General features: G+C 31.9%; 5 protein-coding genes and 1 non-coding gene across 8 annotated transcripts; 2 read left to right on the plus strand and 4 right to left on the minus strand.

The window, feature by feature from the left end:
- The first annotated feature begins 8,473 nt into the window (after nucleotides 1-8,473).
- LOC114758459 (putative pectinesterase/pectinesterase inhibitor 24) lies at nucleotides 8,474-11,262 on the plus strand. Its single transcript, XM_028947502.1, has 4 exons — nucleotides 8,474-9,026; nucleotides 9,663-10,172; nucleotides 10,266-10,522; nucleotides 10,843-11,262. The coding sequence occupies exons 1-4, from the start codon at nucleotides 8,474-8,476 to the stop codon at nucleotides 11,260-11,262; spliced, it is 1,740 nt and encodes a 579-aa protein (XP_028803335.1).
- An 896-nt stretch (nucleotides 11,263-12,158) lies between these two features.
- Nucleotides 12,159-18,208, minus strand: LOC114758456 (probable pectinesterase/pectinesterase inhibitor 25). The gene is made up of 3 exons (XM_028947490.1): nucleotides 17,557-18,208; nucleotides 13,744-14,104; nucleotides 12,159-12,877 (listed from the first exon to the last, which is right to left on the minus strand). Exons 1-3 carry the CDS (start codon nucleotides 18,205-18,207, stop codon nucleotides 12,159-12,161), a joined length of 1,731 nt encoding a protein of 576 aa, XP_028803323.1. The 5' UTR covers nucleotide 18,208.
- Nucleotides 18,209-22,310: 4,102 nt separating this feature from the next.
- On the minus strand, nucleotides 22,311-22,730 carry LOC114758439 (uncharacterized). The gene has a single exon (XM_028947471.1). The coding sequence runs from the start codon at nucleotides 22,728-22,730 to the stop codon at nucleotides 22,311-22,313; it is 420 nt and encodes a 139-aa protein (XP_028803304.1).
- Nucleotides 22,731-28,597: 5,867 nt separating this feature from the next.
- LOC114758464 (uncharacterized) lies at nucleotides 28,598-30,404 on the minus strand. Of its 2 annotated transcripts, none has more exons than XM_028947511.1 (2): nucleotides 29,275-30,404; nucleotides 28,598-28,978 (listed from the first exon to the last, which is right to left on the minus strand). In XM_028947511.1, the coding sequence occupies exons 1-2, from the start codon at nucleotides 29,580-29,582 to the stop codon at nucleotides 28,954-28,956; spliced, it is 333 nt and encodes a 110-aa protein (XP_028803344.1). In that variant the 5' UTR covers nucleotides 29,583-30,404; the 3' UTR covers nucleotides 28,598-28,953. The 2 variants fall into 2 exon arrangements, with proteins under 2 accessions (XP_028803344.1, XP_028803345.1); XM_028947512.1 differs by having other exon boundaries at nucleotides 28,598-29,004.
- Nucleotides 30,405-31,925: 1,521 nt separating this feature from the next.
- Nucleotides 31,926-32,086, minus strand: LOC114758475 (U1 spliceosomal RNA). Its single transcript, XR_003741807.1, has one exon. It is a non-coding gene; the product is annotated as a U1 spliceosomal RNA (small nuclear RNA).
- A 6,454-nt stretch (nucleotides 32,087-38,540) lies between these two features.
- On the plus strand, nucleotides 38,541-46,074 carry LOC114758455 (protein FAR-RED ELONGATED HYPOCOTYL 3). Of its 2 annotated transcripts, none has more exons than XM_028947489.1 (9): nucleotides 38,541-38,800; nucleotides 39,100-39,429; nucleotides 42,551-44,761; nucleotides 44,853-44,909; nucleotides 45,126-45,194; nucleotides 45,279-45,341; nucleotides 45,424-45,492; nucleotides 45,576-45,626; nucleotides 45,709-46,074. In XM_028947489.1, exons 3-9 carry the CDS (start codon nucleotides 42,596-42,598, stop codon nucleotides 45,763-45,765), a joined length of 2,532 nt encoding a protein of 843 aa, XP_028803322.1. In that variant the 5' UTR covers nucleotides 38,541-38,800; nucleotides 39,100-39,429; nucleotides 42,551-42,595; the 3' UTR covers nucleotides 45,766-46,074. The 2 variants fall into 2 exon arrangements, with proteins under 2 accessions (XP_028803322.1, XP_028803321.1); XM_028947488.1 differs by having other exon boundaries at nucleotides 38,542-38,800; nucleotides 39,100-39,431; nucleotides 42,557-44,761.
- The last annotated feature ends 11,497 nt before the right edge of the window (nucleotides 46,075-57,571 follow it).

Raw genomic sequence — 57,571 nt, forward strand, 5'->3', positions numbered from 1 at the left:
GTAGCAAGTCAAGCCGAAGAAACTGTGCAGTGAGATTTATTAGAGTGAGACAAGGGCGGTGGGTAGGTGTGTAAATATAATTTTCTTCTCATTTTCTTTAATTTCCATAAGTTGCGGGACAAGTTAGGATGAAAAACTGACAGGACCACACCCCATTTTCTTCACAACTTTTTTTCCCCTTTCACTGTTCCTCCCTCATCCAAAATCCAAATGGTGGAAAATACACTTCTACTCCCATTTTTTTCTCTAGTTTTTTTTTCTCCTTGATTTTATCTCCATCAAAATAAGGGGTAAGAGTTCTTACTTCTTAGTGGCTAAGTTTGGACTCCTCCTTTTATGCATAGCTAAAAAAAAAAAAAACTAAGTTATCTGAATATATCTGATTCAAGCTGGGCTCCATTATTTTTATGCAATTTTTTGTGGAACAGTTTGGTTGATAATGATAACAGAAAAAATAATTGTCATAAGTTGATGATGTAAAATTAACATGGCCTTAATTTTATCTCAATTAACCTTATCAATAAAAAACAATAATGATCAAAACATAGAATTTGGAGAGTTCTATGTGTCTTTGACACTTGGATGGTTTGCATTTGTTGTTGGGTTTTTCTTTGGTTAACTGGCTTCACAATTTATTCTTATATGTGTCTTAGCTGGTGGTGGGGACTGTCGTTCTGTACTTGTCGAATGTGCTTCTTGTTGGTTGCGGTGTCTTCAAGCTAAATAAGGATAGTGGATTAAAGGGGACATCCATTCAAAGGCATATTATTGTCTTCCAATTTGAAGGGTTTGCAATGTTGTTTAGGATAACTTTTATTGGTCCTTCGTTATCAAACCAGTTGCTGGTAGGTGCCATTAGCTGTCTTGTGAAGGTTTGGCGTCAAGGCACATCTGTTCACACGGAATTGATGTCATTTTGGGCATCAAGGAGACGTGAAGAGAAGGCAGCGATGTCTATATCTTGACCTTCGAGGCTTCGACCACGTGGTTTTAAGCCGCACGCTCTTACTGTTTTATCATCGCCTTAGGACTTTCATCAAAAGTTTGCTAGTATCTATTAGGATGATTGTGTTAGTTTAACAAAAACAAGTAATCTTGTGTATGAAATCTGTAAATATCCTAAATTTTTATACCCAGAATTTAATTAAATTTATAAATAAATATCTTTTAGTAAAAAGTTAATGAAGTTCAAAATATAGGCAAATTTAATTAACCATGATCATATGTGTGTAAATGTGTGGTAATATTATAGAAAGAAATAACATAACATGATATAGAGGTCCTACATCAACTAAATACTAAAATGAGGGAGCTCTGAGTCAATATATAGGAGGTGATAGGTAGACTAAGAATAAGCCAAATAATTTTTATATACATTTAAGGCAGTCTCAGAAAAATGTTAGTTTTGAGTTTGTAAACTATTAAATCAGGCTGGAATTTTGTCATCCTATTTTTGATATCCAACTCGTCAGTTTCAACAGTTGGATTCTTAATCTAATCTCCGAGGTACGAGTTATTAGGTACGTTTTGAACTCTTTTTTAAAAATTTTGCAGAAAAAACCCTGTATAGTAAATTATTGTTTTAAAATTCCTTCACCATTAGATCAAGCCACAATATGGAGAATAGACTTGTGACAGGAAAAAAATTAAATTTAACAGTCAAATCAATGATTTAGCTCCTGTAGTGAAAATAACCCAATTCATATTAAATTTACTTGTCTAAGTTATATGAAGATAGAATATAAGCCATAAATTAGGAATTCTCTCTATAGGTTATGAATTTGATGATTCTACTTATATAACCTAATAATTAAAAAGATAATTTAAGTTAAAGGAACTTAGAAATTGAATGGTTTGGTATGAAATTAGTGAGTGGTTTTATTAAAAGATAATTTAAGCTAGGAGACCAGTTAACCAAATTTTTATCTGTTGCATGTTCTGGTATGAAGTTGGTGAGTGGTTTTATAACTAATATATATATATATTATGCTTTGTATGAATTGTCTTAGGTACGCTTTGAACTCTTTTTTTAAAACTTTGCAGAAAAAACCCTGTATAGTAAATTATTGTTTTAAAATTCCTTCACCATTAGATTGAGCCACAATATGGAGAATAGACTTGTGACAGGTAAAAAATTAAATTCAACAGTCAGATTAATAATTTAGCCACCATGAGCCACCACATCATCGATGACTGGCACCTCACCAACCCTTCTCTCTCACATCCATATTATTGCCATGTGTCCATCATTGTGATCCACTACGTCATCATCAACTACACCTCAACTCCTCCTCTCTCCCATGCAGCCACGTATTCTATCGTCTGAAAAGACCTCTTTTTAATACATAATTATAAAACCATTTTTTTAAAACAAAATGATAACCATGGTAGAAAAAGAATTGAGTTAGAGCGTTAAAATACTACCATGGTTATAAAGAATTTGGCTTATTCTGAAAACATCCGAAGTGGTTCAGGATACATAAAACACCCATGGATTTAACAACACGTAGAACAAAGCCTCAGGGCATAGTAATTGCCCACAAGCCCAACATAACATTCATCCCACAAAGACTTAGGGCACAAGAAACATAGAGTACTTAACCCAGCCCACAAGTCATACACATAAGAGTATCACATATAGTAGAGTCTTATGGCCTTTAGCCATTTTAATAGCATTCCATCAAATACAGTCATCCAAACAAAAGAAAGTATATGTCAACACAGTCATGAGCCCTAAGATGGCAATATACATAACATTACATGCCTAAACCAAAAGAGGACTACTAGGCTATGCTCGCCTATGCCTCTGGTTGCATCCCTTCATGCTGAGCCAAACTAGATGGCTCTCCTAAAAAGCACTAAGGAATAGCGGGGTGAGACGTAAAGTCCCAGTAACCAAGTATTAATTTATGATTTATACAAGTAGGATGGTAAGTTGGTGAAGTAGTGTTTAAATATAGTTTAAGAAATAAATGATATTTTAATAGATACAATCACATAAAAAGAGTCTATTTCTCCATCCACAACACAACGCATATAAAAATACATATATGCAACAAGAAATGAAATATGCCCTCCCATCACCTTGCTCCTCCTTATGACTCCTTGACAAGGACCTGGACTTTCTGTGTTGAGTAACCCGGCCAAAGGTCACCCTACTCACATCAAGCAACGGGCCCCCTCCTATACCTACACCACCCAAGAATGGACTATGGTGCAAGAGGTGTCTACCCAAGAGTTTGTTCTCAATTCTGGGCCAAGGAAAATGAAGAACTACAGGGGTCTAACAAAAGAGCCAAATACTGGGATCAATAGTGTAGGCATGCCGCACGGGCTTCAAGAACAATTATCCTCCACATAACAAAATCCTAACCTCCACATATGAACCTCATGCATAGTCACAATATATATATATTAAAAATCTCATAATATTTCAAAGCAAGATGATATAATTTCAAACAATGTACGACACATTTTTTTCCAATAACATAATATTAGTATATTAATATTAAATTCAGTACCACAAAAAAACAAAATTTACAATAAAGCACAACTCAAGCATAATTAAATCAACATACTTCCCACTTCACCAAAATTTGTCATATAAGAAAATATACACTTTATTCACAGGCATAATTTCACAAATTAACTTGAGAAAATAAAAATATAAGAAACACCTTACAATCCAAAGCATGTATATAAAATAAATTAATCCCGGTTACCTCTACTCCAAGCTTAACCTCACAACTTGAGAAATAAGAGCACAAATTATAGACTCTGAAGTACAGGATAATCTACAAATAATGTAGATACAATTTAATATACATACCAATAAATAACTTAAATTACATAAGATTTATTATTATTAATATATATATTTACTACCCAAAAATTCTTACTTCAAATAACAATTTTTCTCTATCCAAATAACTCATTTAAATTATAATTACTTATAAAATATTGTCTTTATCTAATATTGTAAGAATCTCAATTTATAACTTAGGTTTCCAGTTTCAAAATTTTTCTAATAATATAGTCTTAACCTATTTTATATTTTTTAACTGATTAAAATATCAATAATATATTAAGTAACCCAAATAAGTTATTTAACTTAAATTTAATCGGTAAAAATATTCTATATATCTTGAATAATACATTTTCCAACTAAAATCTTAGTTTAAAATTCTCAAAACAATCAATAAACAAATATAAACTGATTAAAATTTCAATAATATATCAAACAACCTAAATAAATTATTTAACTTAGTTTTAATCGGTATTAATATGATATATATATCATAAATGACAGATTTTTCAACAAATAAATTTAATTTTAAATACCAAAAGTAATAAATGGACAAATCTGAACCGATTAAAATTTCTTAATAATATATCTTTAAATTTCTACGGTCAAATATTTTCAAAACTTAATACTTACTCTATACCCAAATCACAAAATTTTCTCTAAACATTATAGTAATACTACTAATATAAAACTCTAAATATATTGAAAATATTCATAAAAAAAATTTAATAGAAAAAAGTGTTTTTATGTACCTAAATAATTTTCAAATACTAGCGCGTACTTGCAGAACTCTTCACTCATTTTCTTGTACCTTTTCTTCCTACATCTCTCACCCTCTCTTTCTCTTCCAGCTAAGGCACAGGCAAAGGGGACATAGATAAAGAGCTAATAATAATTTAACGTACAATATTCAATAATGAGCAGACCCCAGGAAATGACAAAGTAGGCTCAGGGCAAGAGAACTAAGTGTTTTTTTTTAATAATCAAATACAGGCTATTTAAATCTAATTCAAACCATTAAGATTTATAATATGTTGTACTAAAATACTTTTTAAAAAGATTTAAATGAAGGGTGAAATAAGAATCGGATATAAGAACGAAATAACACTTAGAATAAATCTGAATAATATGATGTTAATTTGAAAAAATTGGGAATAAATCGCACGGAATAGATATTTAATTAAATATTCTTAAAAAAAACCCTTTAAAAAAAGCCAGCTAATCAGATCTGACGTGCCAGGCATTTAGCACCACCACATCGGCACGCAGTCTGATGGCCCAATCCACGATAACACATGGCACAAATTCTTACGCTCCATTTAATCGTGGCCGTCCATTCCTAATCCTGTTAATTAATCCCAGTCGCCCTTGACCTGTTAGGGAATCCAATAAACAAACAATGGCATTTATGTAAAACTAAAAACTAAAACTCACATATAAACTGAAACAATAATAATAATACTACCTCCGATTCTAAATATAAAAGCTAGTTGACTAATTTTAGTATATTAGGAAAATACTATCTCTGATCCTTAATATAAGACCTCGTTTGATTTTTATCTTGGTCCTAATTATAAGACCCCAATACTCATATTTATGTTTTTTTTAAGATAGTCCTTTTAATAATGATAGTTCTAAGCTCTAGCCAATACATTAAATTAATAAGGATATTTTAGGAAATATAACACTTATTTATTACAAATAACTAACTTAAGTTATTTTTTTAATCTCCTCAAATTAATCAACTAGCTCTTATAATTAGGACACAAGGTAGTAAGTTAGGTTAGTTATTTGTAATAAATAGGTGTTGTCTTTTCTAAAATATCCTTGATAATCAAGTGTATTGGATAAAACTACTATTATTAGAAGGACAATCTTAGAAAAAAAATACATAAATATGAGAGATAAAGTGAATTGAATATTTAGAACCAAAATAAAAGTCAAATAAGATCTTATATTAAGAACCGGATGTAGTAGTATAAACCAAAACTAGTGAAGCTATTATATATAGTCCTTTTTCTAATTGATGAAATTTAATTCCTGAAGTGGGGAAAAAACAAAAAACCGAAAACTGAAACCAAAAGTTTGTATAAATAAAGAGCAGCAAAGTTGTTTACACACCCCCCCCCCCCCAAAAAAAAAAGAAGCAAAGTTTTTCACATCCCCTTTGAAGATGCTGATCAAGCGGGTAAGTGGTTAATTTTATGACTCTACAAAACTATGGAGAGCTCTTGTGTGAAAGAGCCAGAAGATTCAAAATCCAGTCAGCATCATACTAAGCATCATCATCTGCCACGTGAGAATATGTTGGCCACGTGTGCAATTTTTTTTTTCCCCCTCTCATTCTTTTCATAATATACAACAACTAAATTACGCAAATAAAAAATTTCTTATTATAAGGACCTTCAAAATATTTCAGAATATAACATGTTTTGTTGACCGTATTAGTTTTTTTTACATCTATTATCTCTAACTAATTATAAAACTTCCTAATTAATTAACCAAATCCCTGTAACTAATAATTTTTATTGAGGATAATTGTGATATTTTACAAAAACTAATTAATTTGAACTAACTTCATTAATCTATACAGAATTGCTATTATGTGCTTGTATTAAAGACCGAAATTTTTTAAAAAAACTGGAAAGAGAGTGAAAGGTAGAGGGTGTGGATATAATTAATGTAGTAAGACGAACCAATAATTAATGGGGAATAATACTAGAAATTGGGTTCTCATTCAACGTTCATCATAAGAATGAGCACCGTGTGCTCAATACTAAATGCAATTTAGACTATCCTAAATTTGATATGCATTATTTATATTTAAAATTTTTTTAATATGCGGTGTTTTTAATAATAAATTTATTTTTTAAAAAAGTTTTAGTTATAAGGTTATCTTTGTTGGAAAAAAAAATTATTACCTTCGGTTCTTAATATAAGAGCTAGTTTAACTTTTAATTTGGTTCTAAATATTTGACTCCAATTCACTTTGTCTCATATTTATTTATTTTTTTCAAAATAGTCATTGTAGTAGTTACATATGTTAAAGGTGGAACCAGATCCTCTCAGTATCATTTTTCTCAGAATCCCTCAGCGTCCTGAAATCCGTCTGTCCAAATGATCTGAAAGCTCACAATTCACCACATCATCAAGTTATAAAAAATGAATTTGGCTGTGGACTCGCCACTCTCCTCCGCCACTACCAGCGTCTCTTGAAGGTGGAGTTCCGCACTGTGCTCTCCATGAACCATACGAGCTATTATTCACAGATTAGGTCCTCATTCATGTCGTCAATCTATATAATGCTCAGCAGATCATGATGCTGTACACGTCGCCGAAGTACGCGCAACGTGGCGGGATCATGAAGAAGACCGAGGCATGGAGCTTCAGCGTCGTGATTCTGGAGATTTTAACGTGAAAATTCTCGATGAACTATTTGACTCAAAGGCACGACCTTGGTTCAAAACATAGTGAGTTGGATGAGTAGAATGATCACAGAGAGGCGTACAAGTTGAAGAGTTTCATGTTGAAATGGAGGGGTTGAGACTAGTAAGAGCAAATCGTTGAAGCTTATTGAAAATTGGGCTGAGCTGTTGTGAGAAAAATGTGGAGAGAAAATTTAACACGAAGGAAGCTCTTGGCAAGATTGAACAGGGAAGGATGAGAGTGATGAAGATTTTCTTTGATCATTAGTGGCGAACGGATGCTTTTCGAGTTATATGATTAATGTTTTCTGATTTCTTGAGATTAAGAAGTTGGATCAAGTTTGTGAAATTCAACTCTGCTGCTGACTTAGGAATCGAGAGATGAGAGAGAGGGCAGAAGGTTGAAGACTCTTTTTGTGGGATACTGGGACGTGGGAAGAATATTTGTATTTTGTAATAGCTTGTTGATGACGTGGCGATTTGTGAGCTTTCAGATTATTTGGATGGACAAGATTTCAAGACGCTGAGGGATTCTGAGAAAAATGATACTGAGAGGATCTGGTTCCGTTAAAGGTTTAATCAAATAGTAGTTTGTTTTGCTAATACATGATTAGCAAGGGTATTTTAGAAAAGACAACGTATAATTATTACAAATAACTAACTTAACAATTAATTCTTATATTAAAAACCGGAGGTAGTATAAGATTATTTTTATTTTGAATTCTGTGTCTATTAAAATAAAAAATTATTTAAAATATATAGAAAATTTAAATTCAATCTTAACCATCCAATATCAATGAAGATGGTCCAAATTAAAATGAGCACCTTATACTCATTATTATGATGAGCATGAAATGTTCTTCGTAAAAATTTCAGACAATACTTGAGCGAGTACTTAAGAAAGCATTGTTAAGCTTTATCAACAATTTTTCAAAGTGAAATTTAGTAAAATAATTCTGAACCTCTTAACACGTTTATTTTGTCAAAGTCAGACATTCTTGTCACACATATACATACATACATACACACGAATAAATATAAACATATATTAAAGGTCAACTTTTACATAAATATGTAACATGGGAGGCACACCCTTTAATGTTGCATGCAAATATGCAATACAAAGACTTAGTGCCAAGCACGTAAAACCGCGTCACCAATCCTGCTCATGCATATAAATAAAGAACGTCGTCGCCATGTAACTAAAACTCACAACACCACCAACACAGCGACAAACTTCACCATGTCTACCTACGGCAAGCTCGACGAATCCGAGCAAGAAAGGCTCGTAGCTCGCCGAAAGACCCGGAGGCGAATCGCCGTCATGAGCTTGTCAGCCGTTGTCCTGGTCGGCGTTGTTGTGGCGGCTGTCTTAGGAACAAGTCTTGCTCACAACAACGACAAGGACGACAAAAACAACAGTAGTAGCAATAATGTTGATATTTCTGCTTCAGTGAAAGCCGTGTGTGATGTGACATTGTACAAGGATGCTTGTTATGCCAGCCTTGGACGTGTGGTTCAACCAGGACAAGTGATGAAGCCTGAGGATTTGTTCAGGCTGTCTCTTCAAGTTGCATTGGATGAAGTTTCTAATGCTGCTGATAAGTATTTTTCTGGTAAAAAGGGAGCTTTTAAGGATTTGATTGGTGATGATAACAGGACCATGGAATCTTTCAGAAATTGCAAGGAGCTGTTGGATCTTGCTATTGATCATCTGAATGTCTCCTTGTCCTCTGGGCAGAATTCTTCTGTTCTTGACCTTTTTGAAGATCTTCAAACATGGTTAAGTGCTACAGGTACTACTACCACTAGTCATTGATATAAAAGCTAATTAAGTGATTAAATTGGATTCTAAATATAAATTTCAATTTACTTTATCTCTTATATTTATCAGTTTCCACAACTAATTTATCTAACTTATAAAATAATACTCTTCTATTCTTAATATAAGACCCATTTAACTAATTTGATTAGATTAAAGAAATTATGTGAGTTAGTTAATTTTAAAAAAGTGACACATTTTTCTAAAAACCATAATCATCTTTTTTAATACCCCATCTTCCTCTTCTACTTGATTATGGTTGAGGGAGTATCCATAGCGGTAATTTAGAGAAAACTGATAAATATGAGAAATGGGTCTTATATTTAGGATCAAAACCAACTCAAAAATTGGGTTCTATATTAAGGACCGGAGGAGTATATAATTTGGTGTCACACAGTGTTATTGTAGAGAGGTCACATCTATTGTAATTAACTGATATATTTAACTTCCTTAATTTATTCAAATTAGTTAAATAGCTCTTGTATTAAAGACTGAAATAAGTATTCTTAGCTGTCACTTCTAATATTTCTGTTACTCGACAATAATAATTGAGATGCATAGTTAAGAATAATACTATGATCATCGTTCGTGTGATTGTGTGATCTTACAGGAACATACCAACAAACATGCATAGATGGCTTAGAGGAAGCAAAAGGATCAATAAAGAACAGAATTAGTAGCTACCTAAAGAACTCTACAGAGTTTACTAGTAACAGTCTGGCCATTATCACTTGGATTCAGCAGGCTACAAGCACACTAAACTTGAGACGACGACGTTTATTGACCCTACCAAATAACAACGAAGCTCCAGCATGGCTTCATCAGAAAGACAGAAAGCTGCTTGCATCAGACAAGGACTTGAAGAAGAGAGCAGACATTGTTGTGGCCAAAGATGGGTCTGGAAAATACAGAACAATCTCTGAAGCACTCAAACACGTCCCAGAAGAGAGCAAGAAGAGAACTGTGATCTATGTGAAGAAAGGACTTTACTATGAGAATGTTAGAGTTGAGAAGAAGAAATGGAATGTGATGATGATTGGCGATGGAATGACCAGAACAATTGTGTCTGGTAGTCTCAACTTTGTTGATGGCACACCCACTTTCTCATCTGCAACATTTGGTACTAAAAAAAAAATTCTCATCCTTTACACTTATCATTGGATTTCTTTTATCAATGTAGCTTTAGATTCTCAGTTATGACTGTGTGATTCAGCTGTTTTTGGGAAGAACTTCATGGCGAGGGACATCGGATTTCGCAACACGGCGGGGCCACAGAAGCACCAGGCTGTGGCACTAATGACAAGTGCTGATCAGGCTGTGTACTACAGATGCCTATTTGATGCATTTCAGGACACTCTCTATGCTCATTCACATCGCCAGTTCTATAGAGAATGCAACATCTTTGGCACTGTTGATTTCATCTTTGGCAACTCTGCAGTTGTCATTCAAAATTCCAACATCTTCCCAAAGGTGGGGCAAAAAAAAACTCCCTTCAATCCTGTTTATAAGCTTCAAATTTGAAAGGAGCTGTGGTCCATTTCATAAGCTTCAATTTGGGTTTGTTTCAACTAATTTTAGCTAATTGCATGTTACTCATGAATTAGTTATTTCAAACTTGTAAGAAGGATCGGAGGGAGTAAAAAAGTAGTCATTCATAACTTTAAATTCAATCAGATCGTTAAACATCATCCATAACAAGCCGTATTATAAGTTATAAATAGTATGGCTTATTTCTTGGACTCTCTGTAAGTGTTTAGTTAGTTTCTAAAATGGTTTTGTTCTGTTCATAGGTGCCTATGTTGGGGCAGAAGAACACAATCACAGCACAAGGGAAGGTAGATCCTAATATGAACACAGGGATTTCAATTCAGAATTGCAGAATCTCACCCTTTGGGAACTTGAGTTCTGTGCAAACGTATCTGGGAAGGCCATGGAAGAACTACTCAACCACTGTGTTCATGCAATCTTCAATGGGAGATTTAATTGATCCTAGTGGCTGGTTGCCATGGGTGGGAGACTCAGCACCAGACACTATTTTCTATGCTGAGTTTCAGAACTTTGGACCCGGTGCTTCAACAAAAGGTAGAGTCAAATGGAAGGGTTTAAGAACAATTTCTGCTAAACAAGCAAATAGATTCACAGTTAAGGCCTTTCTTCAGGGAGACCGATGGATTCCGGCCACAATTACCCCCTACAAGTCTTCTCTGTGACAATTTTTATTTCATATACACATAATGCAAAGCTTCTTTTCTGAGAGTTTTCTTTGGATTTCTGGTTTTTTTCTTTTGCCATCATGGTTTTCCTGTGTATTAATATAACTTTTCATCACTCTATTGATTAATTTGATTCAATACTTCAATTCACATTATTGAGAAATTATAAGATACAGTACTTACGCCTTTCTTATAGAGCTAAACAAAGCCAAATTGACGGAGTTAATATTGAATCTTCATTTATAAGTCATTAATGTAATAAAACAGAAGGTCTCTAGTTTCTAACACTTGGTGTCTTTGAACTACGATCTTCATGGAATTTTTGAAAACATAAACTTTAATGAAACTACTTTGCAATGAGAGTGATGTACTAAGTAACCATTGATGAGCACATTACATTTGCAGATATACTCTTTCGAGTTACATCAGAAAACTCTTTTCCCCCTAACTTATGAATAATCTCCTCTCTTGAACTGACTAATCATAATGTAGCTTGATCACCTTTTTTATGGGCCTCTTCATACCTAAAACCAGAAATTTTATGCCAATTACTGTCATACTAGTAGAGTGAATCATTAAAATTTCCATTTCTTTTCTGAAATTACAGAGAACTGTATAATTTGAACTAGGCACAAGTGTAATTGGCAAATACATAGGTGACTTTATCTGCAAAGACAATGCTTTTGAATTACATCACAAAATTGGTACATTTAGGCTAATTTGCAGTATACATAAATCTAAAGGAAATTTTTACCGGCAAATACACTGTTTCTGAATTACATCACAATACTCAAACCTTTCATATCATTTTTAAAAACTAGTTACATTTAATCTAACTTTCTGACTAACAACGATGAATCAAATTCATTACTTTTCCTGCAAAATTTGACTCGCTAATTTCCTAGTAATCCTGCAGAGTATGGTATATCTGTGTCAGGAAGCCATGTATCTCCAAGTGTAAAATTCAGGACAGTAAAGTTCAAAGCCTGAGTAGCATTCAGAAGGTTAAAACCAGGCCATTGAACCCTATTGTTTGTACTAGCCCTAGGTCCATAGTTATTGAACTCACCAAAAAACAAAGTGTCCAACCCTACAGTCCCATTCCACTCTAACCAACCAGAAGGTTCAATCACATCCCCAATATAAGACTCCATGTACACCGTTCTAGAATATAACTTCCATGGCCTTCCCAGGTATGTCAAGCCTGTGGTGGTGGTAGTATTAGTAGAGTTCAAATCTGAAGCCAAATCCTGTGCCGCTTCAATGCTGCAATTCTGGATTGAGATTCCGGTGTTCTGGTTCGGGTCGGTTCTGCCTTGTGCTGTGATGGCATTCTTCTGGAATGGAAGTGGCTTCCTGGCATAGATTTTGCAGCTTTGGAATACAACAGCTGCATTGCCAAATATGAAGTCAACTGTGCCATAAATTTCACATTCTCTGTAGAATTGCCTCAGGGAGTGAGCATAGAGGGTATCTTGGTATCCTTCGAAGCTGCATCGATAAAAGGTGGAGAGATCAGCATTGTTCCTCACTGCTACCGCCTGGTGCTTCGCTGGACCTGCTGTGTTCCTGAATGTGATGTCCACTGCTATGAATCTTTCCCCAGAAACAGCTGAAACAATACACAATATATGGATTCAAACTTAGAAAATTTGGATTTTTTTTTTTTGGGGTTGTTGAAAAGTAAAAAGGCTACAAGAATAGATGGATATGCATTTGAATCACTTTGGCATGGTTCTTGAACACTAAACTATATATGCCATCTCCATCGCTAATATAGGAGCTAGGAGGAGGATTGGATTTGGTCCCATTGGCATGTATTAATTTTTCTCAAACTAATTTACTTGACCTAAAAGCTAATATGTGATCTAGTGTTAAGGGGGAAAAAACACATAGGTACCAAATTAAAAATTAAGAAAAAATATATCCCTTATAACAAATGATAATCTCCTTAAAATAATTCTACAAAAAAACGTATTAAAGATACCTATATTTTCTCTTAATTTTTAATTTGGTACCTGTGTTTTCTTTCTCTTAACTAAATTATTTAATTTTATATTTTTAGCAATATTAGCTCTTGTAACTTTGTTCTATTAGCACTTTTAGTGCCTATTTGGGATAGCAGTAGAAATCCCCTGTAAGCACGTTTCATGTAAGCCAAGATAAAACTCTTCTCACATGCTTATCTCGTACTCCGTAAATCACTATTAAAAAACAACTTATAAGTTACTTATAAGCTGTTCCAAATGGACCCTTAGTCTCTATGCAAGGGTTAATGATGTTAATAGAGCAAAATCAAAGATTAAGTTAACAGAAAAAAACACATAGGTACCACATTAAAAATTGAAAAAAAAAAATATAGTTACCTCCAAAACGGTTTTTCCTTGTTATAATTAGCTAACAAGACTAATTTTCTTAATCTACTTAAATTAGTTAAGTAACTTAAATTAAGGACCGGGGTGTGTGTAGAAGTCTTACCAAAGGTGGAAGAATTAAAGGTTGTCCAGCCATCAATGACACTGTGATTGCCTGTGATGATGGTGTGGTTGATACCATCACCAATGAGCAAGATGTTCTTCTTGTGTTTAGGAACAATGACATATTCTTCATAGTATCCTTCTCTGACATAGATAAGGAAGTAGCCATCTTCTGGTCTGAGGTTTGTAGGTGCGGCAGAAATGGCTTCTCCAATGGAGGTGAAGTTATCAGTGCCAAAATGGCTCACAATTGCATAGCTGTTTAATAGAATCCCTTTGCTTTCACTTTCCCTCAGAAGAATCCTCTCACTTCTGCTTTTGCACTTTGATGATGCCTTGCAACTGTACTTCCCCCGAAGAACCTGCACCATAATTTAGCCCCTCATTTTTCCATTATGTGTCTTAATCAAGCGTGTAATTAGCTTCATTGTCTATAGTTAATAAAACTTCCGTACACAAAGAAGTAAATAAATAAAACTTCCATCAAATGATTTGTCATTTGTTTCCCTTAAACAAGATCTTAAGCTCAAGTTTTCTATATATAAAAATAATAATAATTAAAAACGTATTACTTTCTTTTTCTAGTTAGACAAACAGACACTAACTACCTGAGGTTTGGTCATTGGCAAAAGAACATATTACTTTCCCAATAGCCAAACATGGATCAGATTGCAAGCTTAAGCACTGTGATCAGATTAAACTATAAACTACATCTTATATTTAGAAAGAAAATATATTCTTAGTCTTCTAAAACGACACTGTTTTCTTGGAACAGGAGAAAGAAAGATGTACATAATATGTGTGTGTATATAAACTCCTCCGGTCTTTAATATAAGACTCATTTAACTAATTTGATTAGATTAAGGAAGTTAAGTAAGTTAGTTAATTATAAGAAATGTAACACTTTTTTGTAAAACACCATAATTATCTTTTTAATACCTCTTCTCCTCTTTTACTTAATTGTGGTTGGGGAAGTATCCATAAGGGTAATTTAGAGAAAATTGATAAATATGAGAAATGGGTCTTGTATTTAGGAGCAAAACCAATTTAACAATTGAGTCATATATTAAGGACCGGAGGAGTATATGACAAAAACAATATTTAAATTATAACTTTTTTAAAAAATAGTAATTAAATAAAGTATAGCTACTAAGGCCAAAATCTGATTTCAACTGTCGGTGAATGGTGATGCTGCTGATACAGGAAAGACAGTGCATCATCCTGGGCACGTGAGATTGACACGTGTCCCACGTGACTGGTAGTATGATATGATCAAGTGGTTAGAAGTTGGTTGACCTGCAACCATACTATGGTTGGCAAATTATTTCTTATAAAAAATTTTAAAATTTAAAATCATCAACATCAATATAAATTGTAAAACTTATAAATAATAGATGTTCTATTAATCCAGTAATAATAACCTACTCTTTTTTGTCCTCATTATAAAGCACTTTTAACTATTTCATTAAAATCAAGAAAAAATAGTTAAATCATTAGCTTAATATGAGAATAGATAAAAATTTTAAATTTGATAAAAAAAATTCAGAATGAAATGAATAATTTTGATTCCAAAATAAACTATACAAAATCAAGTGATATACAAGCAATAGAATTTACAAGATTAAATTGAAAGTAAAAAAACTTTTTAAAGAATCCCTAGTTATAGCATGAATACTTATCAAAATATTTTCAGTAGTATAATTTTTACTGAAAAAAGATAAAAGTTTTAAATTTGGTAAATTGTTTTAATTAAAGGGACAAGCACGCTGGGCGTAATGTTAGATGTAAAATTGAACCTATAACCTCCGAGTTACAAGAAACTTCAATGTCAGTAAGTCACAAGACGATTAGCCCATTTGATTATAACAAAATGGAAAAGACTAATATATTACTTTTAGAAGGCACTACCCGCCAGAAGTATAATCTAATTGGTCCAAAAGCACAGAAAGTTTATACTACGTCCATCCCTAATTATAAAATCTCATTTATAAAATGAAGTTTTATAATTAAAATCGAAGATGCTACATCATCACACAGTGATTAAATATATATTAGCTCTATTTAATTAATTTGATTAAATTAAGAAAGTTAAGTAAGTTAGCTAATTATAAAAAATAGATATGTTTTTTCTAAAACATCATAATCATCTTCCTCAATATCTTTCCTCCCTCTCCTATTTAATTATGGTTGAGAGAATATCAATAAAAATAATTCAGAAAAATTGATAAATATGATAAATAAATTTATATTTAAAATTAAAATTAATTTAATAATTAGATGTTATATTAGGAACAGAAAGAATATGATGCGAGATGTTCATACATAATTTAAAATTAGTTATTCCTCAACCGTGGTTTATTTGATTCACATTTATTGGTGTAGGAAGCCTTGCGCTGAAACTAGTCAGAGCAGCATTATTATGAACTTAGGAGTACAATTTAAAGTTACACCTAATCTATTAAATTTAAATCCAAACAGGAAACAGCTAGCCAGCTTTTCTTTTCCAAGAAAACTAAAATTATCAAAATTATTTTTTAAAAAAATAATTTAAAATATTGCTTGATATCATCCCATAATGTGTCGGTGACCATGCCTAAACCTCTCAATTTTCCTTCCTGCCCCCCATTTTTGACTCGGAGAACATGCTTCATATAGAGCACACGTATGCGACAAATTTAATATTAATGTTCTAATTGAAGAATTCTTAGTATAATATTTTAATTAATTTTTCTATTAAATTTATAATTATAATTTACTCTCAAACTATTAATATTAAAACTATTTTCTGTTAATTAATAATAAGGGTTTTACTTCTTCCGGTTTACGATATAAAATAAATTTAACCGATTAATATTTATTAAGAAATCAGTTAAAATCAGTTTAAAATCATAAATATGTAAGGTATTTATTTTTTTAAATATATCCTTATTAATAAAGATAATAAGCAAAAAATTTAAGAAATGAATCAAAAAGGAAAAAATATATATAAGAGGCAACATTAGAAAAAACTTATTTCATGCTTAATCAAAACTAAAACGTATATCTTGTTTTAAAAAAATCAAATTCTTTTAACAAAATTTATCTTATATTTTAAACTAAAAAGAGTATATACTTGGATGTACAAAACTTATAATATGAGGCACATTGCGTTTGAAAATAAAACAAATTTGTAATTTTATCCAACATTTTTATATTTAAATTACATTTTTCTGATATTTAATGAATTTAAATGAGGATTATATTGAATAAAAAATACTCATCCTTAACGTAAAACCTATTTAATTAATTTGATTAAATTAAAAAAATTTAGATAAGTTATTTAATTACAAAAATATGATATGTTTTTTTTAAAATATCATACTTATGTTTTTTAGTATCATTCCTTCCTCTATGGTTGAAAAAATATTAATATAAATAATTTATAAAAAACTGATAAATATAAAAAATAAGTATTATATTTAGAATTAAAATGAACTAAACAATTAAATTTTATATTAGAAAAGTACTTAATATTTTTTTTATTTATTATTCCATCCGGTATCCCAAGAAAATAGGTGTCTTTCAACTGTGACAACGTCCTCAGACTAATCCGGATTCAGGGGCTTGCAAGGATCCATACGGACAGCGCCCCCTGACCCCTTGGAGTGCTGCGTTCCCACGTCTCGAACCCGAGATCCGTGGTTAAGCTAGGACGACCCCAACCAGTCGACCTAACCCCGCGGGGTTAAGTACTTAATATATATTGTATACGCAGGCCGGCAAATATATTTTTCTTGCCAAAAAAAAAAAACAACAAAAGAAAAGAAAAACGTACCTGAATTAGCTTCTCAAGAGGCTGTCTGACTTTGTAAGACTGAGAAGGAAGTCCATGCTTGCGAGTCTTAAACTTGCTCTTCACATTCTGATTCAAAGCCTCACTTACCAACCCTAATGATACACTATACATCTCCGTCACATTCCTCAATGCCACCGCCAGCACCTTCGCTATATTACTGTTCGCCGCCGCAAGTCCGTCGTAGCAAGTGTAATGGTTGGTCGCCACCGCGCTTAGGTAGCTCTCGACCTTGTCTATGAGCTCGGCCGAGGCCGTCACTGCAGCTTGGAGGTCGGCCGCGACGGCTTCCAAGTAATCGAGGTTGAGGAGGCTGAGGTCGCGGCAGTCGTCGAGGGCGCGAACCTCCGGGGAGGATTCCGAATGGCGGTGGCTGCGGAGGAAGTCGTCGAAGACCTTAAGGAGTTTCTTGGCTTGCTTGAGGCTCTGTTTGATGGAGAACTTGCCTGCATTGTAGGGGTCCGACGGGGAGGAGGAGATGACGGAAAGCATGGAACGACATAGTTTTGGGTACAATGTGAACTTACAGAGAGCAGAAGGAGGAGAAGGAGGAGACGGCGGAGGAGGTTGGGCTCGGAGGAGCAATGGAAGAAAGAGGAAGAAGAGAAGGAGAAGATTGGATGGTGGGGACATAGTTGCGTGTGGTTCTGAGAAGAATGGATTTCGAGGACGAGGAAGATGATGATGAAGTAAGGGGAATTTATGGCCAACTCTGGTCTATTAATACCAGAGCCAGTTCAACCAGTGGCAAATTGGACTTTTCGATGGCTTAAAAATGTCCTTAGATGGCATTTAACGTTCTTATGTAGAAGTAGATGGCTTTCGTAAATCATTATTAAAAAATACTCCTTTTTTTTTATTATAAGAAACGAATAACTGAATTATATTGATAAAAAAACAGTTAAAATTAGTTAGGAACAATCAATGTGTAAAAAATACAATTTTTTTCAAAAATACCCTCATTAATAAGGAGAGAGAGCATGAGAGAGAATAATTAAATTATTAAAAGAAAGAGAAATCAGAAGAAAGGAAAGTGTGAGTTTGAGACAATAAATATAGGTAAAATAGGAAATCAACACAAAAAAGTAGAAATAACTTTTAAGTGTCTCTTATATATAAGAACATGCCATAAGCATCAAATGTCTCTTATAATAAAAAACGAGGGAGTAATTTATAAGCTATTTATAAGTTCCAAACAAACCCGACCCTATATTATATATTCCCTCCATTTATTTAATTTTTTGGGTTCCTATTTCCTAAAGTAGGACTTCTAGTACCACTGGCCTCTTGGCCGAGTGGTGTGTGCATGCGGGATTGAACCCGCTTCCTTATATCTCAAAAAAAAAAAGGACTTCTAGTGGGTCCACATCACTCTTAACTAATAAAGGGTGTTTTTGGAACCAAATTATTTTATGGATAATTGTATTGCAGTTTTCAAAACATCTAATATTAACAAACTTGAAACCACTCTTCCAAAAAAAATGAAAAAAAGTCTTATACATTTAATCAAGGGAGTATATGTCAATAAAACAGATTCAACAAATTTACACCTTAAAAATACTTTTTCATCTTTTCACTTCTGATGTCCTTTTATCCAGGCATTTTACCAAAAATTTATTAATTAGTTCTAAAGTTTTGTAAATTATTACACCTGTATGCGTGTATATATATTTTCTCTGATCATTAAAATATTTGAAAATAAAATAAAAATTCAAATTGATCCATGAATTACATTCAAAAAGTGCAGTGAGGTTGTAATTAATGAATACTAACAAATACTTATCCCATCTTAAATATAAGATTTATTTTATAATATAATTTGTACTATAAAATAGGTTTGATATTTAGGATTGGATTAATAATATTTAAAAAAAAAAGGTAATCAATGCCCTATTTATAACAAACTTTAGATTAATATCTGCTTTGGTGGGATTGATTTACTTAAAAGTAAATAAGAAGAGGGGAGGTTGGGAGGGAGTAAGGAATACGCGTGAAGGTATAATGGAGGGACCGGAGAATGGCGGGGGAGGTTGGTGATGTGGGTGTGGTGTGGGGGTTTGAGCAGAGGAGGGTGGGGCCCACAATGAATTGCATTATCGGAGAAAGGGGACGTGCAAGGCAAGACTCTCTCTCTCTCTCTCTCTCTCTCTCTCTCTCTCTCTCTCTCTCTCTCTCTCTCTCTCTCTCTCTCTCTCTCGCCAATTTTTAGGTGCTCGCTTCTTCTTCTTCTCACTCAAATGATTTATTATATAAGTATCATGCATTTGTCTGTAGGAGGTTGAAGTTCGGGTTCATGTCTCCTTTCCTTTTCAATTAATTCTACCAACATTTCATGTTCCTCTCACATTTTTTTCCCTGTCATTAATGCATTTAAGCTATCCTGGGCCCTTCCAACTCGCTTTTCTCATTCTGTTTGTAGTTTATTTCTTGTGGTTCAATTTATAAGCTTTAAAATCGAGAGATGAGTGTAGTTTATTTTATAAATTTTAATTTGAATTTATCTTAATCTTTAATGTGTTTTTTTAATTTTATTGTTAATTATTTATTCTCTTTATTTTGCCCGACTCTCTTATCATATTTTCTCATTCATTTTCTTTTATCCTTTTTTTATTTATTATAAGAGTATATTTAAAAACAAAAGTATATTGTTACCTATTTATTGCTTTTAAATTTTTATTATTATTTATAAATTATTTATTTGAAATTTATAATAAATTCAGAAGGGGCACTTTTAAATTCCAATATGTTTCAACGGAGCAAAAAAAACAACTTTAAACTTGGCTAAGTCTGTCATAAAATTAAAGAGATGGTATCAATGGATGCGATTCAGTTATACTCCATTGGTCTTATTTGTAGGAAAAAGAGAGAAGATATTTTTTTGTCATATTCATAAAACACTGAAAGAAATTTTTTGTATGGAAGTATAATTTTACCTTTTATTTATTATTATGTCAATTTTATTTATATGACGTATAATGTATATTAAATAGGGATAAAGTTGAAAAGTTGTTAAATTTTAAATGAGAGTTAATACTCCTCCGGTCCTTAATATAAAACCCATTTAACTAATTTGATTAGATTAAGGAAGTTAGGTAAGTTAGTTAATTATAAGAAAAGTGACACATTTTTCCTAAAACACCACAATCATTTTTCTTAATACCCACTCTCCCTCTTCTATTTGATTATGGTTGAGAAGTATCCATAGGGGTAATTTAGAGAAAATTGATAAATATGATAAATAGGTCTTATATTTAGGACCAAAACCAACTTAAGAATTGGGTCCTATATTAAAGACCGGAGGAGTAGTTTAAAGTTTTTTTTGCTTTGTATGAAACATATTGAAAATAACTCATCAATAGGACCAGAGGAGTAACGAGCTTTTCACTTCTTCCCCAAATTGACTGAAGAATAAAGGGTGTAACTCCCGGTACATTTTGTCAAGACAAGGGTCAAAGCTTATGCTAAATTGTCCTAATATTGTACTTCTTCTAGTTTTTTAATTTCACGCATATTCTTATATTAGAAATAATCATATTCAAGATATCGTTATAAAGACTAAATATGAGTACTTTTTGTAATATGAATTTAAATATTAATTTTTCATATTATGAGGATTTGTGAGGGACTAACCATTTTCATTAAACTCAATCCTGTTTGTTACTTTTTTTGGTTTTAAATATAATAATTAGTTTTCATTCATTTTATCTCATAAATTTATTTTTTCACCTTAAACTCTCCTTAATTATTATACATGTTAAAAGAGTTTTTCATTAAGAGATAGTAGTTTCCAACGCAAATGATACATTAAAAGAGGTATTTTAAGAAAATTAATATATATTTTTCATAAATAACTAATTTAATTAATTCTTTTAAATTTTTATAAATCTAATTCTTATATTTAAAATCAGGGGAAAAAAAAGGTACAATCGATATTATGTATGATGATCATTCCTGGCCTTTTGCAGCCTTCATAGAAAAACAATTCATGTGTTCACACTTCACCTACACTTCCCCCTACTTTGTTTGAAAATAACTCTCTTCTGTATGCCATGTATAGTGCTTTTGTTCTTTTGTGTTTCTGGCTTTTAGAAATCCCAGAAAAGAAATGTTTGCAAATAAAAGAAAAGAAAAATTCAGAAAGATATTCATTATTGAATGTTATAGTCAAAGGTTGTGCGTGGGTGGTTGTAGAGAGTTGCATAATATTAAAGCAAAGCCATGTGCATCTGCAAGGGAAGGCACCTACACAGTGTAGCCCCCATGGCCACCAAAGGGAGGACGCTCCCACTACATTCTGTTCTATTCCTTTTAACCCCCCCCCCCCCAAAAAAACAAAAAAAAAAATAATTTCCATAATGTAATAATAATATTATCATTATTATTAAGGGTTAATGAGTAAATTTGCCCCCAAAACTTGGAGCACCAGAGACTTTGAATTCTTTTTTTTATATAAATTTGCCTTAAAAGTTTAAAATCATAGTAATATTGTCTCTTACTGTTAAAAATGTAACTAACGTTGACCGTTAAAATAGTGACGTTAACTATTAATATTTTTAAAGGTAAAGGACAACATTGCTATAATTTTAAATTTTGAGACAAATTTGTATTAAAACAAACTTTCGACTGTCTAGTTCTTCCGAGTAAAAACTTCTGGGACATCTAAACCCATAACCAATGATGACCTTTTTTTCCTAGAATTGCAAATTTTGTCCCTAACTTATTTATTTATTTATTTATTAGTATCTGTTACAACCCAAGCGCAGCTCTAAATCAACTTCACCTTCATCATCATCATCATCAACATTAACACACGATCTTGTAGTGTTCGCCACCTCAGAGATCACATCGCGGCTGCAACCTGCCTCTCCATTTGAGAAGGGAATGAGGGTTGGTGGTTGGCCAATACCTTCTTCTTCTTCTTCCTTCATCTGATTATTTTTAGGGTTTGGATTCAGAACAGAGGCCAATGTGGCCATGAGATCAGTTTTATTATTATTATTACAAGCTATGGCGGGTACACATGAATTCAGATACGTTTGGAGGAAGTTAATGAAGAAACTTGTGGCATGTTTCTCAACTTGTCTTCCTGTCTTGTTCTTCACGAAGTCCTTTAGGATTTTGTTCCGTCGACCTCCTCCATACTTCCTCAGCCCCATCAAAAATTCCCTGTCACATGAATTTATAGAATTACAATATATATATATATATATATTATTCAAGTATTTATGACATTGTGGTGATGACTGTAGATGCTGATCATTCTACACACACACATAATCTTGTCACGGTTACAATCCTCACCTTAACGCCTTGGAGTAGCTGATGATGCGAGTGGGCTGCGTGTATGTGTATGAGATTATACATTTTACGTGAAAATCTTAATAGTAAATTTTTAAGGAGTACTGAATAATATGTAAATTTGCCCTAAAAATTTTTATTGAAGAATACCGGGCACTAGGAATTGTTTTTAGGTGTCAATTTGTCCCGTAACAATGTTACTTCTTATTGTTAACAGTTTAATGTTACTATTTCAGTGATCAATCAATGTTAGTATTTTAACTTTCAAAGCAAATATGCATTTTAACCTTTTTTAAACAAAATTTTCACAGTTAATCGTAACAGCTAAGTGTATAGTTTTAAACGGGGAAAAAGAGTACAGTATTCTTGTATATACATATATTTTCATAATTAAGACAATTAATTAAAGAAACCGAGAAATCAAATGATAATATTTTAGGACGTGCAGTGCATAGTTAATAAATTTAATTTGAATGATTTAGTGAGGCTACCACCATTAATTGTTGACTGCATCCACCACATCTGTGATTGAAAGCATTACTAGTAATAGAGTTGCACACTATTAATGCAAAATATTACTATACACATAGACCAAAATACTCTCATTTAATTCCCTTGTTTAAGACCAAAAAAATTAAATGAGATTAAAACTGGAAAAAAGAGACAAGAAGAGAGAATAAGAATATATAGTTAATAAGACTAAATTATACAAAAATTTTCTCAGCTTTTGGTCACTTACACGTATTGACATGTCAAAGCTTAAATTTAAATAATCTTTCTATACTATTAATCTCTGGCCGTTAAGTGACTATTATATTTTTAACTAATTTTCATTATAAATCCTCTACAGAAGGTTTTATATAATTTAGCCGATTAATAAATACTTTTCTGGCCCATAATATAAATCTGGTTTACCCACCTAATGTGAGCCAAAAAACATCAGTTATAAATAACTAAAAAATATATAGCATTCGTATAAAGCTTTTCAATACTACTATATTAATTATAATGGATTAATTAACACTTTGATCATTATTAATTGTCACTTATAGAAATTTCTCATATATCAAAGAGAGCATTTAATATATGAAATCTTTTACTTTTGTCCTTGCCAAGGATAACATTAAACACTAGTATATTTTCTCCCACTCATTTTGTCTTTCTTCACCTTTACTATAATTAATAGGGCTAGAATTGAAAATGAAGTATTAAAAATGATATAAGTGACAAATAAAAAAGACTAAAATCCCCCCACAAGTGACAAATAATAAGGATTAGGGTGATACTTACAGAGTTTAATTACATGGAAAGGCCAAATAGGGAAACAAAGATCAAATGGTTTAGATATATATTATCAAACTTGATTTATATTTTGGACCAAATCGGTCCACAATACAAGTAACAAACAAGAGAAGCTAGGGAACAATAAGCTGCAAATGGAAGTTATTAGAAAGCAAAGACGATAATGATAAAGAGAAAACATACTCGTGCTCCTTAGGAGTCCAAGGGTCCTCATTCATAGGCTGATCAGTTGCTTGAGAAAACAAGGAAGTTCCCAAATTGGTAGGGTTAGGGTTAAAGGTCAAGAAGGGCAAGCAAGATTTCTTGACCTTAAATCGAATTTTCCTGGAATAAATATAAGCTGTAAATTTGAGGATTCTTGAGGATTTATTATATGGATTTTCTGGGGAAGATGGGGGAGACTTCGTAAGATCAATCACTTCTGCTTCCATTAATGATCAGAATGATCTGCAGAAGAAAGAGGAGGTGACTTCTTCAAGTTTAGGGTTAATAAGGCTGCGCTCAAAGAGAGTGACATGGATTGGTATTTATAGAACTTTTAAATTTTTTAAGGATATTTACATAAATACCCTTGGTTATGCAAAATGGCAGTAAATCCTAATGAAGGAATGAAACTGACAAAATTGTGGTTGGGAGATGAGGAGGAAATTATTGCATGGGAAAGTGAAGTTAGACTAAAGTAGACACGTTAAAGAAGAAACAGATAAAGCTAGGCACCATTTACATTGGATATTATCCACACACAAAAAATTCATTTAAGAGTTTTAACACTGTTGTTAGCCTTTATAATTTGATCAAATTTTAGTTTTAAAATCCCTATAGTTTCAAATAGTGTTTTTTGTCCTTATAATTTTAGAAAGAGTTAGTCTAAGTTTAATAACATTAGATTTTAATGAGTTTAATCCGGTTAAGTAATATGAACCAAAACGACCAAGACTTGTTATTAAAAGTATAGGGGTCCAGAGAGAAGTTTTGGTTTTGGTCTATATATTTTTAATGAGTTTTCGTAGTTTTGGTTCGTACACTTAATAATATTAACTATGCTTAATTCCTAATGAAATTGCAAGGATTAAAAATCACAATTAGAAACTATAAAGACTAAAATCAAAATTCGATCAAGTAAAAAGAACTAATAATAATACTAACCCTTTATTACCAACAAGTTGTTGATTGAGGTGATAAGCGGTTTCACCCCGTAAGAAAGAGAACACAAGTTTGAATTCTAGAAAAAGTATTTGTTAAGAGAGACAAAAACACTTTATGCTCTAAGTCTTGGAAGAGAAAACCCTCAATGTAATTAAAAAAAAAAAAGGCACAAATCTTTTACACTCTAAGTCTTGAAAGGGAAAACCCTCGATCAAATAAAAAAAATTAACCCTTTATTTAATTTAGTTTGTAGAATTTTCGATTAAACCCCGTGAAAAAAAGATCTCTCAATTGTCCATTTTCATCCGACACCTAGCTAGTCACTATCACCATTATATGATATGCACTAAACTAATGACGCTGCTTTCAATCTTTAACATAAGACCTAATTAACTAATTTGAAAAAAATTAAGAAAATTATCAAATTATTTAATTATAATACATGTTACATGAGACCTCTAAGGTACTTATGTGTATCATTAGATTATATATCATTTTATAAATGAGTCAAATTAGTTTGAAAAAGATGATAAATATAGATATTTTAAAATAATTTAGTGACTTCTTAATCTTCTCAATTAAATCAACTGGTTTTATAGTAAAAATCAGAAGTAGTATGATAAATTGATATATCATTAGAGGATAGATTGATCAATAAGAATGCTGTCAGCAAAAAAATAAATAAATAAATTGAAAAACATAATGTTTTAAATTTATAGGGTTTTGTTTGAAGCATAAAATTTTTTAAAGAGTTAAGGTACAAATTTGTTCCAAAAGTTTTTGCTTAGAAACTCTAGATATCTAAAAGTTTTTTTTTGAAAGCAAATTTGTCCTCAAAATTTAAAATCGTAACAATATTACCCCTAATCTTAAAGAAAACTAATATTAACTGTGACCATTAACATTTTTAATGGTATGAAGTAATATTATTATGATTTTAAACTTTCATGGCAAATTTGCTACTAAAAAAGCTTCTGGATGCCTAGTACTCCTTCCTTGGCAAATTTGCTCCTTAGTCCAATTTTAAAATAATAAACCTTACTTGTCAATTCACATTGGATTAAAATAATTTTTATTCTTTTAACTTTATCTTATTTTGGCTTCACATCAGGACTAATTGTTTTTAAAGGCTGAGTCAAAAATATTTACGTTTAGCTACAAGTTGTGCATGCAACTTATGAATATCCCTAATTCAAGTGGACTATTTATAAACGGCTTTTAACCCCATTTCTCCATACTTTTATAGCCTCCTAACCCATTATCTTAGTGTGATCATGACTCTGGAATAGGTTTTTGGGAGTTTTTGTTCAAATCAATCAATTGTTAGTGCAAGTTATTTAGACTTTTGTCGCATCCTTTCTTGTAACTTCGAAACGCATGTAACTCAACCATTTCTATTAAAAAGATCATTATTTTATCAAAATATTCAAAGAAATTGTTAACTACTTTGTATCTATTCTTCCCCATATTTCATAACACAAAATGCTTCACCTTGGGTAATAAATACCCCCTCTAGTCTAAACATAGAAGTTAGTAACTAATTTATGGATACTAAGAAAATTAGTTGATTAGTTATTTATAATAAATGTATATTAATTTTTTTAGAATACCCTTTTGATCATTATAGAATATGCTATTAACAAGGATAATTTGATATAAAAATTATAAATTTGTGAGATAAAATGAATGAATATTTTATACTTAAGACTAAAATAAATATCTCAATCAGCTCCTATATTTTACCAGGAAAAATATAATATAATTCCACTAAAGTTTGGAGATGCTAAAGTTCCCTAAACTAATATTACTTTTGATTCTAATTATAAGGCTTCATTTATAGTTTACAAACAACGTCTTCTGATTAGAACCGGATGTAGTATATAATAAGGTGTCCCCCTTCACACCTACTTTAAAGATTAATGATCATTAATTTTGTTATGGACCAATAAATTCAAAGGCCCATATTCATATGTTGCCCCAAAATAAACGTATATCCGATGTTGACCCATCAGAGATTGGTTTCACATCCAAAATGACTTAAGAATATTCAAAGTATCACAAAAAGAAAAAAGAAACTATATGTTAGCAACTTGGAAAACAAGCAAAAATATTTTCTCTCGTTTTTTCCAATTGTTTTTGGGTGTTTTTCAGTCAAAATCTAGGGAAAATGACACAAAGAAGTTTAAAAATGTGAAATGCCAATTTGGAAAGCTAAAGAAATATAATGTTAGAGAGGGAAGTCCTTGTCAAATTGAAATTTTGAAATTCAGTGAAATAACAAAAATACCTTTTAATTTTTTTTGTTTAAAAAAAAACCTCAGCCCTTCACCGGTGACCGGCGGCTAGCAACCGTCGCCGGGCATCATCGGCAGCCACTGGTGTGGTGGCTGCCGATGAAGCTTTTTTGTCACAGTTTTTTTTTTAGTAGAAAATTGGTTCAAAGTGGCAGGGGTGGGATTTAATCCCACAACCCCTTGGTTATTCGGGCTAACAAAAAAAAAAAGATGGCCCAAAGAATTTTTAATCTTATAATGCAAACAAACATAAAAGTTGACTTTTTTACTGTGACTCTAATCCATAACAACAATTTATCTGAGGATGACAAGTCTTAATTGAGAAATAACAAATCTAAATTTGATATTAACAAAGTAACTTTTCCTGATACATAACAAGAAGTAGCATGTAGATTAATTAAAAATGACTATAATTTATTTAAAAATAACACGTCTTTGCTGGAAAATGACAAATCTAAACTTGAGATTAACAATATGTTTTTTTCTGATACATAACAAGAAATAACATGTACATTAATTAACAATTACCATAATTTATTTCAACCCGATTGATTTTTTTTTTAACAGAAAAATACTCTTCAAATATTCAGCAACGAGGATAACCCTCTTGTTTTCGGTTGTCATGTAAAATTCAAATGAAAAAAAGAAATTCGAATGAAAATCTACGCAAGTTAATTAATTAAATATATGACTCAATTTTTATAGCTCTTTGTTCTCATAAAATATATGATTTGCTTTCACTTTGAAGCACTGGGCATCTAAAAACTTTTTTAGATGTAAATTTATTCTGAAAATTTAAAACTATTACGATATTACCCCTTATTATTAAAAATATTAACAATTAATGTTACTTTCTGACAGTAAGGAGCAATGTTTCTTCCATTTTAAAGTTCTGGATCAAATTTACATCAAAAAATACTTCTAAGTGCCTGACACTCTTGGTTAAAAACTTTTGAGGCAAATTTGTATGATAACCCTAAAAATAAAAATAATCTTTATATAGAATTACCGGGGAAACTATAAGATTGTGATAACTTTGGAAGTCCTCCTTTACATTCTTGTAATCCTGCTATGCTCTATAGACTGAAAACATCAAACTATTACCCAAAGAAACTACATAATAGTAACATTCTTACTTCATTTACCACTTCTCTTCCACCTACCTAGAAATAGAAAATATATATATATCTATATATATCACTCTATACGACACTATGAAGCTTGAAATCAACCCACCAAAAGTGAAGCAACAGACAGCTCATGTGTAACATGGTATTCCTGCTGCAGCTTTGCATATTTGTCTGAAACATCTTCACGAGCTCCATCAAGGCTCCTCAATCTAAACTCTTACCCCAGGCCTTAACCTGGTAATTAACAAACACTTCCTCATCTGGTGTCCGTTTTCAAGAAATTCATCAATATGAGAAGTAAGATCTCTCTAAACTTAAACTGAAGTAAAGATAGAGAAAATGTGAGAGAAGAAGACAGAGGGGATCTGCAACTTTTTCACTTGAGCTCTATACAAGTGATTTCTATCTACCCCTCCCTGTCTTTCTCTTCATCTCACTTAAAAGTTACTCTAGATGATCCTATTTTTCATATGCAAAAAGGACAAGAGGACACTTAACTGAAGAAAATATAAATAATAATAATAAGTTACCTGTTCTGAGTAGGGTTTGGTCTGCTTGGTGGGATCCTTCTGAGGCTAGCAGAAACAGTAGCAGGCTGACGATCATGAGCAGAGGTTGGCCCTTGTTTGCTGTGTGAGAAAGCTTGAGAAGATGATGAAGATGAAGATGGAGATGAAGACATGTTGTTTTGCTCCAAAGAAGAAGATGAAGAAGGAGGTGGATTCGGGTGAGGAAGGGTCCTAGCTATGGACACATTGACCCAAAGGCAAAGCGTGATTATTGCAATGGAAAAGATAAGGACAATGATTGAGTTGCTGCTGCTGCTGAAGAATTTCATGGTCTTGATTTGCTGACTTAGAGGATTTCCTTCACTTGCCTTTTGCTTCTTATAATGATGAGTTGATCAATGAGACTATTTATATATACAATAATAATAAGAAGAAAACTTTGAGATTAGACATAGGGTTAGATATTTTCATTTCAAATATGAAACTCTGAAATGAATTGAGTCTACAAAGTACAAACACGCCACTAGATGACAATACAAAAATCATTAATAATAACATTAAGGAAGTGCGTTGTCTTATACGTATTTGTTAAACTATAATTAATATATCTTGCATATAAAGGATTTGCAGGTGAGTCATGTGACAATACATTTGACTAATGTAAGAGCTTTCAAGTTCCAAAGCAAAATGAGCAGAGATTGATTTTTATCTGATATATCATGTGAGTTGAAGACATATGGTTGGTTGGCAACTTTGGATTCTACTTTCCTTCAGATTTACAATTCCATTCAAACCCATCAGACCTTAATCACTGCTACGCATATAACTAATCAGAAGAAAAATAATATATGTTTTCACAGAAATTGATGCAGAAATATATATATATCTCACCTCGTTAATCGGAATGAATTCTGTATTCGAATCTCTAGGTGGTTGAGAAGAAAATTGGAGAGCAGGTTTGAAATCACAGTGTAAAATGTAACTTTTTTAAATACAAGTATAGTAGCTTCTTCGCTAACCAAAATAGTAGTTTCTTGCACTAGGTCAGAGAAAGAAGATTGGCCGTTTGGTGAGCACGAATCCTCTTTGGGATATTGTGCTTTGGCCAACTGTATTCCCATTCAGGCTTCTATAGTATCTTTAGAGCTTGTTTGATATATCATACCCCTCCGGTCCTAAATATAAGACCTTTTTATATTATAATTTGAGACCTTTTTTGCAGTGTAAATTACATTACAAAAAAAGTCTTATATTTAGGATCAGAGAGAGTACCTTATTATATAAACTAATATGCCACTCTCCCCAATCTTTAATATAAGAACCAGTCCTATGTTTTTTAATATAAGATCCATTGTCTATGTAAAGTTAACTGATTTTAACTAAACTTCTTAGCCTATGCAAAATTATTAATAAATCCTCTTCATAGGGAATATATATATTCATATACAACACTTTTTTTGAGACGCCAAAAGAAACTTCATCAAAACAACTTTATAACAGAGGCATCAAGATGAATAGAAGCACATATTGAGAAATTAGATCAGACACATTTCACAAAAGTTCTCCCAATATCTACGAGGCATTCCAATTATGTCTATCATAAATAATAGTATTAACATTGGTAATATTGCTAATAATATTGATGACAGTAATGATGTTCCTCATTACTTCTTCCTATCTTCTCTCTTAGGAGATAGTATCTCTTGCAAAAGTCAAAAACAGATAACTAGTGTGCCAGTTTTGTCACCGGCCATAGTCAAATTTTGAATGTGAACGCTTCCAGGACTATCATGCGCATAAAACATGTTTATTAACTTTTCAAGCTGAATATACTAATGTAAGACACAAGCACACCACAATCCCTAATTTCAACAGTCTAATTCTAAAAAGAAAAAGGAAAAAAGGCACAATCAATATATTAGTATCAATAATAAGGTCTATAAAATGTCCTATTTCATAGGTTATAAACAATGCAACTTACGAAGCAGAGACCTACAATCAAATATAAAGAAAATAAAAGAGACACAGATCTAAAAGACGAATAGAGCAGAATTAGATAAAAAGCAATAACTCACATTTTCCAATATTCTCTGGTACACTACAGGACTAAACCTGCATCAACCATACGCAAGTCAAGACTGACTATTATTACAGCCAAACCATATCACTTTTTCCCCTTTTGATCTTTGGTCAAGCATAAATTCAGTACGATGCATTCGATTCAATTCCAATATAAACAGATACGAGAGGGGAAAAAAAAAAAAGGAGAGAAAGAAAGTTATGGACCTATCCAAATCCAAAGCAAGGTTCACTCTTACAGCCAACAAGAGTTGAGTTCTTTCTAAAACCCTTAAACAAAACGCATAGGTTCTTTACAAAATAAAAAGACCACGTGATATGCCAGTGTCTCTGCTGTAAGATAGCTTGTATAACATAACCTATGTGCCAGGGAATTGATACTCGCCAACTATGTCTCGGCCAATTCCTAGATCAACAGTTTACTCCTCATGAATGCATAATAATATCATCTAGTTCCATCAGTCAAGTCACGCGGATTTCTGAGGAGAAATACACTGCCCTATAATCCATAAAGAGTTCATTTACACATAAAAAGGGATTAAAGCTACATTGGGCAGCTGGTGCGCAGCCAAAACAGATTAATACTATATTGGGCGGGGGCCGCGCGTACGCAGGCCCCCACTACCACAAATTATGACGTAGGCTCTGCCACTTGTGCAGACCTTAGGGCAGCACCCCTCCCAAGTGCAATGGAGGCCACAGTCCTAGGCCATGGGCCCTCATGATCACCCATCGACCCCGTCCAGGTAAGTATGTTGACATGACTCTCGGGTTTCCCTTTTATAGCTCATAAACAGCACAAACATTTGGTTATAACCGATGTGGGACTATAGGCAGCACTATGGCTTCGCGTTCGGAGTAAAATCCAGCTCTCAATAGCTACATTGGCGAAAGAAGGCAAACTGAACCATAAACCAGAAATATATGTGCCCATTTACATATAAAAACGCACACAAAGAAATTCATACTGCATCAGAAACTAACAAGAAATTGCGGGCAAGTATTATTAGAACATATCGATGGTCGTAAATCTTCCCTCTTTTACCTTCTTCAAATTGTTATAATCCTCCTTTCACTCAATGATCTCTCCGTGCCTTCTTCGGTTTAAGCTCTTGGATCTTCTCTCCAGAATGACTACTGTGTCATTAATTTTATCATTTACTTCTTTTCCTCGTCCTCCACACCTCAAGCCTCGACCTCGACCTTTTCATGGATCATTTCTTGCGGTAATTTTGAACAATGCCCCCACACCAGCAATCCTAGCTTCAAATTTTGCAACATTACCCACCAAACCCTTCGTCATATTTTAAAGCCAAATTACGTATTAATCTAACCTAACCCCGCAAGAATAAGCGAAGTGTTTCGCAAAAATACTAACTACAATGAGCTACCACGGCTTCGATAAAACCTTCCTCCGAAATCCTTAGCTGCAGAATCGCCTTGCAATTGAGCAAGCGATGGCTTAAAGCTCTGCCATCTCCGTTTGGAGTCACGATCTCATCGTCGGCAGCCAACTCAATTCCTGTCGATGGAGAACTCCGGTCTGATCTCCGCCGCACCGCCGGGATCGAAGCAAACATCTCGTTGTCGATCAGTGGTTTAGACATTCAGGTTCAGGGTCTAATGTACTGTGGACAGTCTGCGGTACGGAGGGAAACGAGACAGGAAGACGATGATTCTGGAGGGAGTCTGTCGTCTTAATCCCAGGGATGAGAAAATTTGACGTGTCCAAATTTTGCATACATTATTTATTAACATCATCATTTGTGATTTATTATTATTATTGCTATTTTATCATTATTACTCCTTTCTATTTTTTTTTATAAGTTATATATCCTTGAATTGAATTGAATGATGGAGAAAAATGAATTAAAATTTATTAAAATTAATAAATATCATTCCTGAAAATTAATTTAATTGTTAAAAATATTATTATTTAGGAAAAGAAAGTGAGCGGAAAAGAGTGAACAAATAGAAATAGGAAGTAATTAATGCAATGACACTAACCAATAACTAATCATAGAAAAATAAAAAAATAATACTTAAAATTTCATCCATAATATGAATGCATGTTATAAGTAGGAATATATCATTCCCGAAAAAATTCTCTGGTTTGCTTATTAGTTAATGATCCGATTGAATTATCTCAAGTATTTAAGAACTGATGTGTAATTTGTACTTTTTAAATCAAGAGATGGCACCTAATCTAAGGAGGAAAAGCCTCCAGGCTCAGTCAATAAGGATATGTTTTGGATACTAGATAGATGGATTTGTATGAATTTCTAAACTAAGAGGTAAAGGTAACTTGTAGTTGCTTCTTGCTTCTTTATCTTCACTTCTTCTTGTGTTTTTCCTCTTATTTTGGGTCTCTATCTAAACAAATTTTTATCAAACTAACTTTTTTAGAAAAATAAATTCAAATATAAATTATATTATACTATTTGATTTTTTTGCAACCTGATTTTTGTAAAAATTAGATTGAAAAAAAAAAAGTTACTTATGTCACTCCTAATTTAAGCACACCTTAAACCTTTAGAAAGGACTAACATTTATCTCCTTTCAAGGAGACAAATGGAAACTCAAACCTGTGTTAGATTCAAATTTTTTTCATGCTCCATGTGTCCAAACTCTTGGGGTTCACTTGCTGTTATATATAATAGGAAAATTGCTATAAAATCCAAGTAAGGAATATAATCACACTAAAAAAACAACAAGGTAATGAGAAATTTTAAAGTTATAAATGACAACTATTTACTTATTATTATGATTTACTGATAACTTTTTTTCTTACAACCTCATTATAATTCTTCATGTATACTATTTTAAAACTTAAAGAAAAGACATGATTTTGGTGCAAAATAATAAGGACACTGCAAAAATGTGGCTATATTCAAAAGTTCACATAATTAAAAGCCTTTTTTTTTGGGAGCAAAATCCAAAATGAAACTAAGGTCATATTATCCCCCAATGAAAAGATTCTCCAAACTAATTATTGGGTAAAAACTAAGAGCTGAAAGAGACGAAACCAAAAATCTTTCCATCAATAAATTTGGATGGACGGACCCAAAAAAAAGGGATCAGCAATGCAAGCATTGGGAACCTAATTTTAAAAGTTGGGTAGCTCCTGTTTCATTATTTTAATAAACCTCCCATTTCATTATTACCCCTAAATTACTAAACACCACCTTCAATCCTAATTATAAAAACTAGTTAATTTATTTAAAGAGATTAAAAAAATAAGTTACGTTAGTTATTGTAATAAATAGATATTAACTTTTTTAAAATATCCTTACTAATAAGGTGTATTGGCTAAAACTACTATTCTTAGAAAAACTACCTTGAGAAAAAATACATATATATGAGAGAAAAAATAGATTGGGATCTTATATCTAAGATCAAAATAAAAGTCAAATGAATTCTCATATTAAGAACCGGAGGTAGCATATTTCTTTTAAAGAAATAATCTATAGATCCTGATAATTTATGTTGTCAATTTTAAATGAGTTAAGGATCATTTTTGTTTTGGAATTACTTGCCAAAGAGTTGTAAGTATTTAGAAATTTTTTTGGCTTAATATCCATTATTGAAGTGTTAAAAATGAGTATTATTTTATTATCCTACTTGTTAAAAATATTAATCATCAATACTAGTTGTATTTAATAGTTAAAATTGTTTCCGGCGAGTATATTGTTGATTTGTATCTATGCCAAAAAACCCATTTAATAGATAGTTGCTTTATTATTACTATTTTTTATAACAATTTCAGAGATTAGGGAAACAGACTTTCGAATACAATAATACTCTTTAGCAAAAAGGACATTTAATTCATTTTGAATTATGTCGATTCATAAGCATTTAGGGTCTCTTTACGGCTTAAATTTTAAAATAAGCTGGGTTTGCAGAATGGGTCAGTTTGGCAGAGCTTATAGCTCATTGGGTTTATGCATTTTTAAGCTATATGAACACCCAATTAAAATAAGCTCCAAGAAGGAGCTTATCATCTATTAGAAGAGTTTAATATTAGCCGTTTTGCAATGTTAGAGAATTGATTCTTTTTTTCCTCTCCCATCTGCCTTTTCCTCCCTCAAGCTCGCTTCCTTTTTTTTTTTTTTTAACCCAGAACTCCCACCCTTGCTTCGTCATTGGTCACCTCGCAGAAGGTCCCTCCCTAGTCGTTGTGAGCTCTGCTTTGTCATCATCATGAGGTCAGCGTGGTGGGTGTGAGGTGTGCGTGGCCTGCTGGAGGCTGCTCCTTCCTCGCAAGTCCAAGCTGGTCCTGCCATCTGCAACCGAGATCGTAGCCGTCTACCTGTGCTTTCGAGCTGTGTGTGGAGATCTTGCCTTGCTAGTTTGATTCATCATTGGATCTACCTCTGGCAGCTTTCGGTTGGTTTGATCTGTTACAGGTTGGGCGGTAATTTTTTTTCTTGCTTTTCTGGTTCGATCCCCTGTGGTTGAATTTGCTATCGTCGTCCTTGGTCGCCAGTGAAAGCCTTAAAATTAAAGCCTGAAAATTGGTTTAATCAAGAGTTCTCCTCCGTGCTACTTGTCGTGGTTGTTTTTGTTTTTTTTTCCTTATGGTTTTTGTGGTCCTCTGTTTCTACTGGCCAGTGGTTGTTTTTATTTTTTTTTCCTTCTGGTTTTTGTGGTGCTTTGTTTCTGCTCGCTAGTGGTCTGATTTTTTCCCCCCTTCGTGGTTTTGGTCATCTTGTGCCAGCTCTTGAGGTGAATTAATGGCTACTCCTGTTGAAGCAATAGATCTGCATAGAGCTTGTGATCATCATTCTGGATATGTGATTGTGTATATGAGCATATGAGCTTGTGTATATGTGTATATGAGATTGTGTTATACTAATCATTCGGCTACAATGCTGCTAGAATTTTGAAAGAAAAATGTACAAAAAATTAATTCATAGTCGGTGTCAATCCACTAACCTCAATTTGCAATTTCATATGAAAAAGACTTTCCTATTAGTAGCAAATGCTTATCTATTAAGCAGGAAAAATTCTATGTCAAAATTAAAAAGACTTGTTGTTGCTAATGTATTAATTTTTATGACTTCAGTGGTTTTATGTGAACAGCTTGCACAGACTGAAGAAACTAATTTTAAAACTATTTTTTTGTCCCTTTAATTAAGTTGTTGATAGTGTAATTAACTACTACATTGTCCTCCCTAATTAAGTTTCTATTAAAATATGGCATCTCCAATTCAAAGATGAACAATTGTTTTTCAAACAATAAGAAACATAATTGATAAATTCAATTTTGAAAAAAATGTTCACAACCAAATACCAGTGATTAAATATTTATAATTTAAAAAATTTTGAATAAGAAAACTAAACAGCTTTTGCAATTACAATGTCTTAATTAATATTTTATGACTTCATAATAATAATCGGAGTTTTGATAACAAAAACACGTACAATAATATTAAGAAAATAATATATATGTTTGGTTGGTGACAATGTACGTGTTACCTAATATGGCTTTTATTATTACACATTTAGGATTTTGGTTGATTCAATTAGTCTTCTCTCGATCAAAAGGCATAGAGAAATGGATAATGATAAGGGAAAAGCGACATGAGATCCTTACACGACAAAGATTCTAATCGATGTTTGCATCGAGCAAATAACGCACAAGAAACGACAAGGAATATCGTTTACAAAGCCCGGTTGGGGGAAAATTGAAAATTTTTTATATGAAAAGAGCAGGAGAAAGTATGACAAGAGTCAATTGAAGAATAAATTTGATATATTGAGAAAAGATTGGAAGTTGTGGGATAAACTAGTGTGTGGAGAGACTAGAATTGGTTATGATGCAGCCACAAATAGGGTATTGGCCTCCGATGAGTTGTGGCAACGAAAATATGCGTAGTTACGACTTCCAAACACAAGTGTACATGGTTGTGCAACAATGGCTATTCATAACCTTATAAAGAGACATTCAAGCTCTGACTTCTATTTTCAACAAGCTGAAAATAGTAATATAGTTAGCAAATATGATCAGGTTGAAGCTAGTCAACCATCGTCTTCAAATGTTAATTCACAATCTTCATCGCATATGAATCGCTTCCGTGATGCAATCAGAAACCAATTATCCATAGCTTATCAATTAATTAATTATGTAATATTATTATTTCATTTCACTTTGTCGCAATTCGCAATACTGCAGATTGGAGTTTAAAACATTTTTATCAATTCAAATAATGTTTCGCTTTATATTGGCCTTATTTTTTTCTATTTCTCAGATGTTTTCAAATTTAATTCACTTAATGAATTTCACTTATTCATATCAAATTAATTCAAATTTATTGTATTATGTCAATTTATTTATTTTTACCATGTTTCACTTTATATTTAAAATATTTCTTATGATTTCTTTAAATTTTTTGATTTTAATTCATTCATTATATTTCACTTCTTCATTATATTATCTTAATTCTTTTTTTTTCATGTTTCATTTTATATTTAAAATACTTTTTTATAATTTCTCTAAAATTTTAAAATTTAATTCACTTATTAAATTTGACTTCTTCATATTAATTTATTTTAATTTCATTGTATTATGTGAAATTATTTTTTTTTATCATGTTTCATTATTTATTAAAACTCATCTTCATTTTGGTAATTTTTCAACCAAACTTACTTTTACTCAACTATAATCCAAACAATTTTTTACCAATCTCATTTTTACAAACCAATTTTTTTGAATTCCAATATAAATACAATTTAGTTTATACAATTTAACTTTTACCAACTTCACTTTTCTATAAGCTATTTTTCTTATAAGCTATTTTTCTAATCACTAATCTAAACAGGCACTTAATCTTGTGCAGACAAACTGTTGATTTTAATTTTTATAATTTCATAAACTTTATATATTGCGTAATTTTACTCAAATATTAAAGGCAAAATTGTGAAAAAAAAAATCAAGGATAAAATTATACATGAGAAAATAAAATTGCACATTTGGCTTTGACAAAAACAAAATTGCACATTTAGCGTTTTGACTCAAATGAGAAACTTCCTGGCAATCCAGCCCCCCTTTTTTTTTCCAAGGGTAAAACAAGATGACCTAATAGATCCGTTTATGTCAGACTTGATTGGTATGATTCATAACAATAACAGAACATGGTTTCAATTTTCAAGTTATGACGATGAGAAGTAAGGCGATAAAAAGACAATGACATGAGCCTTGAGAAGCAAGGAGGACAGCTAATCTGACCGGACCGGATAATTTGTGGTTAATCCGCTAACCCGGTTTGATCCATTTGGGTCTCCTTCCTTCCCTTCAAGGACCCAAAAATGTTCATCCGGGGCCAAACTCTGCCCCCCACCCCACTTCTTGTATAATTCCGTTCGTTCTTAACTACTTTTTATTGTTCTTCAACCATATTTGTTCCCTCCGTCTCGGCTTCTTTTCCGGCAACGGCGTAGGGTTGATTCACAGATAGATTGTCAACTGGTTAGTTTCTCTTTCTGTCCCTTTTTTCTTTCAAAAGTTCCCAACATGTGTTTCGGGCGATTAGGAATTCCTAGTGCTCTGGTGATGGTCGCCGGCTGCTCTGGCCTTTGGTTATCTTTTGATTTAACCTAATGCAGTTGAACATGCTGATGAAGTTGATTTTTGGTTTCCTTAATTCATTTATTTCTGTAAGAAAATTCATTGTTTGCTTAATAATTACATTGTTGAATATGCTGATGTATGTAGTCTTTGCCGTGTTAATTTGGTAGTGTTTCCTTTTTCTTCTTTTCTGGGTGTAGAATTGGGCAGCTGAAGATATACTTGAGTAATCATACGCCTAGAGTTTCTTGTTAGAGCGAGATTAAAGCTTGAAATTGGCAGAGCGGGAGATAGCAGAAGCATCACTCCGAATCCTCAGGGTGGGCCGAGATTGGACGACACGCGCCACTCCATGGCGCAAGTGAGGAAGTATGACAGTTGGATTGGAAGTGAGGAGGGGCCTTTGGAAACCCTATGAATAAAAATTTGAAGAGTTGAAGAGCGGGGTTCGTCCACTCGCCCGGCCTCTCGCGTGAGATTTCCAGCTTCTGGCCAACTTGAGAAGGGCACCTTCTTTCATGTAATCAGAGAGGTACCCTCCCTCTCTTTTCTCTTGTATCTTTTGTTCTTTGGTTTGTGGTTCACCTCTTATCTCTTCCATTTCCTTTTTTTTTGGGTTCGATGTCTTAAATATATTTTATTTTTATACTCGGGGGCTTGGAAATAATTGCATACTGCTTTAAAGACATGGACATGAGGCCATGTGGGAATTTAGCATATACTATCTCGGGTCTTTAATATAAGAACTAATCGATTAATTTAAGTAGATTATGAAAATTAGTTAAGTTAGTTATTTCTAATAAATAGGTGTTTTTCCTAAAATATCCTTATTACAAAGACTATCTTGAAAAAAAATTGATAAATATGGGAGACAAAGTGAACTGAGATTTTATATTTAGGATCAAAATAAAAGTTAAACAAGTTCTTATATTAAGGATGAGAGGTAGTATCTCTTTTTGACCTGAGGAATTTAGCATATATCAAGAGTGGGTTTTTGATAACTTTGGGAGAAGATATTAACGACGAGGACAGAATTATGGTGCTGGTATGAAAAATGTAATTTTTTTTGAAGTCTTAAATGTGTTCTGTTTTTGTATAAGTCTTGGAAACGATTGCATACAGTAGCTTTAAAGAAATGATGTGATGCGGAATTGAGCACATATCATTAATTTTTCCCAATAACATGGATAATATATTAGTGACAAGGAAAGAAAATCTGTTACTGTTATATTTGAGTGTTGGTAAGCTTTGTATACTGAACTCACTATAGAAGTTTGGAATTCCAAGTTCTACGCTCCATTTGGCAATCAACAATGATGAGTGAACAGATGAGAAGTGAGAATTTAGAAGCAACCTTGAAAATATAATAATAGAAAGATCGTTAATGAGGCCTCTTGTTAATGGCTCAACCTTCTTTAGCTTGCAATGATTTTTTGGATGAAATTAGTTGCTTGTTTCCAAATGAACTTGAATTTATTTATCCTTTTTTTTATTTTTTCCTGAACTTAAAGCGGACTTGAGAAAATTGAATACTTTTTTTTTTTTTGGGGACATAATATGGTATTTGAGGAAAATGAAATTCCATGAGCGGTATCTTGAAATGGGTGTGGCGGTTGGCCGGCAAGAGTGATTGGCAATTTATGGCATTAGATATGTCGGCGGCTGATCATGGGTTTTAGTTTGTGTTGGCCTCAGTTTGAGTGCAATGGAGAGAGACTAAGGTGGTGTGGGATTCTTAAATCTCACCTTGAGAAGGATGGGATCCTCTATTGAGTATTTAAGTGGGTTAGTACTACCGTCTCAATAGTTAGCTTTTGAGGGAGTATTTTCCTTCACACTTGACTATTCATCAACTGATTTAGAGTTTGGCTATCGGCAACCTTAAGAAAAGGGCTATCTGTCAAAGGTTCTAACTAGTATAATACTGAGTCATGTCATAGAGTGTCAATGCTTGGATGTTTGCTCTCAGGGCAGCGATTAATGGAGGTTGAAATAGTATGGAATGTTAAGTCTCAGAGTAAGTAGTATGAGATGCCTAATGAGATATTTAAGTGGATTGGTATTCCCACTTGAGTTCCCATTAGATTGGCAGAAGCTACTAGTTGTGCCCTCCCCCCTTTTCTTTCTTCTGTCAGTCATTCCAAGTGGTCCAGGACTCGGGCTGTTCGATAATAAAAAGCTTTTCAAGGCTCTCAAATCCGCCAAGAAGAAATAATATAAACTGCCATGGTGAGAGGTACTTCAATGTTATGGGGATAGCTATAGATGGCTGGCCATTGACGAGATATTATGATGGTGCATGTGGGAAGTTCAGTCCAGGTGAGAAAGACCAGTAATGGGATAATTTGCAATTATGTATTGCAAGAAAAGCCTTGTTGTAAAGATCCCAAGTTCCTTCTAATGATTAGATGTAGCATTGTCAAATGAGGCTCTCTCTCTTTATATACCTGTGATGTGTTGCCCTAATCCAGAAAGAGAAACACTCCAACCACCTTTATTTTTCATTGCATATCTTTCACTTTCTGCTACATTTTAGCTGGCATACTAGTGTTTTACAAATTTTCAGTTCTCTCACTGTTTATAGCGTTTCTCTTAACTAACTTCTTCGTCAGAGTAAGAAGGGAAAATTGCTTTTGCATTGTATAGTATGCGGTTCCTTCTTGTCTTTGTCTGGGGCTGGATCTTTAACATAGAGACATTGTCCCTAGACTTGCTTTGGGACAGAATTATTTTCATAACTTTACCTTGGTGTCCTTACAGAGTATCCGTTTAACAGACAGGCAGGGGGGCCAATGGCTTTGCTATCTTGCTATATTTCTGTATTTACTGTGATGTTTATCTTTCCATAAATGTAATTTTTCATTCATTTTTCTTAATTTTTAGTCTCCTTTTTCTCTTTCTATACTAATTTCTTCTTTTATATAGAAACAAAGGTTACATGATTGGGAATGTGCAATTATATTCCACAACAGATGTAAAAATAACAGAAAGCCATTGAAGATACTAGCATTCCTCTTCAAGCAAACCAAACAAAACTCAAAAGTGTTGTTTTTCTTCATTTTAACAAATCATCAAGATAAGTTTGGAGGACCTCACCCAAGGCAGCAGGGTACGCCTAATGCTTCCCAAAATACCTTAGAGTCTTTTCCAAATCTAACACTGCTGGGAAATGAAACTGTAGACTAACCAAAATTTCTGAATCTGATTCAGATCGTCATCTAACACATTAGAGAAAAAGGTATATGGGTCATCAAACCTGCAAAAGTACATCTTTGTTTTCCTTTTTCAGTACTGCATTACTAAGGATTTGCTGTTTTGGGGAGCTCATGTTTCCAAATTTTTTAATTATGAACAAAACATTACTTTGTAGAAGAATGAGTTATGAAATGGAAATAGGATTTCTCAAAAGTATTACATATTCCAAACTTGCATGCCTTGGCTAGAGGGAAAAATGACAAGGATCTGGGCTAACACAACTCTTCTCCTAAATAAGAGTCACTGTACTCTGATGGATGCAAGCAATCAAACAAAGAATCAGATGCAGCCTTAAGCATTGGTCTCTTTGTTGCTCTTCCTCCCTCCCATTCTCTTGCAGTTAGCTTTTCTTTTTTAACTTTTTCCATGCTTGACATCAGTTCTGTTTTTTGGAATTTTAAGGTACTGCTGAAAATCATCAGGCTGAAAGCTGTTGTCATCATGGACATAGATCTAAGGTTACCTTCTGGTGACCACGATAAGGATGAAGAACAAAATACAATTGCTGACATATTGGAAGATGAAGAAAAATTGCATACCGGCGATCTAGAAGGCCAGAATATGGTTGGTGCCAGTGTTGATGCGCATGCTCTAGATAGTGGAGATTTGAATTCATCTACAGTGGATATGGCGATATTTAAGGAAGAGACAAATCTTGAGCCCCTTTCTGGCATGGAATTTGAGTCTCATGGGGAAGCTTATTCTTTCTACCAAGAATATGCAAGGTCAATGGGATTCAACACTGCAATACAAAATAGTCGCCGTTCGAAAACATCGAGAGAATTTATAGATGCAAAATTTGCTTGTTCCAGGTATGGGACAAAAAGAGAGCATGACAAATCATTCAATCGACCCCGTGCCCGACAGAACAAGCAAGATGCTGAAAATTCAACTGGTCGAAGATCTTGTTCTAAGACTGATTGTAGAGCAAGCATGCATGTAAAAAGAAGGCCTGATGGAAAATGGGTAATACATAGTTTTGTGAAGGAGCATAATCATGAGCTTTTACCAGCACAAGCTGTCAGTGAGCAAACAAGAAAAATGTACGCTGCAATGGCTAGACAGTTTGCTGAATACAAAACTGTGGTTGGTCTTAAGAATGAGAAAAGTCCATTTGACAAAGGCCGGAATTTGGGCCTGGAGTTGGGGGATGCGAAGCTTCTACTTGATTTTCTGGTGCAGATGCACAGTATGAATTCAAACTTCTTTTACGCGGTAGATATTGGTGAGGATCAACGTCTGAAAAATGTTCTATGGATTGACGCTAAAAGTAGGCATGACTATATGAACTTTTGTGATGTAGTTTCTTTTGACACCATCTATGTTAGAAACAAATACAAGTTACCCCTTGCGGTTCTTGTTGGAGTAAATCATCACTATCAATTTATACTGCTTGGGTGTGCCTTAATATCAGATGAAAGTGCTGCTACTTATTCTTGGCTAATGCGGACATGGCTGAAAGGAGTTGGTGGCCATGCTCCGAAAGTGATCATCACTGACCATGACAAGGCATTAAAGTCAGTTATTTTAGATGTCTTTCCTAATGCTCGTCACTCCATGTGTTTATGGCATGTGTTGGGGAAGGTGTCTGAAAATCTATCTCGTGTAATTAAGCAACGTGAGAATTTTATGGCAAAATTTGAAAAATGCATCTATAGGTCATGGACAAACGATGAGTTTGAGAAGAGGTGGTTGAAAATTGTTGATAGGTTTGGACTCCAAGAGGATGAATGCATGCAGTCCTTGTATGAAGATCGCAAGTTATGGGTGCCAACATTCATGAGGGATATTTTCTTAGGTGGTTTGTCCACCGTCCAGCGATCAGAAAGTGTGAATTCATTCTTTGATAAATATGTACATAAGAAGACCTCTGTGCAAGATTTTGTCAAGCAGTATGAAGCAATCTTGCAAGACAGGTATGAAGAGGAAGCAAAAGGTGATTCTGAGACATGGAATAAAGGGGCAACATTAAAAACTCCTTCACCATTGGAGAAGAGTGTTGCAGGGAGTTACACACATGCAGTGTTCAAGAAGATTCAAGTCGAGGTTATCGGTGCAGTTGCTTGTCATCCTAAAGCTGAAAGACAGGATGATGCAGGCATTACTTACAAGGTTCATGATATGGAAAAGAATCAAGACTTCATTGTTGTGTGGAATGAAATTAAATCTGAAGTGTCATGCATATGTCGGTTATTTGAATATAGAGGTTTTCTTTGTCGACATGCATTGATTGTTCTTCAATATTCTGGCCTTTCGGTAATCCCATCCCGATATATCTTGAAACGGTGGACGAGAGATGCTAAAGATAGACAAACAATGGGAGAAGAATCCGAACATGTACTGGCTAGGGTACAACGATACAATGATTTATGTCGGCAAGCAATGAAGTTGAGTGAAGAGGGATCTCTATCTCAAGACAGTTATAGTATTGCATTCCATGCGTTACGTGAAGCATACAAAAGTTGTGTGACTGTGAACAATTCTAGCAAGAGTCCTACCGAAGTTGTCATGTCAGCTAGTCACAGTCAGCTCTCTGCTGAAGAAGATACCCAGAGTAGAAATATGGGCAAGACAAACAAAAAGAAAAATCCAACTAAAAAGAAAAAGGTTCTTTTTTCTTTTTGTCTTTTTGTTTGCTTCAGAGCACATACCTATCTATGTTGTTTTAAGTTTATATCATGACTGCTTTGAATTGCAGCTGAACTCCGAATCTGAAGTCATGACAGTTGGGGCACAGGATAACATGCAGCAAATGGTTAGTCTTCCTATGGTTGTTAATCTCTAAAATTGTTCAATTTTATATTTTAAGGTGTGGTGTGTGAAGAAGAAAGTCAGGCTACACGGGGAAATATTTATTTAAAGCAAACAAAAAGAGAAATATTGAAGTTTAAAATAGAAGCTCCATCTTAGTTGAAAGGATGTATCTGCTTAGTTTGAAGTGTCTTCAGTTAATTGGAAATTTATTTTGTAGGACAAATTCAACGCAAGGGCAGTAACCCTAGATGGTTATTATGGCTCTCAACAGAGCGTTCAGGGAATGGTAAGTATATGATACTCTTTAGTTTACCTTTGGTGGTTTCACATTAGTACCTGGACTAATGTATTTGTTTATTTGATTTTTCAGTTGAACTTGATGGGACCAACACGTGATAATTATTATGGGAATCAACAGACAATTCAGGGGCTGGTGCGTCTTTGAAATTGTGAATAATTATGGAAAGTATTTAGCGCGAGTGCAAAATTTTAGAAACTCTGTTGTTTGAATACAGGGACAGTTAAGTTCCATACCAACAAGCCACGATGGTTACTATGGTGCTCATCAAAGCATGCCTGGTCTGGTAAGGTTTGCTTGCGCTGAACATGCTTTTCCTGCCACTGTAATATTTTCGCTGAACTTCATAAATTGTTCCAAAATTTGCAGGCACAGCTTGATTTTTTCCGTGCATCAACAAATTTCACTTATGGCATTCGGGTAAGTTTGGTAAATTAAGTTACTTTTAGATCGTATTCACTTCCAGACTAACACTATCATGATGGCTCGCTGCTTGTGGCAGGATGATCCAAATGTAAGACCGACACAATTGCATGAGGACCCATCAAGACATGCATGAGTGTGTGTAACATAATACAGAATATCTTTTTGTTGGGGTAAATCTGCCCTGTGAAATTTTTACTGCTTGGGTGTGCCTTAATATCAGATGAAAGTTGCAACATGATACAAATATCTGTTGTTTATTATAGATCATGTTTATAAATGGTAGAAGGGTTTGGTGTTGAAAATCTTGTAGAGGTAGTTGGTTGTATTGTAGTTCTGATTCTTTAGGCCGCTTGTCAAGCTGTAATCAGAGTATTGTAGGTTGTCATGAAAATTTTCAAATGTTCTTCATTTTCCATTAGTTCATTTATGGCCACTTTCTTTAGCTTCTTTCCTCCCAAATAAAAGGAGGAATTAAGATTTTTGGTAATAACAAACCTAAAGCACTCAAGTAACCTAATGAGGCATGCCTTCTTTTTTTTCCGTTTAATTTTTGTTGAACTTGTAGGGGCATGATTGGTAGCGGCAATAATAAGTGTTATCTCATTAAATAGATTCGGTTATAAATATTACATAATGCTATTATATTTTTATGAATTACAACTCCATAAACTTATTATTTATTAAGAAATTCGGTTAAATTGCTTTCTTGAGTGTCTTTATGAGCCTAGGCGCTTTGGCTTTACTTGTTTTGATAGGATTGAAGATCATGTCCTAATGTTTGCGGTCTTCTTTCTTTCTTCTTGTTTTAATGTCTAAATTACCTTAATTAATCCATTTTTGAAGCACAACGGTCAAGTGATAATTTTATGAAGCACAATTGATAATTGATAGATATTAAATAATTTTGAGAAGCACAAGGTCGTCCAAAGAAAACAAGGCTAAAATATACACTTCTATTGCAATAAACCCGGCAAACTATCATATCTATCCATCTGATTTGCTTTGTACCTCTGATTCTAATTATAAGACATTATTTATAATCTACTAATAAGATTTTATAATTAGGATCATAGATAGTATTTAGTTTGTCACTTATAAGCACAAATTATTTTTAAGAAATTATTTACATATAACTCAAAATTTGATGTTATGTATGTATAAAAATGAAGTTTAAAAGATTTTATAATTGGCGGTTGATTTTTTTTTTAAGCTTTGAAGGTTAATAATATTATTTGTACATTATTTAAAGTTTTGAGGAATTTTGTGCAATTTATCCTAAATTTTAAAAACTATTTTGTTATTATTTTTTTCTAAAAAATATTACACGTACACAATTTTATTTTCTTCGTTTTTTGTCAAGCCAAATTTATCATTATTAGCTATATTAACGGTAGAGTTTCCTAAACCATTTTGTAGCTCACATTAAACAAGAAAAGGATAAACTTAGGGGAAAAAAGACAGTATTACAATATTACTTATATTTTGATAGAAACACTATTTTTAGAAAACGTTTTATATTTATGACTAGAGAGTACTTGTATCCAAGATTAAAAAACGCGTAACAAGAACGTAAAATCGCATTGCGAATTCCTATTGTAATCTTGTAAGAATTTATCAGCATATAGTTATTAAAAGTATCATTAAATATTAAAATACAAAAAATGGTAACAATTTGGTTTAAATATATTACAAATTCCGATAATTGAAATATTTTAAAAAATGATTATATTATAAAATTAAAAAGTAAAATATTCAAAATGCAAGTTTGATAAGTGAGTCTCATGAAAATATTCCGCTTAAAAATAAAAAATTGGTATAAGGAAGTATTAAATCATTGAAATTAAATCCATCAATATTCATAATTTAGTATAATCAATATAAAAAATTTTATGAATTACTTTTATATTTTTATTTTTTTAATTAATATCACTTTGTAGGTTTTACTCACCCATTCTCAGTTACCCATGTTGATTTTAATTTGAATAGTAAAACATAATAATTTTAGATTTTTAAAGTAAAAAAGAAAATTTCATGTACATTTGTAATAATGCATTACTTTTGTATTCTTTGGTCCCAAAATGTTCGTTATGTTGAAAAAAATTGTTTGTAGGCCGACGCAATTGTTTAAATTATTTAATATATAATAATTTTCTCCTTTTAAAAATTTATTTTGTTATTTATACTTCACTCTTGCTAAAGTAAACAAATAATTATAGTATTCTGATTCACATTTTATGGTTAAAATAGACACATACATCTTGTGGCCAAAAATAAGAAATGAAAAAGAGAGACATCCATGTTAATAGAAAACGATTTCAGCTCCCCTCAATTCTTTTTTTTTTGGGAATGAAATAAATATTATATAAATAATAAAATGCCTTGCTTTACTTGCTTCTTATAAAAGTGATACAAAAACAAAAACGTTTGTCATATATGAATATGATTAAAATTGAAACCAAATTAGAATATTCTTCGAATTAACCCATAATAATTTGGGGGGGGGTTTATTTATAATAAGTAAGGAATAAATTACTTAGAATTAAAATAATTTCCTTCCAATTTTTCAAAAACTATTGCTAAAATCTTAGAACCGATCCGATCAAAATCTGGTGCGTCTCAGGCAGCTGGAACGTTTTCGTCTTCCCCGTCTCATCGAACCCTTATTTAATATATATATATATATATATATATATAAGAAAATAAGAATTTATACAATAACAAATAATGTGTAAAATAATATATTCATATTAAAAGTTCTTTGCTACAAAAATTTCTTTGCTACGAATTACACCTCAAATATTTGCTCAAGGTATGATTATCTATTTAATGATTATCTATTCAACTGCAGGTTTTCTTATATATTTTTGTAAGTATTCTTTGAGTCTCAAGGTATGATTTGACCTTATTGAACTCCTGGGGTCCAAATCATTTTTATTTTTTTGTATAAAAAAAATTCACGATATTTGTTGGAGGCTAAATACAAAAGACGAAATACAATCATGGTTTTTAACATGTGCGTCTAGCATCATCATCCACATTACTCATTTGCCTCACATACATTAGGAAATGTCATAAGAGAAGGGAGATTTATAAGTTTAAAGAAAATACTACCTCCGGTCTTTAATATAAAACTTTATTTGACTTTTATTGAAGACATAATTAGAGACTAAATATGGACATCTTTCACGAAAAAATTTAAATATAATTTATTATATTGTAAGGAACGAATTCTTTCTAATAGATCTAATCCCTGTTTGTTGTTTTTTGTGGGTTTAAATATAAGACTTAGTCTCAATACCTTTTGTCTCTTGAATTTATTTATTTTTCCTTAAAATCTTCCTAATTATTGAACATGTCGAAAGATGTTTTTATTGAGAGATACTCCTTTGGTCCTATTTGTAGGACAGAGAAAGAAGACATTTGTCCTATTTATAGGGTACTGAAAGAAATTTTTTATACGGATATATAATTTTATCTTTTATTTATTATTGTGTTGATTTTATGAGGTATATATGTATAGTAAATAAGGATAAAGTTGAAAATTTATTAAATTTTAAATGAGAATTAATAAAATTTAAGGTTTTCGTTAGTCTATATGAAATATCTTAGAAATAACTAATAAATAAGACCTGAGGAGTACGTAGTAGTTTTTAATGCAAATGATACTTTAAAAGAGACATTTTACAAAAAAATCAATATACATTTTTTATAAATAACTAATTTAATTAATTTTTTAAATATATATACATCTAATTCTTATATTTAAAATCAGAAAAAAAGAAACACGACATTATGTTCATTCCTGGCCTTTTGCAGCTTTCACAGGAAAACGTTCCGTGTGCTCGCATTTTACGTACGCTCGCCACAAGTTTGTCTGAGAGTAATTCTCTCTCTATATGGCGTATGCACCAATACATAGTGCTTTTGTTCTTTTGTGCTTCTGGCTTTTTGAAATCCCAGAAAAGAAATGTTTGCAAATAAAAGAATAGAAATGTTCACAAAGATATTCATTATTGAATGCTCTGGTCAAAGGTCAAAGAGGTGCATAATACTCTTCCGGTTCTAAATATAAGATCTTTTTTTATAGTGTATATAAAGATTTTATATTTATAACCGGAGAAGTATTAAAGCAAAGCCATGTGCATGCGTCTACAGGGGAAGGCACCTACACAGTGTGCCCCCGTGGCCACTATAGAGAAAACACTCCCACTACATTCTGTCCTATTCCTTTTATTTTTTCTCCCATAATTTCCATAATTTAATAATAATATAATAGTTATTATATCATCGTCTGCGTTCTATAATTCATATTATCATTAAGGTTTAAGGAGCAAATTTGCTTCAAAATTCTTTACTCAGGATCACTAGACACTTTTAATTTTTTTTAATGCAAATTTATCTCAAAAATTTAAAATCATAGCAATATTGCTCCTATAATTAAAAGACTAATATTCATAATTGAAATAGTGGCATTGAATGTTAAAATTTTTAACTGTAAAAGATAATGTTATTATGATTTTAAACTTTTGGGATAAATTTGCACAAAAGAAAAAACTTCTGCGTGTCCTATCTAAACCTATTAATCAACAATGATCTTTTTTCCTATAGAATTTGCAAATTTTGTGGCTAATTTATTACTAACTCCGATCATAATTATAAAACCTCGTTTATAGTTTGCGAATGAAGTTTTATAATTAGGATTAAAGATAGTAATCTTTTAGTATCTGTGACAACCAAGGCGCAGCTCTAAATCAACTTCTCCATCATCATCAACATTAACACATGATCTTGTAGTGTTCGCCACCTCAGAGATCACATTACGGCTGCAACCGGCTCCTCCATTTGAGAAGAGCATGAGGGTTCGTGGTGGGCCTATATCTTCTTCTTCTTCCTTCATCTGATTATTTTTAGGGTTTGGATTCAGAGCAGAGGCCAATTATGTGGCCATGAGATCAGTTTTATTATTATTACTGCTGCTGCTGCTACAAGCTATGGCGGGTGCAGATGAATTCAGATACGTTTGGAGGAAGTTAATGAAGAAACTTGTGGCATGTTTCTCAACTTGTCTTCCTGTCTTGTTCTTCACGAAGTCCTTTGCGATTTTGTTCCATCGACGGCCTCCTCCATACTTCATCAGCCCCATCAAAAATTCCCCGCCAAATAAATTTATAGAAGTACAACATACTTCTCCAGTCTTAAATATAAGACCCATTTTGTAGTGTAATATATACAGTAAAATGGGTTTTATATTTAGAACCGGAGGAGTATATATATTATTCAAGTATTTATGACATTGTGGCGATTACTATAGATGTTGATCATTATATATGTACACACAAATATAATCTTATCACTGTTACAATACTCACCTTAACACCTTGCAGTGGCTAATGATGTGAGTGGGTGTGTGTGTTTTTGAGATTGTACATTTTAAATGAAAATCTTAGTACTCCTCGGTCCTTACTATAAGATCTAATTGTTAAGTTGGTTTTGGTCCTAAATATAAGACCCACTTCTCATATTTATTAATTTTTCTCTAAATTACCCCTATAGATACTCCATCAACCATAATCAAGTAGAAGAAGGAGAAGGGGTATTAAGAAAGATGATTATGGTATTTTAGGAAAAACGTATCACATTTTTTATAATTAACTAACTTGCCTAACTTTCTTAATCTAAGCAAATTAGTTAAATGGGTCATATATTAAGGATCGAAGGAGTAGTAAATTTTGAAAAGGTATTGAATAAGTTGTAATTTAGCTTGAAAACTTTTACTCAAGAATGCTAAGCATTCTATTTCTGTGTGTCAAACAATATTTCAATGATCAATGTTAGTATTTTAACTTTCAGAGTAATATGCACTTTAACCTTTTTTTAAACAAAATTTTCACAGGTAATCATAAAAGCTAAGTGTATGGTTTTAAGCATGGAAAAAGAGTACTGTATTCTTGTTATATACATATATTTTCATAATTAAGCCAATTAATTAAAGAAACCGAGAAATCAAATGATAATATTTTTGGACGTGCAGTGCATAGTTAATAAATTTAATTTGGCTGATTAGTGAGGCTACCACCATTAATTGTTGATCGCATCCACAACATCTGTGATTTAAAGCATTACTAGTAATAGAGTTGCATACTATTAATGCAAAATGTTACTGTGCATAGACTAAAATACTCTCATGTTTGAGGAAAAAAATTAAATAAGATTAAGGGTGGAAAAAGAGATAAGAAGAGACAATAAGAAAGTATAATTAATAAACCTAAATTATACATGTTATAAATAAAGAAGAAATAGAGAGAAGAATCATACAGAGGAAAAGAGGATCAACAAGAGAAAGTATTTCTCATTTCATTCAAGTGTACTCAATACATTATACATGGCCTCTATTTATAGGCACATCTTTACACCTTTGATATAATCTACATATTATATAATAATATGAGATAATTGTGGGATATAGAGATAATGGGAGATATTAAAGATTATAGAAGATATAGGAAATAATGAGAGGTATATGGACATCTACAAAGATATTATTATATTCATAACACTCCCCCTTAGATGTCCAATATATATGAATGTGTCTCGTTAAAAAATTTCAACTAGAAAAAACCCTGTGGGACAAAAACCTAACAAAAGAAAAAGAATACATCATTTATTGATACACTATGCAATGCTGTCTCATTAAAAACTTTGCTAGGAAAACCCAGTGGGACAAAACCATACACTAGGAAAAAAGAGTACAGCATGTATCAACTCTCCTTTTTGGCAATATCAGTTGACATCTTCGAGCCTGCAAAATCTAATATAATGAACAACCCTTCCAAATATTGTAATGAGATAAAAATGTCAAATATGAATTTCATGATCTTCTGACAATCATGAGACGAATAGTTTTTTTATGGTTTACCCACACATGGATCATACTATGATCTCTTGATATAAGAATCAGAAAAGAATACTTTATCTATATAGCCATCAAGATTAATCTTAGGTATCTTTAGATAAAATAATATTACCTCTATGGCATCCTTAAAGTAATGAAGAATATTTTTAATTCCATTCCAACATCTTCATGTTGATAAAGAACTATATTATGCTAATCAACAAATGATATATTAGGTTTTGTATGTCTAGATATATAAATGCTTCAGTGATACTAAGATATGGTACTTCTGGACCAAGTGTTTATTCATTGCTTTCTGGAGGTCTAAATCAATTTTTAATCCATATCTAAAGATCTTGCAACTACCAAAACACATAATGGATGTTACTTATCTATATATATATATTCTTCCCAAAGCTTTCATTTCAAACTTTTTCTTTAAATAATTTGTAGCTTTTGAAAACTCATCAGGAGTTTTGATACTATCATCATAAATAGTACTGATAACAAACTCATTTTGAATCTTTTTACAAATAGACAAGTTGGAATATGTTTACATCATTCCTTCAATCGATATTAACCACATATGCCTCATATAAAGATTTAATTGAATAATGTTCTTGATAACATAATTGTATGCTTCTAGAAACTCAAATCCTTCAAGGATTTTCACATATTATGATACAAATCTGTTCATGTATTGGATTGTTTGAATTTATACAAGGATTTGAATTCTTTTAAGATTCAATTATAATTTCACTATAAAGTGAGTCATACGTTATATTTCTAAGACGCACATGAAAAATACTTCATTTATTATCAGACTGCTAGATTGATAAGACATGTAATTTAATCCGCCACAAGACTTTATTTCTCTTTATATTGTACAAATGCCTATTTACATAACACTAGCATTACGCTTCAAGTGCATAGGCTAGGGATACACAAATTCCTGTTACATTGCGTCTTTTCTTTTCTGTTGGCCAACTATTTTTCTGTCTGTATCTCATAACAGATTTATATATAAGATCCTCATTTGATCATGTGATATCATCAATAAAATTATTGTCAACAATTGTATTCCTTTGTCAGTCTCATTTTCTTTTATGACATAACATATCGAGATCTCTTTATTGCTTTCAGACACTTAAACCTCTTCAGGGTTCAAAGAGTTCTATTTTAACCTCTTTTGCAATTCATGCCTCCTTAGTATGATCATCATGATCATTTGCTCCTTTTTCTTTTCTTTTGGAACCGATCATATTCTCATGTTTTTAGCATGTTTTAAAAATAGGAGTACTTTTAATTGGAATATATGAATTAAGAATTCTCATTTGGATCAGTAATTGCATCTTGCAAATATTAGTAATGTTTTACGAATGCAGTACTTTATGAACTTCTAGTATATACTACTACATTTGAGGATTTGCCTTTGATAGTGAAAATGCAATCTATGTGTTTTCTTTTCCAGCTACACATGTTCTCCCCCTCATATTGGAAACATGTAATGCAGGTCTCCCAAATCCATAAATCCCCTTTAGAAACATTATTTTGTTTCATTTAGAAACAAATAAGAATAAGGAGATTCTTATCCAACAGTGATCCTAACTTACTTTTAATAATATGTGCATTATTGTGATGGAATAATAGATACTGAACATTCTAAGATGAAAAATATTTGGCTCCCGACCAAAAGCCAATTATAATTGGAGAATTCACAATACATTGATGGTTTGATGTATTTGTATGCAAAAATATATAAAATCAATCATCCCAACACTCAAATGAAAATTCTGTTCTCATAAACTCTAATTTAGCTACTTATAGAAGCTTTTACTAAGCATATAATCATCAACAACGTGAGGAACAATCACTAGCAATCTCAATGAGAATCATATTGATTTCATAATCAAGAACTTATGTACTCAATGTAATTATCTGAATATATTTGCAAACTTTAGGTTGCCAATTAATCATAAACACCTGTGACCATTTTATAGATACATCTTTCACTTATAAAGTATTACTTTGGTCCACATGGTGTCTAAATGGGCCTATATATAAAGTCAATACATTATAAATATGCATGGATCTAATTTTGAGCATAGCTAGTGATGTTCTCTTATTTAGTTCTTTTGAGAACAAATGACACATAAATTTTTTTTAATCATATATCATTTTTAAAGAATCTTCTGGTTCTTTAATAAATGACAATGCATATTTTTCATGATATTTTGCATCATTATAATCTAGGATGATCTGACCGGTCATGCTAAACTATAAATGCATAAACTTCTAGTTTATTGTAAAATTATTCTCAATTATTAATAAACTTCTTATTACCATGTCATATTATTTATTTTTCACCTTAATATTTCATAAGGAATATGCTATTAATTATAGATTTTATCTTCAGAATAATAAATCATGATATAACTCTTCTAGAGCATTATTTTTCATCTTTTACCCAATGGTGAAAACTTGTGCACTCATGGAAGGTTGAGCGCTACTGATTCTTTTATAGCCTTTTTCAAAAGAAATATAAGATATAAAGAATGATATTAATATTAATAATAAGAAATTCCACTCAACATAATTGACACTTGTATTTCAATAATCTCTCCCTTAAGTGTGAGTCATATAAACATATTTTTCTTATTTTTATATTTCAAATAGAGTAAATAGCATATAGTAAGCTAATAACATATCTTTAATTTGAAAATCTAAATGCTTTCTAATTTAGATATAATAATGAATTTCAATCCAATTAAACTGTCACTTTAAGACCTTTTGATAAACAAATATTCTAGTATATATGTTTGTAGGCCATAATTTTCATTATCAATTCCTTTTCTGCCCACAAAAATAATGGGGGAATTATATTAGTTATTCAAGAACTATATCGATTTTGTTACCAATTCTTTAAGAACTATATCAATATTTTGTTATTAGTTTTTCTAGAACTATATCAATTTTTTTATTGCATATAGTTCTTCAAAAAATGCTTTATATAGTTTTTCAGGAACTAACATATATTATTATTTCACTATATAATATACTTCGCTTTTTATTATGCTTTTTCAAAATATGAAGTTTTTTTTTTTGAAGAAAACATATACATTTTCTAGATATTTCGTTATTCAAAAACTTTATTTCTTTGTATATATTATATAATACTTCAAAATTTATTCATAAATTTACAAATTCAATAGAAAGAGATCTATAAGGACTAAATCAAACTACATAGTTATGAAGATTTGAATCATAAGCTTTCAGAGCTATTTATAAGTCATTAGTTTTCAAGAGTCTGTACAGTAAATATATATATTTTTAAATATCATTTGTGTCACTTAATATTTGAATTATAAGCTTCGAGGCTTTAAAAACATCATCAGTTATCATTTTCATGTCATTTAGTAACATCATTGTGATGATTGTTGGCCATCTAGTAATAAGAAGTTATAATATGAATAAATATCAAATTGAATGTCAAGAAGATATGAGAATAAGATAAGGATAAAATTTAATATTTAAATTAATAAGAAGTAAATATAAATGTAACATGAAATAAAAAGAAAATGTAAACTATTGTATCAATACATCCTTCACTATATAATCAATAGATTCTTATAATAAAAAACATTGGAGCCATTAGTCTTATGGGTTATAATATTTATAATTCTAATTGTCATAATTTTTTCTTTTATAAACAAACCATATAATGATCCTTCTCATAATCAAAACTATATGGTTTCAGGCTATTTAATAAAGAAAATAAAGATATATGGCATCTAACTATTTAATTTCAAAAAAAAAAATAAAGATATATGGTTTCTAACTATAAGATAAAAATTTGATGTTATATAGGTTTTGGCTAATTAATAAAATAACAAAAAAATTAAATCTTTATGACTTCTAGTCATAAGATAGAACATCAAAGTTATATGGATACGAGCCATTTAAGAAGATATAGAAAAATTACATATAAATATATATATGGCTTCTGGCCATAAAATTGAAAATTTAACATGATATATATAAATAAAGATAAATTAAATATATACGGCTTCTGGATATAAAATAGAAAATATATGGCTTTTAACTTTTTAATGAGATAAAAAAATTCAAATATATATGGCTTCTGACCATAAGATAGAAAATCAAAGTTATATGACAACTAGTCATTTAATAAGATAAAGAAAAATTAAATATATATATGACTTCTGGTCATAAAATAGAAAATTCAAATTATATGGCTTCTAGCCATTTAATAAGATAACAATAATCAAATATATATGGCTTCTAACCATAAGATGAAAAATTTATACCTAAATACTTCTAGTTATTTAATAAGATAAAATATCAAATATATATGGCTTCAAACCATTTAAAAAAAATAGAGAATTAGCCATATATATATGGCTTCTAGCCATAAGATAAAAAAATCAAAGTTGTATAGCTTCTGACTATAATATAGAAAATCAAAATCATATGGCTTTTAGCCATTTAATTTGAAAAGAATGAAAAATCAGAGTTATATGTCTTCTGGTCATTTAATCACAATGAGATGAAAACTTAGAATTATATGGCTTCTGGCCATTTAACTTTAAATGGTAACTTTTTAAGGATACTGCTAGTATTTATTGGAACTTTTGGTTTCATCGAAATAGTGACGTTAGATCAATAAGAAATAGATGAAAAAAATCCTCTCATCATAATTAGTTCGGAAGGTATAATATCTATATCAAAATTAAATTGTAATACTAAAAAGTAAAGCAAAATCTCCAATCATAGTCATGGAACCCGATGTTTAAAACAATGGTAAATAATCTTTTTAATTCCATATAATAGCTTAGATTATCCTAGATAAATTGAATAGGAATACGGATACTCTGACACTCCATATATATGATGCTCGAGATATTTTTATTTGAACAGAGTAAAAGATACTCTAGAAAAATCATAGAGATGATGCTCTAAAATTATGCTGGGGTAGAAAGGTATATCATATGCCCCTTGATTAGAGTTTTGTGCTGATAACATGTTA

This window comes from Neltuma alba, unplaced genomic scaffold, assembly GCF_004799145.2.
Source record: "Neltuma alba isolate B1F8T4 unplaced genomic scaffold, ASM479914v2 tig00010701_pilon, whole genome shotgun sequence".
Lineage (NCBI taxonomy): Eukaryota > Viridiplantae > Streptophyta > Magnoliopsida > Fabales > Fabaceae > Neltuma > Neltuma alba.

Bases quoted from the DNA above. Each gene is read 5' to 3' on its own strand.
- LOC114758459 (XM_028947502.1), top strand. From the start codon at position 8,474: ATGTCTACCTACGGCAAGCTCGACGAATCCGAGCAAGAAAGGCTCGTA. The intron at 9,027-9,662 runs GTACTACTACCA...GTGATCTTACAG, and splicing joins AACATGGTTAAGTGCTACAG to GAACATACCAACAAACATGC. The intron at 10,173-10,265 runs GTACTAAAAAAA...TGTGTGATTCAG, and splicing joins TTTCTCATCTGCAACATTTG to CTGTTTTTGGGAAGAACTTC.
- LOC114758456 (XM_028947490.1), bottom strand. From the start codon at position 18,207: ATGTCCCCACCATCCAATCTTCTCCTTCTCTTCTTCCTCTTTCTTCCA. The intron at 14,105-17,556 runs GTACGTTTTTCT...ATTATGGTGCAG, and splicing joins CTCTTGAGAAGCTAATTCAG to GTTCTTCGGGGGAAGTACAG. The intron at 12,878-13,743 runs GTAAGACTTCTA...GTATTGTTTCAG, and splicing joins CTTTAATTCTTCCACCTTTG to CTGTTTCTGGGGAAAGATTC.
- LOC114758439 (XM_028947471.1), bottom strand. From the start codon at position 22,730: ATGGGGCTGAGGAAGTATGGAGGAGGTCGACGGAACAAAATCCTAAAG.
- LOC114758464 (XM_028947511.1), bottom strand. From the start codon at position 29,582: ATGAAATTCTTCAGCAGCAGCAGCAACTCAATCATTGTCCTTATCTTT. The intron at 28,979-29,274 runs GTAACTTATTAT...GTTAATTACCAG, and splicing joins CCAAACCCTACTCAGAACAG to GTTAAGGCCTGGGGTAAGAG.
- LOC114758455 (XM_028947489.1), top strand. From the start codon at position 42,596: ATGGACATAGATCTAAGGTTACCTTCTGGTGACCACGATAAGGATGAA. The intron at 44,762-44,852 runs GTTCTTTTTTCT...TTTGAATTGCAG, and splicing joins ATCCAACTAAAAAGAAAAAG to CTGAACTCCGAATCTGAAGT. The intron at 44,910-45,125 runs GTTAGTCTTCCT...TTTATTTTGTAG, and splicing joins AGGATAACATGCAGCAAATG to GACAAATTCAACGCAAGGGC.